Source organism: Erythranthe guttata, chromosome 2 (assembly GCF_056151865.1).
Source record: "Erythranthe guttata isolate IM_541 chromosome 2, IM_541, whole genome shotgun sequence".
NCBI lineage: Eukaryota > Viridiplantae > Streptophyta > Magnoliopsida > Lamiales > Phrymaceae > Erythranthe > Erythranthe guttata.
The window spans coordinates 7,920,105-7,992,193 of record NC_142534.1 but is presented as its reverse complement, the minus strand read 5'-3'; the positions used below and the strand labels follow the sequence as shown (position 1 = coordinate 7,992,193).

The following is a 72,089-nucleotide window of genomic DNA, read 5'->3' as shown; positions in this document are numbered from 1 at the left end:
CCCTTTTGAAATTCTCGATGCAATATCTTGTTATCGTGCCAACGCTTGGTTTTCTCCTTGTATACACGATTGCTATCATACGCATTCAATCTCAATTCATCGAGCTCGTTGAGTTGCAGCATTCGTTTCTCCTTGCACGCTTCAATATCGAAATTCAGCTTTTTAATTGCCCAAAACGCATTATGCTCCAATTCAACCGGTAGATGACACGCCTTGCCATAAATCAAACGAAACGGTGTCATCCCAAGTGGAGTTTTGTAAGCTATACGATATGCCCAAAGTGCATCATCTAATTTTCTCGACCAATCTTTCTGGGTAGGACTCACAACCTTTTCGAGGATGTTTTTGATTTCACGATTCGTGACCTCGGCTTGCCCGTTCGTCTGAGGGTGGTAGGCCAATGCGACCTTGTGCTTTACTCCATACTTGGCCAAGAGTGCTTCGAATTGTTTATTGCAAAAGTGAGTGCCTCCATCACTAATAATTGCTCGTGGCGTTCCAAAACGAGTGAAAATCTGTCTTTTTAAGAAAGCACAAACCACTGCAGAATCATTAGTAGGAAAGGCGGCCGCCTCAACCCATTTTGATACATAATCGACGGCCATTAAGATGTATAGGTTATTGAATGATGGGACAAAAGGCCCCATAAAATCTATCCCCCATACATCAAAGGGCTCTACTTCGATCATTGTATTTAATGGGAGTTCGTGCCTCCTTGAAATATTACCAACTCGCTGGCATCTATCACAACTTGAAACAAAATTATAGCAATCTTTAAACAAAGTTGGCCAAAAGAAACCTGATTGAAGCACCTTTCTCGCTGTGCGCTCACCTCCATAATGTCCCGCATAATCCGAGCCATGGCAGTGAAAAAGTATATCTCCTTGCTCGCTTTCCGGTACACATCTTCGAATGACTAAATTGCTGCATTGTCTAAACAAAAAGAGTTCTTCCCAAAAGTAGAAATTTACATCGTGTAAAAACTTTTTTCGTTGATGAAAAGTGAGCTCGGGTGGAAGTACATGGCTAACTAAATAATTCACAAAATCCGCATACCATGGTACTTCTTGATTATTAATAACAAGCAATTGTTCATCCGTAAAATTTTCATTAATGCAAATTGGATCTTTGAATTCTGTTTCTAGCCTAGATAAATGATCGGCTATTTGGTTCTCGCTACCCTTACGGTCACGAATTTCCAAATCGAACTCTTGCAACAATAACACCCACCTAATAAGTCTAGGTTTTGCCTCTTTCTTTTCTATCAAATATTTTAGAGCCGAGTGATCCGTGAAGACAATGACTTTGGTGCATATAAGATATGATCTAAATTTTTCGAATGCAAAAACAACTGCTGGCAACTCTTTTTCAGTGGTGGCATAATTTAATTGTGCCTCGTTTAGAGTTTTACTAGCATAGTAAATTGAATGAAAAATTTTATTCTTTCTTTGACCCAACACGGCACCTACCGCAAAATCGATGGCATCACACATAAGCTCAAAAGGTTCATTCCAATCGGGCACAACAATAATAGGAGCAGTTACTAACCTTGTTTTCAAGTCGTCGAAGGCTTTGAGGCATTCGTCATTAAAATCGAATTTGACGTCCTTCTCCAACAAATTGCACAATGGTTTGGCTACCTTGGAGAAATCCTTGATGAACCGCCTATAGAATCCCGCATGTCCCAAGAAACTTCGAATCCCCTTTACGGAAATTGGTGGCGGTAATTTCTCGATTGTCTCGATTTTTGCTCGATCGACTTCTAACCCCTTCTTTGACACCTTGTGTCCTAGCACGATCCCGTCTTGCACCATAAAGTGGCATTTTTCCCAGTTGAGCATCAAATTTGTCTCTTCACACCTGCGAAGAACCTTAGCCAGTATTTGGAGACAAGTGTCATACGTATCACCGAAGACAGAAAAATCATCCATAAAAATTTCAAGACCACATTCAACCATGTCCGTAAAAATTGCCATCATACACCGTTGAAAAGTAGCAGGAGCATTGCATAAACCAAAAGGCATACGTCTAAAGGCAAAAGTACAAAAGGACAGGTAAAGGTGGTTTTGTCTTGATCCTCGGGAGCTATGGAGATTTGGTTATAACCGGAATACCCATCTAAAAAGCAATAGAATTCTTGACAAGCTAGCCTATCAAGCATTTGATCAATAAAGGGCAAAGGGAAGTGGTCTTTTCGAGTGGCTTTATTCAATTTTCTATAATCCATGCAAATTCGCCAACCCGTAACTGTCCTAGAAGGGATTAATTCATTTTTTTCGTTTTTTATAACAGTCATACCCCCCTTCTTGGGCACACATTGTACCGGACTAACCCACGCACTATCGGAAATAGGAAATATAATACCTGCGTCTAGCCACTTGATGATTTCTTTCTTCACAACTTCCTTCATGATGGGGTTCAATCGCCTCTGTTGCTCCACTGAAGATTTATGGCTCTCCTCTAATATGATCTTGTGCATGCAAAAAGTTGGACTTATGCCTTTGATGTCGGCAATTGTCCATCCAAGTGCTAACTTGTGCTCTCGCAAGACCTCCAAAAGTTTTTTTTCCTGTAGACCTGTCAAAGATGAAGAAATAATAACAGGTAAGGTCTCATGAGCCCCAAGATACATATATTTTAAATGAGATGGTAAAACTTTAAGCTCAAGTTTTGGAGGTTCGATCACTGAAGGCTTAAAAGTGACAGATAACGGGAGCTCCGTTTCCAAACTTTCAAAGCGTGGTCTTGACAGCGGCTTTGCCGAGTCCAACCAACATAATTGTTCCGTCACTGCTTCTTCCTCAACTAATGTTCCTACACTCAAAGATGCTTCCAACGGATCCGCAATTAAAGGTTCAACAAAATCAAAATTCAATTGATCTAACACATCAAAAGTAAAACATTCATCACCCTCTTGAGGGTGTTTCATTGTACGGAAAACATCAAATTTAATCGTTTCATCCCCCAAAGACATAGATAAAATTCCATTATACACATCAATTATAGTTCTATCCGTTCTCAAAAAAGGTCTTCCCAAAATCAAGGGAATTTCTTTATCTTCTTCCATATCAAGAACTACAAAATCTGCAGGAAAGATGAATTTATCTACTTTAACTAACACATCTTCTACTATTCCTTTTGGGTATATGAGTGATCTATCGGCTAACTGCAAAGTCACAGATACCAATTTTATGTCTCCCAATCCCAAACTTTGAAAAACGGAGAAATGCATGAGATTAATGCTCGCACCTAAATCTATGAGAAATTTTGCAAAGAACTTACCTCCGATAGCGACTGGAATCGTAAACTTACCCGGGTCTCCAAGTTTTGGTGGAATTGGGCGAGTAAGAATGGCACAGCATTGCTCGGTTAAGGCTATCATCTCGTGTTCACGGAATTTCCGTTTCTTTGATACCATGTCTTTCAAAAATTTCACCCAATGAGGCATTAGTTCAAGTGCTCGAGTAAAAGGAATATTGATATGTAATTCATTCAATTGCTCAAGAAAAATTTTGTAATACGACTCATTTTTCGCCTTTATCTGGCGTTGAGGATAAGGTACCTGAGGGGTCGGCTTAGGCGCAACGACCGTTTTCTCACCTAGTGGATCTGTCAGAGTCTCCGCTTCTTTTTCTTGTTGCTCCTCCCCAACCTTGCTTGTTGCCTTCTTCGCCACTTCTTCTAGTTGTCTTCCATTCCTCAAACTGACGGTTTTGCATTGCTCGTTGGTGCCCTTTCGAGGGTCTTCCTTATTTGACGGTAGTGTACCGGCTGGCCTCGCGTTCAATTGGGTCGCAAATTGGCCCATCTGTGTTTCCAAATTTCGAATGGATGCTTGGGTGGTCGTCATAAATTGGGCCAAGATATTTGCGAGGTCTCCACCTTGAGGTGGTTCTTGAGGTGGATTTTGGAATCCGGGCGCTGGTCGTGAATAATTAGGCGGTTGGCCTTGAGGGGGTGCTTGCCTTTGTCCTTGCTGATTTTCTCCCCACCCAAAATTAGGGTGATCCTTCCATCCCGAATTATACGTGTTGGAGGACGGGTTCCTCTGTTGTCGGTTGGCGTCATGCACATAATTCAGCGACTCCGTTTCGTCTACGCCTTGATCGGGAGCTTGGACTGCATGGACTTGCTGAGTCTGCAAAGCCGCTACTTGCTTCGATAGCTTCTCCAATTGGGACGTGATTGTAGTAACCCCGTCTAACTCCAAAATTCCTCCCGTCTTGACTGTTCCGCTATTCGACCGGTCCGATGCCCGCATGTAGTTGTTTCGAGCGATTCGCTCTAAAAGTTCGTATGCTTCGTCGTAGGTCAAACTCATGAACATACCTCCCGCTGCAGAGTCGAGCACGGTTCTCGAGTTGTCTTGCAATCCATCGTAAAATATTTGCAGTTGTCGCCACTCTTGCAGTCCGTGATTCGGGCACCTCCATACTAAATGTTTGAACCACTCCCGCGTCTCGAATAATGCTTCACCGGCTTCTTGTATGAAGTTTTGAATTTCTCTCCGGATTCTCTCAGTTTTTGTTGGGAAGTTGTATGTGTTCATGAAAATTTGTGCTGGATGGGCCCAAGACGAGATGGAGTGCGGTGCGCGAGTTTGTAACCATTCCCGGGCTGCTCCTTGTAAAGAATGCTTGAACAGGCGGAGTTGCAATGCTTCGGGTGATACTCCGTTCATCTTGTGCGAGTCACATGTTTCGAGAAAGTTGACCAAGTGAAGATGTGGATCTTCATGAGCCAATCCGCTGAATAACCCATTGTTTTGGAGCATAGTGAGGAGTCCCGCTCGAATTTCAAAATTGTTGGATTCAATGGGGGGCTGCTGGATGCTTGATTGAAACCCATTAAGTGTTGGAACAATGTACTCATGCAGTGCTCGTTGACGAGGTAGTGGATTAATTAGCTGGCGTTGCTCTTGCTCGATAACGACTTCCCCTGCCACATTCGGTAGGCGCCCTTGGTTATCTCTCCCACGATTAATCTCTTCTTCCATCGCTGCCGGAGCATTTTGGGCTAACCGTTGATTTCTCCTGGCTTGCCTAAACGTTCGCTCAATTTCGGGATCAAGAGGTAACAAGTTCGTGCCGTGTCCTCTTCGCATAAAAAGTACCTAAAACAAAATAAAAAAAATAATTAAGTAAAATAAAATAAAACGGCTGAAGTAAGAAAAATTGCTCAAATTTAATATTACGATAAATAAATAATTTAGCCGTAGTCCCCGGCAACGGCGCCAAAAACTTGTTGGGTGCTAAATACCAACACGCAAGTGCACGTATCGCAAACAAGTAGTAAAGTGGACTCGTGAGAGTCGGATGTCGATCCCACAGGGAATATGCAAATTATTTAATCCTAAGTACCAAATTTTAACAATTACAATTTTTATCCAGCCTACGCAAGTTTGTCAAATTAATCAATCAAACAATTAAACTAATTAAGAAAGCAAATAATCACGAGAAAATATCAATATAAAACGGATCTAGGATTTTATCTTCCCCCTATGCGATAATTCTTCACCTAGTTAATCTTCTATCATGCAAGTTACAATTCCCGATTATTAACCCAAGATACGAAATTACTCATAACCAGCTGTCGCGTGTATTACAAGTCTAATATTCATAAACGATTTACTATATGTCTATGCAAACCTAGTATGAATAAAGCATTAAATAACAATTCTCGCAAACGGCTACCTAAGGTATTATCTATATGTCTACGATAATACATGCAATTAACACACTCATCCGGTGAAAACTACTCGAAGGCTCTTCTATCCCTGTTCTAATTATTAAAACGATCTGTCAATCAATTCTAACAATAACCAATAGCAACATAAATTAGCTACGTTCATGCGCTAAATAAGATCAAAATAGAAGAAATAATCGAAGAATGAAACTTGCATAAAAGTAGAAAACGAGGTTCCAATTAGCACATAGGGTTCCAACAAAATCCTAGAATAAAAACTTAGCTACTCATGTTCTCTACGAAAAGCATAATAATAAAAATACGAAAGTTCATAAAAATCGAGAAATAAAAGTAAAAAGGGAGAACTATGATGAAGATTCGTCAAGTCTTCGTCTTCGTTGCTCCGTTCTCTTGCTCCTAGATTGCGTGTAGAGAATATAAAGATAAAAGATGAAAGATAATTGTGTGCTCCTTGGCCTTTAAATAGGGTGCAAAATATAATAAGGCGGGTTTCCTTGTGTAATTAAACTTCCTTCACTGTGCCACCTCGTAAACCCGGACGGTCGTGCGAGAATAAGCTCTTAAATCCGGACGGCCGTCCGTGTTAGAGTATGTGACCAATAAGCCAACTAAGTGTTGTGTTTTCTCACGCTACTCGTAAATAATCTATTTCAAATTAATGGTAAAATACCTTTTGGCATTCTATATCTCTTATCCCATGCAAGCAGCATAAATATAGTCCTAACGAGTTACTCTATTACTGTGAGTTGATCTAGTAGAATCGTGAGATAACTCAACAATGCAATGTAACTGTTAAACCTTGTTCCTAGTCGATGGGTTACGCCACTAATGAGGATACCGGCCTTTCCCTTTTGAGACTAGCACTTAGTGTATGTGTATTGCATCTCATGAGTCATCGGTGTTGTGACATCGGCATACTTGAGTGGGTGCTCATATTAGATGAGTTCACTGAACTCCCTCGCCTAGAAATCTATAAGTGGTTCCCAATCATCGAGTAATAGGTTTATATGATATAGTTGTGCACCATTAGTCCTTAAGACCCAGACATCACCGTGACTTCACTAGAGGACCGACTGTATCGTGAAAGGATCGTACTGTACGTTAACTATATCACAAGGTTCTTGCAGGCACTTCATTTGTATCTAGGGAATCATGATACGTAGTTGCTAGACGCCAATCTTGATTCGTTGGGCACCGATTTGATCGGCGATTGAGTAAAATGAGTTTTACCCTAATCGGGACTCTTGGGAGGACTTCGTATAAGAATAATGTGTTGTTCGAATCACAAAGAGTTGTGAGCCCACGGCTAGCTTACACCTGAACCATTGAGGGTCACAAGAAGAAGAAGAAGAAGAAGAAGAAGAAGAAGAAGAAGAAGAAGAAGAAGAAGAGAAGAAGAAGAAGAAAGAAGAAGAAGAGAAGAAGAAGAAGAAGAAGAAGAAGAAGAAGAAGAAGAAGAAGAAGAAGAAGAAGAAGAAGAAGAAGAAGAAGAAGAAGAAGAAGAAGAAGAAGAAGAAGAAGAAAGAAGAAGAAGAAGAAGAAGAAGAAGAAGAAGAAGAAGAAGAAGAAGAAGAAGAAGAAGAAGAAGAAGAAGAAGAAGAAGAAGAAGAAGAAGAAGAAGAAGAAGAAGAAGAAGAAGAAGAAGAAGAAGAAGAAGAAGAAGAAGAAGAAGAAGAAGAAGAAGAAGAAGAAGAAGAAGAAGAAGAAGAAGAAGAAGAAGAAGAAGAAGAAGAAGAAGAAGAAGAAGAAGAAAGAAGAAGAAGAAGAAGAAGAGAAGAAGAAAGAAGAAGAAGAAGAAGAAGAAGAAGAAGAAGAAGAAGAAGAAGAAGAAGAAGAAGAAGAAGAAGAAGAAGAAGAAGAAGAAGAAGAAGAAGAAGAAGAAGAAGAAGAAGAAGAAGAAGAAGAAGAAGAAGAAGAAGAAGAAGAAGAAGAAGAAGAAGAAGAAGAAGAAGAAGAAGAAGAAGAAGAAGAAGAAGAAGAAGAAAGAAGAAGAAGAAGAAGAAGAAGAAGAAGAAGAAGAAGAAGAAGAAGAAGAAAGAAGAAGAAGAAGAAGAAGAAGAAGAAGAAGAAGAAGAAGAAGAAGAAGAAGAAGAAGAAGAAGAAGAAGAAGAAGAAGAAGAAGAAGAAGAAGAAGAAGAAGAAGAAGAAGAAGAAGAAGAAGAAGAAGAAGAAGAAGAAGAAGAAGAAGAAGAAGAAGAAGAAGAAGAAGAAGAAGAAGAAGAAAGAAGAAGAAGAAGAAGTAGAAGAAGAAGAAGAAGAAGTAGAAGAAGAAGAAGAAGTAGAAGAAGAAGAAGGGAACACGAGGACATGAGCAAAATAATTCAAAATAAAACTCGAACTATACCTCAAGAGCAAAGGTGGAGACCTTTGAACTCTCGATAATCAAATAGAGTAATAACAAGTCCTTATTGGTGAATAAATTGTTCAAAAAGGCTAATCATCAAATTTTGGCGAAAACACCTCGATTCAAGAAAAAATGTAGAAAAATCTCTTCAGTATAACTCTTTAGTCGAGAATGGATAGATCAAAAGGAGAAGAGTAGCCATCTATACTCTTTAGTCGAGAATGGGTAGATCAAAATAATTCAAAATAAAACTCGAACTATACCTCAAGAGCAAAGGTGGAGACCTTTGAACTCTCGAAAATCAAATAGAGTAACAAGTCCTTAGTGGTGAATAAATTGTTCAAAAAGGTTAATCATCAAATTTTGGCGAAAACACCTCGATTCAAGAAAAAAGGTAGAAAAATCTCTTCAGTATAACTCTTTAGTCGAGAATGGGTAGATCAAAAGGAGAAGAGTAGCCATCTATACTCATATCTCCTACATTGCACCAAAGAGCCCAACAATTGAAAGCCAAAAAGTCTCAACAATTCCAATAGCTCAATAATTCGATCAATGTTAGCAGAGTAGAGGAATTCGGTGGTCCAATATTGGAGTTAAACATTATTATGCAGGTATAAATTATCTCCATTTTTAGATTACAAATATTGAATGCTTGAACCAGTAACATAATTTTTGGTTCTTGGCAATGTAAGCAAATAAATGTCTTTGAGTATGGAGCTTGTAAATTTTCGAGAATGGTTATGACAATATTGCAAGTTCTGAAAACGTAAAAGTGACCATTAATCTATGTGATGAGATGAATTTATTGAATTTATTGCTTTGCAAGTTGTTAAGTTTTGAATTTGTAATTTCTACACTCAACAGCCGACGGCGCAACCGACTACCACCCGCCGCACACCGCCATCGCAGGAATTTATTTTGGGTTTGGATTTGACCGGATCATATCTAGTTTTGTAGTTCCGGAGAGAATCTACGTATATGAGGTGAAATCCGATTTGAGAAGAATCCGGACGCCACCGCCATGGTCGCACGCACGCGTCGTCACCGATGTTTTGACCGAAGGTGTTGATGTTGTCCACACGATGCCCTTAGGTCCGATTCCCTTCGATGATTGTTCGATTTTGGATATAAGTATATAACAAAGAGAAAAGAATAAATGCTAGATAAATGTGCTTATATATCAAGGTGAGTAAATGTAAAGTCGGGCAAAAATAAGGAGCATGTAAGTGTATGGCAAACACAAAAGAAGAAATGCTTGATAAATAAAAAACAAGTAGTCTCAATCAATCTTGGGTTCTTCGGCTCCTATGAGACGAATTGTTTAATAATAAAGTACAAGCTCCCGTTTGGCTCAAATCACATACTAATAACAATACCCCATTTGAGATAGAAAAGCAAGTTACATTACAACAATAATCATCAACTGGAGTTGTAGTTGTGTAATGCATTATAAGGATTAATAGTATACAACTATAACTACGAACTTTCTATTTAATTAATGAATGGGAACTACATAAAAGAATTCAAGGTGAAAGTTCTCCAATAACTCATCCAATCAACACTCATTCATGTATTAGCTAGGATATCACCATTCGGAAACATTGACTCCATTCTCATTTCTCATAGATTGTTGTTTTAACCATGTTTTGGCGTATTCTATTGAGGTGAACAAGATGTCGGCGGAATGGACCATCCCATAAAGAAAAATAAATAAAATATATGATGTGTACTTCTATTAGACCCATTCCAATTCAATTCTTTGGATGGAACTTTTCCAGGAAAAAAAAAAAAAAAAAAAAAAAAAAAAAAAAAAAGGTACAACTCATCCCTTTTCTCTTTCCCCCTACATTTGTTAGGAAATGTTTGTTTGTTGCAATCTATTTTATTGGATGAAATACTAGGCAGTTGATCACATCATATAGTCCAAGTTATACTAATAGGGTACCTGCAATCTATAATAATATTTATTAAAGAAAAAGCAGTGTTGATCAATGGAATAAAGATAGTCATTATCCTTCACAAAGAAAATGGGGTCTTTGTCTTATAAAGGAAAACATCCCCATTTGAGGAGCAGCTTTTTTGTTTAACTAGTCTTTCATTGTTAGATTTATCATGCCCATAATCTTATCTTACACAAGTTCTAGCTAGATCCACTGTACCATTAAAAGGAGGATTTGACATAATATTAATTATTATTATTATTTAGCAAGGTCATTTGTGGTGTGGTACAAGATATATAAATTAATAAAAAGATGGATGGTATCTCTGTAGGGCTTTCTGTGTTTGATTATCAAAATTTGGTCCCATTTTTATATTATATTATCACGATTAAATTTGTTCTTTTTTTCAAGGGGAAATTTGCTTAGACACCCCTCATTTTTGGACTTATATTGATGGAAATCTCAGTTGTTAGATGAATATAGACATATGTCCTTTGACCCTAAAAAATAGTATAAATAAAATAAAATAATTAGTATATAAACATAAACACACTCAATTAATAAGAAAACGAATCTCATATAGTACGCATTCTCTCTCTCTCCAATCTCACGTTTCACTCATCCTATATATAATCTCATACCTATCTCTCTCTCTGTATCTCACGCGTCTCTCTCTCTATCGTTCTTCTATGATTTTTTTCTTCTTCTTTTTCTTTTTTTTTTTATGAAGAAATATTATAGAGAGGAGGGAAAAAAAACTTTTTAGATTATGAGATGATTTCTTGATGAAATAATTAAAGAGGACAACAACCATTCCCTCCCACTTCAAAAAAACAATTCCAGCCAAAATTCGCATTGTGTCTTGCTTATGTAGATACTTCACATTGTTTGTTATCAACAATTTCCGTTTGCAGGTTAGTTTGACTTCGTTTGTTGTTTGAAGAATTGCATTTGGTGTTGAGATTCAATTCCTCTTATTTACACTTTGCAAGGTATGTTTTAAGTTATATTTTACGAACACTTTGTTTAATGTTTTGTTGTTTGCAACGTGTTCCATAAACAATTTTTTTGTTGACTTTTAATTGATGTTGATTGTTTTTTTTTTCAATTTGCTGTTTGAATTTGGTGAAGTCGTTGGTAGTTTATTGTTTGCCATTCAATAATGCAATTTCTAGTGAGTTTTTCTTTTCAATTTGCTGTTTGCATTTGGCGAAGTCATATATAATTTTTTGTTTGCAATTTAATAATGCAAATTATAGAATTTCTTTTTCAGTTTGTTGTTTGAATTTGGCGAAATCATATGTATTTTGTTGTTTACAATTCAATAATACAAATTCTGATTTTCAGTTTGCTATTTGCAGTTCTCGAAGTTATAGGCGCCGCAATTCATGGAGTCATAGGCGTCGGTGGCGTTTGTAGAATATAAGTTTGTAAATTAAATAGTATATTTTTATAAGAATTAATTTAATTTTTTAGTTAATATTTGGAAGATAGGTGTTTGAGAATTTGTTTTTATAGAGATGATTGGGGGTTGATTTGATTTGATTAGGAGTATTTTAGCCACAATAAACATTATTAATTTATTAAAATATGAAGATTATAACTTGGATGTATAGACATAAATTATAATATACAGGGAACTATACCAAGTTGCCCATTTTTTCAAATTTATCGATCCCAATGCATTTATGCTCTTTGTGCCACCCAACAACATCAAAATATAAAGGGTAAATAGCGTAAGACCTCATGTCTTATGCAAATCCTACACTAAATCCTCACGTGTTTGTTTTATTGCATAAAACCCCTATGTATTTTATTTTATTTTGCATGAAATTCCTATTTTTGTTAAAAAAAGTTAACACAGTTAACTATTAAGAGAATTTATGCAAGTATTTTGTAACATAGAGGACTTTGGTGCATGTTTTTTTACAACACAAGGGGGATTTATGCAAAATTATTTTTTTCATTTAAAATTAATTATTTTATTAACATTAAGTTGAATACATGGATTAATTTATAATTTGAAATAAAAATATAATACTAATCGAGATCGGAATTGGAACCCATTTTCAAATTATTTATATTATTAATACGATTAATTATAATTAATCTAGAATAAATTATATAAATATATAATAATTTCAAAGGTACAATACACTATACCCATTGTATTATGCCCTATGTGACACTTACCTATCGTACTATGAAAAATACAATTATCCCCTGAACTTAACGGTTAACCTATTTTATTACTAATGGTGTTGCTAAAATTATTTTTTATAATTTTATCATCAAATGCGATATATCATTTTAATAATTTCAATAAAATGACACCTTATTTTAATATATATATATATATATATATATATATATATATATATATATATATATATATATATATATATATATATATATTAGCGTGTATAATTTTTTTCTAATATTGGATTAAATATTTACTCATTAGATATTTATATTAAAACTTGTAATTATGCATAAATATTTTATATGTTAATGTTCTATTGTATTTATTTGTAACATCAAATTTCATTTAACTTGACATTTTCATTTAGGATTAACCGTATGAAATTTAGCGTTCAAATAAATATTTAAATTTTAATGTATAGGTTTGATGAATTAAATAATTTCATCCGATATATGAAAAATATACTATATAGATATTCTTTTTTCAATTTAAATATTTAACAAGTAAATAATTTTCAATCCAGAATTTGAAAAAAAAAATACTATCTTAAATATTATTTATATTATTTGTTCATAGTACATGTATTATTTTTAAATAAAATTACAGTTTCATTTATTAAATATTAATAAAAATATATTAAATTTTATTTTACTACTAACACCGTTAAGGGTCAAATACGTTGACCATTAAATGGAGGGGGTAAATGTATTTTTATAGTACGAGGGGTAAGTGTTACATATTATATAATACAAACTACAAAAGGATAAAGTGTATTTTACCCTAATTCTATATTACTAGTATTTTGACACGTGCGCTGCACGGGATATTGAAATACAATTATAAATATAACACTCTCCAAAGATCAAAGTACATAAAATCATATTATATCTGAATATTGAAGAGACATATAAATATATTAATGCTAATATCATTGTGCCAAAATCGGTGTTTATCAAGCTGAACTTTAAAAATAAAAGTTCAGATAATTCTGGCCAATAACAATCCAATTGACAAAGTAATAAACACCTTACACATACAGCCAATAAGTAAAACTCAGTATGTGGTGAACGTGAAAATTAAATGTGATCCATGAGAACATCTACAGTAGAAACATGTTATTTTTTAAACGTAAAGAATTTACATATCCACGTGGACAATCTAGAAATTATTCAATAAAATTAAGAAAATGTGTGTCATTTCAAGAAGTAAAGATCTATACAAATGAGATACTACGACCGATGAAATAAAAATTCAAATAAATCTAGAAGATCTCAGAGTTTCATTAGAATTCTTCATAAGTTAATATGGAGATATGTTGAAATAGCTAATGTTTCTATTTTCTTTTGCATGAATTTCATCTTCCAGTTACAAATCTAGCATATTAATCTTGACTCAATTTCTTTCTCTTATAGCTAATTCTTCGCAGAGTTTCCTTTTTTCTCAGTCAAACAGACCATATTTCTCCTAAATATGATCGAATGGAGTTCAATTATCAAGCCATACGATATCGTAGCCGATTACATTCCCATATAAATCGTAAGTTTAAGAAACATAATTTCGATCATCAATCAAACATTCACAAAAATATTATCACACAAAACATTACTTCTTTCATATATAAGATTAACTCGTCATTAAATATTTTTTTTATATCACTGACCAATTATACAAAAGGTGCAAACAAAAATAGAGAAACCCATTAATGAAGCCACTGACCAATAACGCTCCATAAACTTAAACATTAACTCAAATAAAATATGATGAAAATTGAACAAAAAAGTAAACCTTTATTACAAATGGAGCAAATATAAAGAATAACTTAACTTGAAGCAAATACAAATGGAGCCATTAACATTTCTAAAAATGGAGCAAATACAAATGTACCAGCTCATAGTTGTTGTGGTCTGTTGATTTGGATGAAGCAAATGCTAGATGATTATGGTCTATCTGGTAATACCTTGACCATGTCCTGTGATAATTCTAGCGCCATTGACATTTCTAAAAATATTATACAACACTCATGGACGAAGCATATTGATATTAAACATCATTTTATCCATGATTTAGTTGAAAAGAACATTATCTCCTTGAAATATGTCTCCACATAAAATCAATTACCAAATATATTTACTAAAGCTCTTGATTATGAGAGATTTCTAAACTCATAATATCTCTTGGCATGAGCATTATGTAGAGTGTTCAAGTGCATGTTACATCATCTATAAGAACATCTAAAGTTGTAACATGATTGTTTTGGATCAGCATTGGTATTGGCTTCTCTCATGTTTGGATATTGGACTATATTTTTTTGTACATGTGAAGATCCTAGTGCAACAACTTCTTTAAAAGAAAAAATATGAGTAAACTGCAAAAAGTACTCCTGTGTATCTCCAAATAGCAAAAAACCTCTATAATAAATAAACTAGCAAACACCCCCCTGTGACATTTAGTCAAAGGCAAAAAACTCCCTGGTTGACTTAAGTGTGTCTCACTCGCGGGTTGCGCGATTGGTAGTTGGTTTTTGGAGGTGAAATGACAAAATTGACCATAAAATGTATTTATATGTATATATATTATATGTATATATATTTTCTTTTTAATTTGATTGTTTAGAAATTAAAATATTGTTAAAATATAATAGTAAATAAATTAAATTGAAAATTATTAAAAAATTGTTAATCAAATTGAGTATATATATTTTTAAATACATAATAATGGAATTTAAGTTTTCTTTTGATGTAGGGATAATTTAAAATATATACAAAAATTATGTAATAATAAAAATAGAAATAAATTAAAGACCCCATTATACCTTTATAATTAAGATATAACAAAAATAAAATAATTAAAATATTTAAAAAATATAAGAATTTATTAATTGCAAAATCCGGGGGGGGGGGGGGTATTTGTGTCTTTTTATGTGAAGTCAAAACTCAAATGAGTAATGGGCCGAGTGTGTTATTTAAATAATTTCACAGTGGGGTTTTTGCTAGTTTATTTATCATACGGGGGTTCTTGCTATTTAGAGATTACACAGGGATACTTTTTGCAGTTTAATCAAAAAAATATTATCACTATGGCTCATCTGTCTTTTCACAAAATTCCTAAGTATCTAAGGAGTCTTTCGTGCTTCTGTGATCATGCTCCATGTGAAAAATATTGAAAATAGAAAAGCATGAGCCAAAGGCCTCTCTTTTGATAGTTAAAATGAGTAACTAAGGAATTTTTCGAGTTGACCCTATCTGTATCCGTGCTACATAGCTCCAAAGTGAATCTTTCACTTAACTCCTCAAATTAACATTAAATAATTATTTAATTCTAAATTAAATTTTCAAATATGTATTATTTTAAAACTTGGTGAATTATTAATTTACTATGAAGTCCACAAGAAATAATCTTCAAAAAACTTGTATTTAGGGGTTATAAATAATCAGAGTATCTAATGTATTGTGTTAAATGTTCAACTTCTTTGAATTTGTTTATTGTAGCTTATAGGTTATATAAGTTATTTGCAAGGTCAATTTTAATTGATTGTTCTTTTTATAGTGGCTCTCGGAGAAAACCTCCCCATATCTTTTATTGATAAAGAGAGGTCCAACTATATTTCACTATTTGAGATGAATTTATACTCATTTCTTCTTTCTTTTTAATCTCAAAATTGCCATTCCAATATCTTTTTACCACTACTCCCATCCCGACTATTGTTTTTCCTTTTTTTTCAATTAATTTTCGTTTTCTCTTTTTTTCTGTTTTTTCTTTAATTCTTTAAAAATTTATTTTTTTTGAAAACTTTATTTTCTCTGTCAGGCATTAATCGACTAAAGCATAGTCAATTAAGGAACTGACTACTAAAATCGTTGTTGAATAATGAAATTGACTACTAGAAGTAACAAAAACAACCGAAATGCGGTCAGTAAAACCCAACACAATTCAACAAAAAAGAATCCAAAGAATTACAACCAACCGCAAGAAAGTAACAAAAACAACTAAAAAAATAATGGACATCAACTATTTTTTACAACACAACAAATATACAAAAAATATTGATTTATACAAATTGGATGATGGATTCACAATGGCAGAACAAAAACACACAACCGCTATGCCCCCAAGTCTAACTACATATGGCAAAATAAGGAATCAATCAACAAATATCCAAAAATGAATTAAAAAACATAGTTGATTAACCATAATCGACTACTGTAACAAAGTCGATTAACCTTAATCGACTACTAAAATGAAGTTGATTAACCTTAATCGCTACTAAAACGTAGTTGATTGTGGATCCAACCTCCACAAGTTCCTCCGTCCGCACCGTCCCCTATGCAATCTACCCAAAAAAACACATAAATCTGCTATCCATCGTCACCACACTGTCACCACACCACATCATCACCATCACCCATTCACCCGCACCCCAACCAACCACCACCATATTCAAACACACCACTATAAATCTGCCACCACCGCAAGAAGCTTCACGAATACAACCACCATCACCGCCATCTTCTTCGAAAAATAAAACACGCAAGGAAAACTGTCAACTTCTCGCCACCAGTCGTCACCTCCAAATCCGATCACCACTACCGGCTAATCGACTTATTGCATAGTCTAATCCTCGATCTAATATTGCAGAGATGGAGAAAGAAGAGACAATAAGAGAAGAGAGGAGACGAGAGATTTTTCAGATCGAGAAAAAACAAAGATAGAAGAAAAGAAGAGATGATAAAAGAGTTTCTTCGGATCAATAAAAAAGAAAGAAATAAGAAAGAACAACACAAGAGAAGATTAGAATTGATAAATTAGGATTAAGGAAATTTTAAGTCATCAAGGAAACCTCACTTACATGAATTTTTCGAATGAGGGGGTCTTGCTAATTTGCTCTTTTTTTTTTAAATAATTGATAGTTTACTTATATTAATTATCCAAGATAATAAGTAAAGGGGTTTTCTCAAATTAAAAAGGAAAAACCTCTCTCACATGAATTTTTCAAAGGGTAAAATACACTCACCCGTGAAGTATAGGGTGTGTAACACTTACCCCTTCAAGTATCAAAGGTAACACTTACCTCCTTCTAATCATGTAAAATCTTAAAATAATTGAAAAAAAAATTAATAACCGAATAAAAAAGGGATTATATTGAAGACCCCCCCCCCCCCCCCCCCCCCCCCCCTCATTTCGAAATGAAATTATATAGGACTAACCACTAAGCTAATTACATCCTTGTGCAAACCCCCTCCATTTCGATAATGATTTGACATACCTCCCTCGGCCACCCTGAAATACCTATAATGCCCTTTTAAAATCATTTTTAAACCCTAGCCACTCACAGTCGTCTCTCTCTTCCTCTCTCAACTCCCAAATTCAAATCCCGCCTCTATAGATCTCCAACCGGCGAAGTTGCTCCCCGAAGTCATAACTCTCTCTCCGGTGGTCAGAATTCGATGGTTTGACTACTGTTGGATTCCTCTTGTCAAGCTCTTTATTTTAGTGGTGATGTCATTCAGTTTGGAGCACTCGATCTGTTTGTGCAATTGTTTTTCAGTCGACGCATATTTTCGACTACAGTGGGTCTTGCCATAAGTGTATTTTGTGTTCTGGCAGTCGGAATTTTACGGGCTACCCACCATTGGATTCCTCTCGTCGAATCTGTATTTTGATGGTAATTTTGTTCATTTTTATATTGTCGGATATATTTTTATAATTTTCTTTCATTTGTGAGCGCGGAACTTTGGGTGGTTATTAGCGGCGGCTAGGGTTTTGGTAGGAGGCGATTGGGGTGAGGAGTCATTGGCTGTTTGGTTTAAAATTCATAGCATTTCCCAACTACAGCATCTCTCTCTATCTCTCAATCTCGTAGTGTTTGTTGATTTTTTAGTGTTTTGATGTTTCTTTATTTTTTGTTGATTTGCACTAATTTTTTTTTTTTTTTTTTTTTTTTTTTTTGCAATTGTAGCTTAATGAAAGTCATTGATCATCTCCTTGAAGATGTCAAAAATTTGGTTGAAGTTACATCTGCTTCAAATTACAATGTTCAACAGATTGTATACATTATTGTACATTACTATATACAGTAGAGCCTCGATAAACTAATACTCGATAAATTAATAACATGGCTTAAATAATAATTTCTCTCGGTCCCGACTTGTTGGGAACGTGTTAAATTGATAACTCGATAATTTAATAATTCGCTAGATTAATAGAATTTCCCTTGTCCCGACTGTATTCATTTATAGAGGTTTAATTGTATTACTATACATTACTAGTTACATATAGTAACATGTAGTTATATATGCTTACATTAGTGTATTTTCGATTTTTTTTTATTGGTTCTGAGGTGATTTATAATAAAAATATTGAAATTTGTAAATTTTTGTTGTTGGAGTTTATGAATTTCTTTTGTAAATTTTCGTGTGTGTATATAATTGATCGACTACAAATATGGGGTAAAAGAACATAACTACGAATTACTATAGTTTACTAGAGTTACATGTAGTTACATTTAGTTATGTTCAGTACAGTAAACATATTGATTTGAAAAATAATTTTTTTTTTTAAAATTCAAAAAATTAAAAATAATAAAAAAATTAAAAATAAATAAATATATATAAATTTAACAAACATGTTTATTAAAAGAAAAAGAAAATATAGCAAAATAATAATAAATAAATGAGCGAATATGCTAAATACATGACCAGAAATGTTGAACGTAGTTTGGCCGAAAATTGCATATAAGGGTAGTATAGTACTTTCGCCTCTCCATGAGGGTATGTCAAAGGATGGTTTTAGCTTAGGTTTATCCCTACTTTATTTGGTAACTAGGAGTTATGTAAAATAAGCCCAATAAAAAATGGGCAAATGGCAAAAAGGCCCATCACATGGGACTTAAATGCATTTTAGTCCACAAAAAAAACAATCTCTCAATTAAGCCCATCCCCATGTCTTTAGTCTAAAATACCCTCAATAATATAATTCTTAACAATTCCACCCATTATGCTATAACTTCCTTAATATTACACATTGACCCCGGATTTAAACAAATATATCACATTAACCCCCAAAACTTTTTTTTTTCAGAGAATAACTTTTTTTCTGAAATGTTTTTTTCCCGGCCAGATTCCGGCGTTGACCGCCGGAGACCGGCGTTGACTTTTTTTTTTTTTTTTTTTGAAATTTATTTTTTCCTGAATTTTTTTTCCGGCCGGTCAACCACCGTTGACCGCCGGTCTCCGGCGTTGACTTTTTTTTTTTTTTTTTTTGAATTGTTTTTTCTTAGAAAAAAAATGTTTTAATTAATATTACTGTCTTGACTACTAAATTACTGTCTCAAACAGTAATATTACTGTTTGTGACAGTAATATTACTGTTTGGGACAGTAATATTATGAATATTATTTTTCCGAACAGTAATATTATTAAGATTATTGTCTAAGACAGTTAAATTACTGTTCGAGACAGTAATTTAACATCCAAGACAGTAATATTAATTAAAATAAATTTTTTTGTAAGGAAAAAAATAATAAAAAAAAAAAAAGTCAATTAACAGTTAAATTACTGTCTCCGACAGTTAAATAACTGCTGGACACAGTAATTTAGCAACGAATACAGTAATATTAATTAAAAATATTTTTTTTAAGAATAAAAAAGTCAATTAACAGTTAAATTATTGTCTCCGACAGTTAAATAACTGCTGGAGACAGTAATTTAGCAACGAATACAGTAATATTAATTAAAAATATTTTTTTTAAGAATAAAAAAAGTCAATTAACAGTTAAATTACTGTCTCCGACAGTTAAATAACTGCTGGAGACAGTAATTTAGCAACGAATACAGTAATATTAATTAAAATATTTTTGAAAAAAAAAAAACAGTCAATTAACAGTTAAATTACTGTCTCCGACAGTTAAATAGCTGCCGGAGACAGTAATTTAGCAGCCAAGACAGTAAAATTAATTAAAATATTTTTTTTAAGAAAAAACAAAATTATTAAAAAAAAAAAAAAAAGTCAACGCCGGAGACCCGGCGGTCAACAGCCGTTGACCGGCCGGAAAAAAATTTCAGGAAAAAAAAAAAAAAAAAAAAAAAAAGTCAACGCCGGTGACCGGCGGTCTCCGGCAGTCAACGCCGGAATCTGGCCGGAAAAAAAAAATATTTCAGAAAAAAAATTTATTTTCTGAAAAAAAAAAGTTTTGGGGGTTAATGTGATATATTTGTTTAAATCCGGGGTCAATGTGTAATATTTAAGAAGTTAGAGCATAATTGGTGGAATTGATAAGAATTAGGGTTAAAATTGGGGTCAAAAATTGAAATTTGGGTTAAAATTGGTTAATTGATGAAATTGAGCTAAATTGGGGTGTAAATCATGAAATTGGAGTTGAATTGGGTTTCAATGAATTGGGGGTAATTTTGGTATATATAAATGGATTTTCCTTATTTGCAAATAAGTTTGAATGGGGTGGATTTATTTGAAAGACAAAAAAGTTGGATGTTCCTCTTTTAATTAAGTGCCCTTGTCATGGGCCTATTTGCCATTACCCCATAAAAAATATGAAAAAAATACACTACATCGTCTGTATTTTATCTACCTAACAAGAATACATCATAACTAACCTTTTTATATTGGGGCATGCTAAATCTCACACTAAATTTTACTAAATCCCACATTTGAATTAAAAAAAAAATCTCTCTCCACTTATATTTTCTCTAACTTTTTTCTATGATGAATTTTTCCAAATCACTCAAAATTCGTTAATCTTTCACGTGAATAATCATAAAAAGTGAGTTTAGGTTTATTTAATATTTTTCAATTTCATTATGCCTTTTTAGTTATTTAAATTCATATCAATTTGATTTTTTTTTTCTCAAATTCCAACTTTATTTTAGTTTGAACACATGAAGATTTTTCTCAAATTCGAACTTGGAATGATATGGACGTTTTTAGTGTGTGATTTGTGAAAAAAATAGGGAAAAAGAAGGGTGGGGAAGGAGAAGATGAGATTTTAGAGAGAGAATTTTTTTCAATTATGTGTATGATTTGGTAAAATTGGTGTGGGATTTAACATATCGGTTTTATATGTTACTACTAGTTATTTTAATTTATTTTCAACATATACAATTTATATTGTTATATAATAAAAAATTGAAGTATTTTTATTTTTATTTTATTGTGTTGGAATATGATGACAATTTCTTAGTTAAGAAAATTAGAATAATTAATAATTATAAATAAAAGAAAACATATTTATGATTTATTGTACTTATAAATATATAGATATGTTTAAGATGTAATATACTTCATAAATTTGTTTAAAATAACTTATATAATAAATTTAAAAAAATATTGAGGGATAAGATTTACACCCTAAGCCTCGACCTTCTTAATCAATGCTAGGCATTGATTCTCAATGAGTGTTGATATTTTTTAAATAGATCCAATGTTAGAAAGAAAAATAGTCAAACATATTTTTCATTTTTCATTTTTTAATTTAAATAAACTAGAATAACAAATTAAGAAGGAATTTATATAGCTCTAATTAAATATAAAAATATATTAATTGTGCATTGTACAGTATTTAAAAATTTATTTAAGGGTATAAATGTTTTTTGATATTTATTTATAATTGTATTAAGGATTTAAATTAGTATAACGGGACAAGTGTTACATTTGATAGTTGAAGGGGTAAATGTTACCCATGGAACAATTGAAGGGGAATGTGTATTTAACCCTTTTCCAAATAATGGGAATCTTGCTCACTTTCTCTTTTTTAAATATTGATCTCCACGTGTCTTTTCATGTTTTCATAAAAGAAACTAAATTATATGTTATTGGCGGGATTGGGAGTTGGGTTAGTGTCCCGCCGGCTGCCGTCGCAGGGTTGCTGCTGTGGGGTCTCACTTTTGTTTACAAATATATTTCCTTTATTTATTATAAGCGGAAAAATGGAAAGAAAAAGAAGAACTCCGGACCTTTAACTTAAGCTGAGGTTCGTAACCGGACCACAAAGTTTGAAAATCCTGAAATGCTTAAAGTGAAACTAAAAACCAATTATTATATACAATTAATTATATAATTTAAGAAATATAATAATACATGTCTTATAATCAGTCATGCTATTATTAGCGTTAATGATCATATAATTTATTATAGTTAAACATGATTCATACATTGGACAATTTTAGATGTGGCAGATTGTCACATACATGTTATCGACCATTAGTCAAATAGAAACACACGTCTCCTATATGCGTATTTGCATCGCCTGGCTACATCTATTGTCATATTAGGTTTTGTAGATGCTACATCTGATACAGTACATCGGGTTATCATATACCATTAATTTACACATAATAACATAAACGCTCGTGTATATGTATTTAATGATTAGTTATTTACATAGATCAATGGTGTAGAAATACCCGGTGTATTTCACCAGGTGTAACATCTTATAGAAAGTCACATTACTATGTTCCGAGAAATCAGTGAGAATTCCCACACATTTGAATATATTAGCATGAGTCCATTTTTTTGTTGGTACTATTAATGCAAATTCCCTTTCTTATTAATTCAAATCAATGTTTGACAAGGTGCTACACAATACGTCTGATTTACCTTTAGACTATTTTATTTTAGTCCCACCTCAACTTACATCATTTAGAAAGTCCTAATTTATCTTTCTTTCAGATCTTTCTTTTCTAGCCATCACCGCCACTCGACTTCCACCACCACCTCATCCTCGCTGCCCGACTTCCTCATTCGATGGCAGCGGAGGCGGCGGGCGAGGAGAAGATGGTATCGGTGGCCAAGGAGAGGACGATGATGGCGACGACGGTAAAATTGTGAACCATCTCCACATACAAATATAAATTGCAGGCGGAGTGAGATTTGCAGGTGTCATGGTGGAATGCAGCGGGACTGTTTACTCAGGCGGGGCCGGTGGGTAGGAGAAATTTTAAACGACTCTCACTGACCGTTCTTCAAGCCACCATTACGGCCGTCAAACCCTAGCCCAAATTTGAGCATGGTCCGGGAGCGGTTAGGAAAAATTGTGTGGAATTTGACTTAGATTGCGAGGATGAGTTTCTAGATATGAACCAACTACTATATAACAAAATCAAGTACAAGGTTATCAAAATCAACTATGGAAAATGTCGAAACCAACTACAAAATCATTGAAACGAACTATAAATTATAGAAATCAACTACAAAAAGTTGCATAAGACTACTTTTTTTTACCGGAGGTGCAGAGAAACCAAAAATTGCATATAAATTGCAAAAAGAATCTCTACCACAGCTAAGAATGCATTTTGCAATTTCTTACCAAAAAAGAAAGAAAAAGAAAAATAGGGGGAAAAATAAAAACAAAAGGTAAATTACAGAGACTTAAACAACTGGAATTAAACATTCTATAAACTAGGTGGATCCTGACTTATACTTCCATTATTTGTTTATGGAAAATATACTCTGATTCTTCTTCACATAATGACCGCCTTTGAGCTTACCACCTACTCATTTTCCTATCTTGCGAACTGATATGTTGTGAGTTGAAGTGTGCCAATGGTCTTCTAGTTGTGCGAGATCTTTGGCCTTTCTATCTATGTGCTCTCTTTCCGGCAAACATCTTGTATCTCGGCAATCCTTGTTTGTTAGGATTTGGTCCATAAGATATATGTACCACCTCGGTTCTGAGATTAACTTTTATTCTTCGTTGGGCCTTGGTTCATCAGTCTTGAATATGGAGAGCTCGACCAAAAAGTGTCGAATTGATCCCTATGAGTTTTGAAGAAGCCTTTGTGTGAAAGAATTTGTATTCTCATCACCGTCTCGCATCCAATGGGTCTTTGCTCGTATTCTCCACATCATCTCTTCTTTGTCTAGCAAATCATTCATCCAACTCACGAGATATTTTACTGATATTAGATCTAACGTCATCATTTAAAACACAGTTCTTCATCGTTTGAATTTTGAGCCTTTTAATTTGTTCTCGGTACGCAGAAATATCCCCAATTGACAATTTATCAAATTACTCCGTTGGACACTACTATCACTTTGAGCTGAACCGGGAAGCCGGCCAATTTTCCTTAATCGCAATCTTTGGATTTAAGCCGCATCACTTCAAATTTAAATCATGGGTCCCAACTTCCATGCTAGCGACTAATTTACTCTTGTAATTCAATACGAATCGAAAGATGGTCTAAATAAATTGCATCTATTTTTCTTCAATGGGAATATCGATCACACGAACATTGACGAGTCACACACAAAAGCTAGCTGCGCATAAACTAATTTCCAATTTTTTTATGCGTATTTTCGGGATTGTATGTGTGTGAGTTTCTGTTTATATTCGTGTGTGTGTTTCTGGATGTATGTATATGTGTTCGGGTAAGTGCTCAATTATATTGCTCATATATTGTGTGTTTTTCGGTGTGTTCATTGTGATTTTATATTTTTATGGAGTAATATTGAGTTAGCTTTCGAAATGAGAGCTCAGTTATAAAACTAGCTTAATAAGTAAACTCTCGCTGTTTTTTTATCTTGCATTGGAACTTTTTAATAAAAATAAAAATATAGATAAGACCATGATTTCATAGGTGGGTTGATGAGGTTGACTTGCAAATGGTAAGTAAAACCAACAGCAAGCTTTTTGGTCGAAAATGACAACGTTCCTACTTACTGCATTTACATTTTTTTAGTTAAAAATGAATATCTTGTATGATTATCCTTTTGTAATGGAATTAAGAAATGTTTATGCATCAATTTAATTCTGCATCAACAGTTTAGAAGGACTTTTAATAAATTTAAGGCAAATTACGAAAAAAAACCCTCTTATTTATTTGGTAATTACAGCAATTCACCAACTATGTATTGTCTTACACATCCACTTTTACAGTCTCAATTTACATATTGAGTGTGGATTTTTTTTGTACGACAATACATACTTGAGGGGATGGTTATAATTACTCAAACGTGAAATAATTTTTTTCTTAATTTGACCTTACTACTGAGGGTAGCCGTAATTTGCCCATAAATTTATTACGACGAACGGTACATTTTAAAGTGTGCACACAATTTATTTTTAATACTACTATTTTTTCAATAGATTAAATGGTATATACTTGGATAGGTAATAGAAAGATAAATATTGGAGGTAAATTGGTGGCCTTCAATTATTTTTGTTTATATATTATTTAATATTACATTAACGAAATTAACAATTACAGACAAAGCAAAAGTGATGCTTGCCCAGTCGAACAAACTTTTAGGAGCACATACTTTATAAATAGCAATTTAACAAAAACATAGATAAATTATAAAACAAATCTTAATAATATGGGTTTGCAAGAGACTTAATAAATAGTCACCTAATGATGCTTGCACGTTGCCTTTGAATTTAAGTCACTTATTTCACATATATCCATTTTTTATTTGTAATTGTGTGGAGACCGCCCACTCATATGCCCGTTTGTAAATACATAAATATTTCTTTTTAATCATTAACATATCTTATTAGAATTTAGATAGAAAGTTTAATTCTTATTCGAACTTAGATGGAAAACTTGGCAAATTCGAGAGTTTAGATTTAAAAAAATAGGGTAAATTAGAACCACCTCCGAGGTATGAAACAAATTACGAAAAATCCTCTCTTATTTGGATAATTACGTCTACCCATCAATTAAGAATTTTCTTACGCCTCCACTCTTATGGTGTTAAATTCAACCTAATCATCTAGATTCCGTTGAATGTTTTCTAGTTTGTACTCGTTTTGTGCCAAAAATACAGCTTCTGATGTACCACAATTCGATATATACACGCCAAAAAACACACCTTATGATCATCTTACTTCCAATTATGGAGCTCGAATGGGATAAAACGAGTACAAAATTGAGTACATTTCATATAATTTAGAAGATTCCACTAAATTTAAAACCACAAGGATAGACATGTAAAATATATAGTTGAGGAGGATGATCGTAATTATCTAAACAAAAATAGAGGTTTCGTAATTTAACCATACCTCATGGGCGGTTGTAATTTACCCAAAAAATATATAGTATAGTTATAAAGTTCAGCAAAGAAGAGCTAATTTAGAATTTTTAGGAAATAAATATGTATGTAATGTAGTTTTCGAGGAGAACATAAATACATATTTTTAGTTAGAGAGTTTAACAAACTAAAGTTCAGATGTAGAATTTGTGTCATTGTGTGTAGTTCTATATGTGTGTATCCCCGTGTACGTGTATGCATTATTATATGTGTATTTGTGTGTACACGTATGTGTGTCTCCAGGGTTGTTTCCGAGAAATTGGGGGCCCTAGGCGAGTTTTAAAAAAATTGTAAAAATTCGGCTCTAGTTGTACTGTATAATATACACATTAATTCATTCAAACAAGCACAACTGGATAAGAATATTTTGATTAACAATTAAAAATTTTGGAGAAAATAAGACTAAAATTTTGACGAAGTTAAGGTAAATCAAAAGTTTAAGGGATTTGGGGTAGAGCCTACAGCTTTTTTGAAAAATAGTCATAGATATATGGGATTTTTATGCAAAAGTCCCCAACCAAGCATGTTTATTATTCTAGGTATAGGGGACATATCTCTTTCACCAATAAGCCCATCCCTTTAATATTTATTATAACTAAAGGAAACATTCATTGATATCCCAATATTACCCTCAATCATTTATACCCAATTCTTAATTGTAATCCAAATTAATCAATTTTGTCCATAAAAGTTCAATTTTGACCACAAAAATTCAATTTTGACTTTTTTTTGGAGTATAATTCAATATGCTCCAATTTCATCCTTAACTTAATTTAATCTCAATTTGACCCCAAATTTCACAAATTATTAAATTTTGACCCAAAATTTTTTTTTTTTTCAAAAAAATTTTTTTTTTCAAAAACTTTTTTTTGCCGCCGGATTCCGGCGTTGACCGGCGGTCAACGCCGGTCTCCGGCGTTGACTTTTTAAACTTTTTTTTTTTTTTTTTTTTTTTTTTTTTTTTCTTCCGGATTTTTTTTCCGGATTCCGGCGGTCAACGCCGGTCTCCGGCGTTGACTTTTTTTTTTTTTTTTTTTTTCTTTTTTCTTTTTTTTTTTCTTTTCTTTTCTTCCGGATTTTTTCGCCGGTTTCCGGCGGTCTCTTTCTTTAGTGTTTTTTTAAGTTTTTTTTTTTTTGTTTGGTTTGTTTTGTTTTTCCACGCCCGCCGCTACACGTTGACCGTAATTGTGCTGTCACTGACAGTAATTTAGCGTAATTATACTGTCAATGATAGTTAATTAACGTAATTGTACTGCCGTTGACATTACATTTATGTAATTGTGCTGCCGTTGACAGTAAATTAATGCAATATTATATTTTTTTATTTATTATTATTGTTTTTTATTTTTTTTGATTTGTTGACAAGTCAACGTAATTATATTACTGTCGTTGACAGTAAAATAACTGTAAACACAATAATATTACTGTCAACAACATCAATATTATTATTTTTTTGGGGTGTTTGTTTTGTTCGAGTTATTCACGAAGTAACGTAATAATATTACTGTCTACTATTGTAATATTACTGTTGCTATAGTAATATTACTGTCACTCACAGTAATATTAATTCTTTTGGTTTTTTTTATTTTGTTTACATTTGTTGAACGGACAACATAGTAATATTACTTTATTATACAATAATAATGAATTTTGTTGTGTTAATATTAATGTGCTAGAGATTAATATAGCAATATCAATGTGTTAAACTATAGTTTAGTTAATTTTACAGTGTTTAACAGTAATATAGTTAATATTACTGTCATTCACAGCAATATTGCTGTTTAAACGGAAAAAAAAGTTACAGAAAAAAAAAAAAAAAAATTAAAAAGTCAACGCCGGAGACCGGCGTTGACCGCCGGAATCCGGAAAAAAAATCCGGAAGAAAAAAAAAAAAAAAAAAATTAAAAAGTCAACGCCGGAATCCGGAAAAAAAATCCGGAAGGAAAAAAAAAAAAAAAAAAAAATTAAAAAGTCAACGCCGGAGACCGGCGTTGACCGCCGGTCAACGCCGGAATCCGGCGGGAGTAAAAAGTTTTTGAAAAAAAAAAAATTTGTGAAAAAAAAAAAGTTTTGGGTCAAAATTGAATAATTTGTGAAAGTTGGGGTCAAATTGAAGTTAAAGTAAGTTAAGGATGAAATTGGAGCATATTAAAGTAAGAGGGGTTATTTTAGTCCTTTACATAAATCTGGACCATGTGTGGACTTATTGGTAAAGGAGAATATTGTCTGGATCTCTTTATGAATAAGTTCCCACTAATGGGCTTATTTGTAATATGCCCTAGATATATTACTGGAACAAGTAAATATATGTAAAAAAAATATAATAAAATAAAATATAGTATATTTCAACTTGTCAAAACTTTTTGAAGTTAAAAAAATAGACGATGTACACTACTGAAAAATGCAAAGATTGCTAAAAAAAAGTTTAAAATCTTGAAATAGATAAAAAAAAAATTGATAGAAGAACTTAATATCTAAAAATTGATCTAAGCCATTTCATTTACATGAAATGCAATAATAACTATAAAAAATCCAATAAATACTTAAACTGTGTAAAATAATATAATTATGGTTATTGAAATTGTTGAACTATTTATATATTTTAAATAACATTTACTATAACTAGTGTATATAAAATATACAAAACATCATTTCGAGGCCCCTACGTTTTTTCTAAAAATTGGGGGCCCGAGGCGACCATCTCCCTCGCCTATAGCTAGAATCGACCCTGTGTATCTCTCTAAGTTGTGCAAGAGCGCTGAGTTGTTAACTTAGCTTCCGGAACTAAGCTTTGCACGGAGAGAACTTAATTACTAACTAAGTTGTGTGAGAGAGCTTAGTTGTTATTTAGGTTGCGCCAAAAAAGTTGTTCGTATATTTTCTGGACTAAATAAGAAAAATATGTGTTCTTAACTGAGAGGACTTCAATTTTTGATGGCTCATGAGAGGAAAAGAAAAATAAAGAACATCCTTATAAGAGAGGATTTCAATGTTGAGGGACTTATATAAAAATGCCCCTATTTTGTAAGAAAATTGTATGGTATGTTTAAGACATTGTAAATAAACGAAAAGAAGAGTGTCGAATAATTTATTGACTAAACGTTGATTTTTTAATGCTCCTCTAATAATGAATGATGTTACAAAGTGCTTTAAATGTTGCATCTAATCATACCATAAATAATACAGATTTATAACTCAACAATTGTCGTTTCCATAATCTTTTGTTGGACTAATTTATTTCCATAGTTTTAATCTCCTTTACTAAATTTTCTCTTCCTTATTATTAAAAAAAAAAAAAAAAAAAGGTGAATGTTCAAGCCCAATTATTGTTATCTTAAAATCATTGTTTTTAGGATTAAAAATAGTATAACCAAAGATGAAAGATAGATCATGTCGAATTTTGACTAATTTTTTTTTTGTGAAACAGTCAAATTCTATCATCGATTCTTATATTAAAAAACTTGTTCTTCCATTTGTAAAGAGTTGAAAAGAAGTTCAAACGAAAAACCATTGGATTCCTCCTTTGTAGTTAGAGTTCAATCCAATATCATCATCAAAAAGAAGGTAACAAGTTATGAAATGGAAAAATATTTATTATTATATACTCCGATTTCTCTTCCTCTCAAATAATAAATTAATTGTATTTTTTATATGGTGAAAATAAGGACCATCAAAAGACTCCGAGGCTTTCGGCTCGGAAACAGGTTCGTGAAGTTGAAATAGAAAATAATTTACAAAAAAGAAAAAAAAGTATTTATTTATTCGTTTTCCTTTTTCTGGGCGGTTTTTCTTTCTCCTCCCAACCTTATTCCTATAACTTCTCCACCACCCCCCTCCCTCTCTCTCTCTCTTCTCTCTCTGCTTTCTTCTTCTTCCTACGAGAAATTGAATTGTGCCTCACCGTATTTACAACCCCCCCACACACACACACAAAAACACATATATGTGCGCGAAAGTTTATAAATATATATGTGAAGGAAAGCATGCATTTTGATTCCTGAATGGTGGAGAATTTATTTGGGGGATACATTTCGATCAACGATTTCTTGGTTGGGTTAAGCAGTCAGCATTAATGGCGGAGGGTTTGCTGCAATTCGATGTGGCATCGGTGGTGGAGGACGTTCTTCAACAGCATGGCAAGAGGCTCAGCGACATTGATTTGGCCTCCCGTAAAGCAGAGGAAGCTTGTACGATCACTTTTTTTTCCTTTTTTTTTTTTGCAATTCTTCTATTTCAAACATTTTTCATCGAATCTGCATTTTTTCATTTTTGTATTGATGAAATATACATTTCTGAAACTTATTGAATAATTGTTTCATTTGTTGTTGTGGTACTAATGTATTGGAATGTGAAATTGTGATATTGTTTGATTTGAATTTGGGTGAGATTTGGTATTAATGGGGATATATTATGATTATTTTTAATTTGACAGCATTGAGAAGATATGAAGCGGCTGGATGGTTAAGGAAGACGGTAGGAGTTGTTGCAGGAAAAGATTTGCCAGCTCAGCCTTCCGAAGAAGAATTTAGACTTGGTTTGCGAAGTGGTATTATACTCTGCAATGTGCTTAACAAGGTTCAGCCCGGTGCAGTGCCTAAAGTACGATTCGTGTTTTTTTTCGATTTCTTCTTCAATTAGGTTCCTCCACATTGTTTTAATATTAATTGATTTAATTGATGGATTAAATTCCAGGTAATCGAGGCCCCTTCTGATACAGTAAATGTTCCTGATGGTGCTGCTCTCTCTGCGTACCAATACTTTGAAAATGTTAGGAATTTTTTAGATTCTATTGAAGAAATGGGGATTCCAGCTTTTGAAGCTTCTGATTTGGAACAGGTATCGTTTTTTTGCTTTATATACTATTTTGATTTGTTGTAGAAGAGAGAATTGAATACAACTTTGTGTTATATTGGAATATCAGGGAGGAAAGTCTTCGAGAATTGTAAACTGTGTGCTGGCATTGAAATCGTACAGTGATTGGAAACAAGGAGGTGGAAAAGGGGTTTGGAAATTCGGTGGGAATTCGAAGCCACCTTCATCAGGCAAACAACAGTTTGTCAGGAAAAATTCTGATTTGTTTCTGAATTCACTGTCGAGGAACTCGTCTGTTGGTGACAGGTCTCTTGATAGTTTGTCAACTGAGCAGAGTTCATTCGGTGATTTTGGCCAGGATGTTAATGAAATGGTTTGAATAATACCTCCTACTATTATATCTATTTTTCAATAATGGCTGTTCCGTGATATTTGTGCTTCGAATTCCAGGATAACTCGCATTCGTTGCATGTATTTGTTCGTGAACTTCTTTCTGATAAGAAGCAAGAAGATATCCCCGTGGTGAGTCATCTTTTGTTTTGTCGGTTTCAAAATGCTAAGGGTCTTAAATTTCATGAATTATTATAGCAAACAACACAATAAAGCCTTATGACAAGATAGAAGAACTTGTTTCATGTAAGAGCTGAAGAAGAGAATAGGAAAGGAAACTGTTGGTTTGCTTCTATGTATTGTCATTTTGTAGCAAACATAGTCAAGTAATTATGTGATTAACTGAACGGAGTAAAGGACAAGTAGAGATGCAAAAGGTTTGTCTATTTTACAAGAAATCTCACCTATAAGAACTGCTGCTATTTCCTGAATTTCATACGATATGAAACTGAACAAGTTCATTTTGCAGATTGTAGAGAATATGTTGCGTAAAGTTATGGAAGAATTTGAACATAGGATGGAAAGCCACAATGAACCAGTAAGCTCCTCATCGTCTAATTGACTATTCTTTACTTTTATGTAGTCTATTTAGTCAAAATGATTTACGAAAAATGAAGGAAAAAAAGCCTGAGTACTGTGATCCATTATTTGGTACAACAGGCTAGAACAATTTCCAGTAATATGGCCAAGCCAACTTCAAGTGATATGGCTAGAACAACTTCTGGTGATATGGCCGGAACAACTTCACGTAATTTGGACGGAACAACTTCCGGTGATTTGGCCGGAACAACAACTTCTGATGGTGATATGGGAGTTCTGTGTTCTGACAAGAGCGGGGAGATTGAGGTCTGATTAGAATCTGCATTTTGAATGATATTTACAGATGTTAACTATATATGAGGTTTGAATTTTTATATTTTTTTGTTTTTATTGCAGAGCACAAATAGAGAAAAAGATAAGAGTTGGTCCGAGATACAATCTTACAATGAAGAATCCAATGGAGATTCTTTGAAGCACAAAGAGTTGGTCGAATACCAGCACAGAAGCATACAGGTAGGTCATCCACAATCTGAGATTGACTGTACAAAAAAAAAAAAAAAAGAAAATTTCCGTCTCTAATTTGGAATCAATTTGTTGGATTAATTTATGTAGGAACTGAAGAATACACTTCATTCTACTAAAGAAGACATGCAAATGATGCTGATGAAATATGAAGAAGAATTTAGTAAGTTAGGTACACATATGAATGTTTTAGCCCACGCAGCTTCTGGATACCGCAAGGTTCTTGAAGAGAATCGCAAACTATACAATCAAGTGCAAGATCTCAAAGGTAATAATAATATTATAATATTATCTCTTGATGAGATATTGTTGAAATATTGTGAGAATAATAAATAATAAAAAATGTATTGAAATAGGAAATATAAGGGTGTATTGTCGAGTGCGTCCATTTTTGCCTGGGCAGCCATCTGGTTTGAGTGTTGTTGAAGCAACAGATGATCAGACTCTCACAATACCTAATCCTGGAAAATATGGAAAGGGAAAGAAGTCCTTCAATTTTAACAAGGTTTTTGGTCCATCTGCAAGCCAAGGTTATTTATTACCTAATAATAATAATAATAATAATATTTTTTTTTCGTTATTTTTTCCATTGAAATAAATTGCTAACTCTTCATAATATTAATATGTGCAGAACAAGTGTTTTCGGACACCCAGCCGCTAATTCGTTCCGTCCTTGATGGGTATAATGTCTGTATATTTGCTTACGGACAAACCGGGTCAGGAAAGACGTATACAATGGTAACAGATTTATGTATTTTTATTTTACAAACACAATAAGTTTTTTTTGCTAGACGTTTTAAGTACAACCGGTAACTTGAAATGTCTATTATTATTTTCTGTATTTCACAGACAGGACCGAAAGAGCTGACAACTGAAGGCTTAGGAGTAAATTACAGGGCACTGGGTGATTTATTTCAGATATCGGAGCAGAGAAAAGACAGCATTTGCTACGAGATTTATGTTCAGATGATTGAAATCTACAACGAGCAAGTTAGAGATCTCCTAGTCACCGATGGTGTCAACAAAAAATATCCTTTTTCTGCAAAAACTACCTACTCTCTTTTTTTTATTTTTTTTATTTTGTAGTTTTATTATTTCTGTCTGTACTGCTGATGTTTTATGCTCCTTAACTCAGTCAACACATTAGAAATTCGGAACAACTCATCAAACGGTGTGAACGTCCCAAATGCAAACCTGGTACCTGTAACTTCAACAACAGAGGTGATCCATTTGATGACGCTTGGTCACAAAAACCGTACAGTTGGTTCAACGGCAATGAACGATAGAAGTAGTCGTTCTCACAGTTGCCTGACAGTTCATGTACAAGGAAGAGATTTGACTTCTGGGTCAACGCTCCGTGGCTGTATGCATCTTGTTGACCTTGCTGGTAGTGAAAGGGCTGATAAATCTGAAGCCATTGGTGATAGATTGAAGGAGGCTCAACATATTAATCGCTCTCTCTCTGCTTTAGGAGATGTTATTTCCTCTCTTGCACAAAAGCAGTCGCACGTCCCTTACAGAAATAGTAAGCTTACGCAATTGCTTCAAGATTCCCTAGGTAAGGATATTATTTTCCTGTAATTTAATCTATAATAATACATGATCTTTCTTTCCATTACGAACGACACGCTTCGCCTGCATCTCCATTCCTTATTTAATATTGTATGTATAGGAGGGCAAGCAAAGACACTAATGTTTGTACACATCAGCCCTGAGCCTGATGCTCTTGGAGAAACAATTAGTACTCTTAAATTTGCTGAACGTGTTTCCACCATTGAGCTTGGTGCTGCTCGAACAAATAAGGACACTTCTGATGTCAAAGAACTTAAAGAGCAGGTTACTTTTTACTAACTCCAATGATTTTTTTTGTTTTTTTCTTGGTTTGCCGTGTAAAAGATTTGAGTTGAAGAAAAAATGTCGTAAATATTAAATGCAGATAGCTAGTCTTAAAGCAGCGTTGTCGCGAAGAGATTCAGGCAGTCAGCAGTCTAGGTCTATAAGCCCAGACAGAGGAATAGTTAGATCTTTCGGTTCTTCTCCATCAGATTCATCTTTCGGAGATGGCATCAAGGCAGAGGTATGCATCAGTTTCTCTTTTTTAACTTCTGATTTAATTAACTGAAGATAAGATAATTCAATTGATTTGTGCAGGGAAGAAGTAACTCTTCGGCAACATCAAGAATGGCAAGCTTTGATACACAAGACTTGATGGATTCTCCTGCATGGTCGACTGAAGAAGAAAAATCAGTATCAGGTGATTGGGTTGATAAGGTAATGGTGAAGAAGCAGAACGGGGGTGGTTTGAGCAGCGGTGAAGAGAAATGGGATGAACAAGAAGGTGGTGGTAGAAACATGTTCTATAACAAGTATAATCTTGATACTTCCAAAGTATACCCAGAACAACAAAAATCTTTGAAGAAACAAAATTCAGGTCAGAGACGACACAGCCTAGATAATGGTTTGGCTCGGGCTCAACAACAACAAAACTATGACACCACCACCACACCTACTACCGATGATTCAGATGATTTCGAAGCTGAAACTAGTGATTCTTCTGAGCTCGATTACCAGTGGCAACTCAATGTTACTAAATCCAATTCCACGCCTACTACTAATAATGGAGTTGCATCCAAACTTAGGAAACCTAGTCCTAAGCAGACTAAGACCCCCGATATTAGGTAATGTTTACTACTTTATTATCTATCATCTTTAGTCGATGCGCTTTATTTCATGCTTAATTTGATGTAATAATAATAATGAAAAAGTTGTATTTTCAGCAGTAGGAGCCTAATTCCACAACCTCCAAGTAGGAGAATTTCGAATGGGAACACAGCATTGCATAAACAACATGGAAGGCAAGTAGCTTCTGCTGATGGGAAACGAAAACCGGCTGGTGGCAAGTGAGACCATTAATTAGTCTTTGCTTTCATTTATATACACAACCAGAGTGAGTAAATTGGTGCCGTAAGATTTTGCTGTAATTTTGACCTTTTTTTCTTTCTTTTTTTTTCTTTTTTTTTTTTTTTTCTTTTCATGTGAATTATATTTAGTTAGGTGTCCATTGATTGAAATGAAATGGCAATGCCTCTCTCATTGCCATTTCTTATTTCCTTTGGTATTCCATTTTTTTTTTCTCTTCCAGAATTCCAGTGGTGGTCTCAGGTTTTTCGATGTCCCACTGATGAGTTGTTGTTGTTGTTAATATTGGATTTTGAGTTGTCTTGTTTTTTTTCCTTCATCTTATTATATGGACTTTTGTAATTCGTTCACACTATACCAAAGGAGAAAAGAATATGATATAGAGAAAAGGGTTTACTTCTATACACTACTTGTCGTATTATTGCATGTCTTCAATCTAACTGGATCGGGAAAAGCAGTGTCGCCAATGGGATGTGAAACAATTCAAAGTCATCGAATTTGTGTGAATTAATGTAAAAAATACAACATCAGAGGTTTAAACGTATAATATAATATGTAAAGAAATGTTTTGCTAAGGAAATTAAACAACACAAGTTTTAAATTATTATCCCTAAATATATAACTTGTGGATATGTTGTTACAGGTAAAAACTTTATTACAACAGAAGTAAAAGATCTTCATTTTTATGAAAAAATCACAAGTTGATTTCTTCGTACAAGAATCCCTAAAATCAATGACAATCTCTACTTAACAGAACTCTAGAATTACATACTAGTATTCAATGATATTGAATACAAACAGACTCAATTCTGGGGTGAAAAAAAATACACGAAAACATGGTATTGTTGAAGATGTTCCAACACCCAAAGCTCTCTGCTCTCAACGAATGAATTGCGGACCTCTCATGTTTATAGAATTCGAGAGCTCCTTGTCCTGCACGTAATAAGAACTCACTAAAAAAGATAATGAGTTAGTGGATTAGTGTGTTAGGAGATTAATTAAGCATGTGCAAATAAATTAACCACTAAGCTTAAAATAACCGTCCATTAATTAATATTAATAAATTCAATTTAAATAAATAAAATTCGTTTAAAGAAAGTTGAAACAAATTATATTTTGCTTCGACAGTCAAATATCCAACAATCTCCCTATTTATAACTTTCTGATCAAAACCAATTTTAAGCAACTCAAGATCCTCCATTTTGTCCCCTTCGAAGGATTGAGGGATGTTTGCAGCACCCATGGCAGCATCCACCAAGGTCTCAAAGGCATCAGTCGTATCTTCTTCAGATGCTTCAACCTCCTTGAAGTCATGAATGAAGACAATGGGTTCAATACTCTCATTTGGGGTTTGAAAGAAATTAAAGAATTTTCAAATTTAAGGGTTTGCATGTGAAGATCTAGGAGTATAGAGGACTAATCTGTAATTTTTCAAAAGTTTGGCTTGTGTCGTGTTTAAATCCGAAATTTAAGTTTATGTATGTTTGAAATTAAAATACTTAGCTCGTCTTTAGTGGTTAATCAAAAAATTTAAAGGACTGAATTTTTTGAGTCAAAATTGTAATTTTTGAAACTTGTTCATTTCGAATATATATATATATATATATACATATATATATATATATATATATATATATATATATATATATATATATATATATATATATATATATTTTGCGAGAAAGGAATTTATTAGGCTAGATAAGCCAACTGAGGAGGGAGAGAAAGAGCCTCAGTCGTGGCAAAATCCATGGATACAACAAGTCCATGAGCTAGCTTATTACAAGAGCGAGGAACAAAGGAAAAACGACAGGAAAAAAATGATAAATCTAGAGTACTAATGTCATCTAAATAAGCACCATAAGGTTTTAACCAAAAGTCTTCGCCTTGGAGTGCCATAATAATTTGACGACAATCCCCTTTAATAATTACTGACGACCAACCTTTTGCACGGGCATGCTAGATTGCAATAAGAGCAGCGTGAGCTTCTCCTTCGACTGGTTGAACATGGCGTTGCAACGCTCCACCAGAGTGTAGCTCCATCGGAATTTCGAACCACCGCGGCGACCTTGTAATGCGGCTGGGATGATGGGAGTGCAGCGTCGAATTTAACTTTCATTGTTCCTTCCGGCGACGGGGTCCACTGAACTTGTGGAGCGGGGCTCTTGGTGATAGTTGGCTCCAAGCATGCCAACCTGTATATGCTGAGATAATCCTCGCTCCAATTTCGTAGCTCCCATCCTCGAAAATCCATATCTCCATGTGCTTCACTATTACGAGAGTCCCACGCTTTCCAGCAGATTACCATGGTGAGGCAGAACAATTCCTTAGAAAGGTGCTTCCTCATCTTATCGAGCCAGCCACGGAAAGAGACTGGTTCAGTCGTTGTGTCGATATCATATGGTTCGCTTTGCCAAACCTCTGGGAGATCTCTACAACCGATCAAGGTGTTGGTTAAAATACCTACACGCAAGTGCACGTATCGTACAAGTAATATAGTGGACTAAAAGTCCGGATATCGAACCCACAGGGAATATTTAATTATCTAATCCTACACGCTAAATTCTACCAATTATTATCAAGTCCACCCTACACAGTCGAATTTTAGAGAGAATTAACTAAATTAAACTAAATTAAAAGCAAGCAAAAACAACAAAGCAATTTAAAACGAAGATTTAATCAAGATAAGCAAGTCTAGGATTTTATTCTTCCCCATATGTGATTATTACTCACCCAATTCCTTAAATTATGCAAGCAATTAACCCGGATTATTAACCTGAGATGCTAAAATAATCATAACCCGCTTCCGCGTGTATCACGATTCTAATACTCTAGATTCAATTACTGTATTCCTATGCAATTAATTCTAGAACACAACATTAAGCACAAATCTCAATAATGGCTACCTAAGAGACTAACTATATTCCTATGTTAATACCACAAAGGTTCTTCTACCACAGTTGTAATTATTAACCCGATCTTCCGATTCATGCGATTAACAATAACATAAAAGCGCATAAAGTGGCCAGTTTCATGAACTTAATAAAACAAGTAGAAGAAATAATCCGGAATTAAAACTTGCATAAAATCATAGAATTGAGTTCATAAATCCCACATAGGGTTCCAAATAAAATCCCATAAATAAGAAAATTAGCTACTAATGATTAAAGGAAAAACGCAAATAAAATAAGTCATAAACGATAAATCTATTCTTAGAGTCTTCGAATTCTTCGTCTTCGTTGTTGCTTTGTTGCTCTTGAAATTGCGTCCGAGATCGATCCCCAATTGTGTGCTTGTCTTGGTCTTATATAGGGTGGAAAATATGGAGAAGAAGGTAGTTTCCTTGTGCAATTAGGATTCCTTTACTACGTCTTTTCGTCATCTCGGATGGCCGTCCCGAATTTTGTACTAAAACTCGGACGGCCGTCCCAAAACCAGTGGTGCATTCTGCTTCTCAGCCGGCCGTCCCAGTTTTAGCTGTAAATCTGGGACGGCCGTCCCATGCTAATTGCTTCAGATTTTTGATTTTTTCACTTTTGGCCCATATTTTCTCCACAATTTTAGTTTTGACCCCATACTTTTCCAATTCTTCAATTTGTACCTAAAATACAATAAATCAACTTTTTAAGCACCAATTATCGTTAAAACACACCAAAAGCTTAAATAAAAAGGTACGGTAAAGTGTAAAAATATACACTTAACACAAGGCATGCACCATAGCCTCCGTTCGGGTTCCACACAAGTTCCAGAACGGGTCTGAGGTAATATGACGACGAAAAAAGAGCCCCTTTGGTCGGGATAATATCCCATGCAGCCCTCCAAACAAAACTCTTTATTTTTCGCGGTAAAGACAAATGCCAAATATACTTCCAGAGGTCCTTGGTTCCATTGTTCGACGAGGTCCCATTCATGTGTGAATCACTAGATGTAGCCTGATTGTACATAATGTTGTGATAGCATGATTTAAACGTGAATTGGCCGGAGCGCGAGTAGTGCCACACGAGGCGGTCTTGTGCAAAGCAACTACCAATCGGGATTGCAAGGATTATGTTGTGGTCCACCGGCCAAAAGGAGGCATGGATGAGGTCCAAATCTCACACGCGGGAATCCGGCTGAATGAGATCCGAAACCCTATCCGGGAAAGCTGAGAATAGCGAACGACGGGTTAGAATGTGGAAGTTGTCGTTATTTTTCAACCATGGGTCACCCAAATAGCAGTGTCCTTTCCGTTCCCAATGCGAACGCGACATCCAGCCTTGACATGTGGTCGAGCGAGGAGAAGACTTCTCTAGGTTGCCAATGGCCGGAACCCGTCGGGGCCGACCAAAAGTCGTCGGCGGGGAAATACCTCGTGCGAAGGAGCTTGGAGAGTAGGAGGTCCGGGCACGAGACAATTCTCCATGCTTGTTTGACTAGCATGGCGAGATTGAAGGAGCGGAGGTGTCTGAAACCCATGCCTCCTCGTTCTTTTGGTGTGCAAAGCTTAATCCATGAAGTCCAGGGCATCGATTGAGCTTTCCCGTTACCCCACCAAAACTGTTGTATCTATTAGCCGTATATTTATATATATTAACCATATCTTTATGTATCTTTATTATTATAGATAAATATTGTATTATTGGTATGTATATCTCCTAGTTTCCTTGTATAAAGGGTTAGAGTTTTCACACATGTAATATATATATCACAATAAACGTGAGAGATTATTATTCTCTCTTATCTCCAAATATTCTCCTTCTATCATGGTATCAAGCCAAAAACCCTAAGCCGCCGTTTCTCCCCTTCTTCAAATTTTTTTTCTCTTTCTCGTTCTTTCTTCTTCTCGTCATACCATGGCCAACGAAACACCAACACCGACCATGATTTCCAACCCTTTTCATCTTGCTCATGCTATATCTAACATCAAAGCTCTTATTCCTGTAACCCTGGATATTAAAAATCCGAATTATCAAAAGTGGAGCCACTTCTTCACCATCACCGCAGGCCGCTTCTGCCTCACCGATCTGCTTCTCGGAAACGAAAAGCCCGCCAACATCTCTGCCGATGAATGGCAACGCGCGGATTACCTCCTCCAATCTTGGATCTATGGCACCATAACCGAGGACCTCTCAAGCATGGTTCTCTCCAAAACCGCAAATGCTCATGATCTGTGGAAGGCCCTCGCCTCTCTCTTTACAGACAACGAAGACTATCGGGCCATCCAACTCGAAGAACAGTTCAAGTCCCTCAAGAAAGGATCTCTTTCGATCCATGATTATTGTCAACTTCTCAAGACCACTGCCGACAACTTGGCAGACGTCGGCAACCCCGTGTCAGACAAGCAACTCGTCCTCCAAACCCTCCATGGTCTACCAAAACATTACGGGACCATCGTCAACCTAATCTCCTTCCAAACTCCGTTGCTATCTTTTCTCCAAACACGTTCACTACTCCAGATGGAAGAACAGCGCGTTGCTGAACCGGAGCAGACCCCTACTGTTCTCTACGCATCTCGCCCCAACAGTTCCAACACTTGGCCCAACACTCCCAGTAATTATCGAGGTGGTGGTTCTTGGCGCAATCAGCGAGGTGGCGGTCGCACAAACCGTCGTGGTGGTCGTGGTCAGTCACGACATCCGATGCAACACTACGGTTACAATCAATTTCATAACCAGTCGCAACCTTGGCGGGCCCCTAATACGCCTCAGACATCTTCATCGATTCTTGGACCCCCCCCCCCCCCCCCCCCCCCAAGCTCTCCTGGTCCTTATCATGCTCCTACAGCTCATGCTTATTTCGTTGGACAGCAAGATCCGACACCTGGCCCCTCCTCCACTGCCTACAATTATCCTCCCCAACAGCACGTGAACTGTTTCAACAGTTCATCGAACAGTGGTCCCCTACAACCAACAGATCTTGCCACTCATCTCAACACATTGACTCTTCAGTCATCGAGCGAACTCAGTGGTTTATGGACACGGGCGCCTCATCTCACATGGCACCTCACTCAGGTAATTTCCATTTTATTTTTAATCCTAGTAATGATTTCCCTAAGCATGTCATCGTTGGTAATGGCTCCGCCGTTCCTATCCTTAAAATTGGCCACACCATCCTACCATCTACCCCGTTTCGTCTAACCAATGTCTATGTTACTCCCCACATCATTAAGAACCTTGTGTCTGTCCGAAAATTCACTAGAGATAATTCATGTTCAGTTGAATTTCACCCTTATGGCTTTTCTGTGAAGGACCTTCGGACCAGAGCAGTCATCCTTAGGTGTAATAGCTCCAGTGACTTATACCCTATTGGCGCCCCTTCTCCCAGCCCAACCGCAGCCGCCCTCCTTGCTCACACCACACCTGTCTCTTCTACTACATGGCATCGTCGTCCCGGTCACCCGGGAAACCATGTCATGTCTCGTCTTTTTCTTCCAATTTTATTTCTAGTACCAAAGACCCACGGGAGTCTCTTTATAATGCTTGTCAATTAGGCAAACATTCTCGCTTACCTTTCTTTACTAGTCATTCTCTTACTGTTGCACCTTTTGAAATTATTCATGCTGATTTATGGACCTCTCCTATTTCTAGTATTTCTGGTTTCAAATATTACCTCGTGTTAATAGATGATTTCACCCACTATACATGGACTTTCCCAATACACTATAAATCTGATGTTTTTTCACTGTTCCAACAGTTTCACAAACTTATACAAACCCAATTTCAGCACCCCATTAAAGCTCTACAATGCGATAATGGACGTGAATTCAAAAACACCGATTTTCAAACATACTTTGCCAAACACGGTATCTTACACCGTTTCTTATGTCCCCACTCTTCACCTCAAAACGGACATGCCGAACGCATGATCCGCACCATCACAAATATGATCCGCTCACTTCTCTTTCAAGCTTCCCTTCCCCCCACCTATTGGGTTGAAGCCCTTCATATGGCCACACATCTCATCAACATCCTCCCTACCAAATCCAAACAAAATCGCACGCCCCATGAATTCCTATACAAATCAAAACCCACATACTCTCACCTTCGTGTCTTCGGTTGTCTATGTTATCCTAATTTAACCGCCACCACCCCTCACAAACTCGCCCCTCGCTCTACTCCTTGTGTCTACCTTGGTCACCCCTCATCGCACAAAGGCTATCGTTGCCTCGATCGGTCAACCGGTCGAATCATTATCTCCCGTCATGTGATCTTTGATGAAAGTCGTTTTCCATTTGCTGAATCCACCGACTCATCCCACAACTCCCCCACCTCTAATATGACCGAACCCCTGCACCCACTTCTCTTCCTTCCTCAGCCTACACAAGTCCAACCCACTGTCTCACACAACTGTCCCAACAGTTCGTCCAACAACACTACAGAACCACCTACTGTCTCATCCAACTGTCCCAACAGTTCGTCCAACAGTCCTTCTATCAGTATCGCTGATTTAATATCGTGGAGGAGTCCAAGAGGGAGACTAAAACAACTCATGAGGTAAGATGGGATAGCTTGAAGAACAACTTTAATGAGGACTTCTTTGCTGGCTTTCGAAATTTGCTTTTTCCTCCATCCTTAAATCCTGGTCCACACATGGTCCCGTAGAAAGTCCAAGATGGCTCGCCTTGATTTCTCCATAACCAAATGCATTCCAAGGTAGACAAGAATAAGAAACGGAAGATACACATAGCATAATCAGATCGACCAATGAAGAGGGGAAGCCAAAACGATTAAGAATTTTACGTAAGAAAAGCCATTCGATTCGATCGTACGCCTTAATAATGTCCAATTTCGCCACCATAAAATTCATTTTCGTTCTAGAATTAGATTTAATAAAATGATTAACTTGATACGCTACTAAGAAATTCCTTTATTTATATATAAATAATTCCCTTTATTATTCCCCACGTCAAATTTTTCTTATATATTTTTTTATGCTTATTTTTTTCCTCTCTCCTCTTCTCTCTCCTATCTTCATTTTCTCTTGTCTCATCATCACCTTCTCCAAAGTTATCCCATCTCTATCCCTTATCCTTTTACATTTTTTTTCCATCTTCTTTTTCTCCCAGCACAATCCAGCAGACAATTTCAAGTCACTCACAACCAGATTCCTCTAATTCCGGTTACCGACGGTCAGATTTGTTGAATTCCGGCCACCCACAACCTACTTCAACCAGACCCGACCACCCCGACGAATTACGCTCCAGTCCCACCACCAACAGTTGCCGACGAAGTCTTTCAGATGAAAACTCGGGTCATTGACTGGTTTTCGGGTTCACCGGTTTTTGCCGGTCGAACCGGAATTTTGGCATTTGACCCGGGTTCCCGATTTTTTCGGTTTTGGGCATCAAACCGGACCGCTTTTGTGCTGGGTTGCGGTCGGACCGGTCCCGATAACATTGCTTTATAGCCTCACTCCTATAATTAATTATGAGTAGTTGGGAATCAATACACCTTTGGCCACGTGTCATCACATGAGTTGACCATCTGCTCCATAATTTAAATTTAAGTTCATAAGGACTCTTTCTCCTATTCAATTTGATTTTGCCGGATAATGAAGAGCATCATTTCAAAAAACATCGACAACTCATTCTCTGTTAAGATCTATAAGATCCGAACTCTATTGATGAAAATATTGGAACAAAGAGAAAACGGAAACAAAGGGTGAGATGCAACGGTCATATTTTCTTATTAAAAAAATAGTTCTGATATTTACAGATCAAACAACTTTATATATCAACTGGATAATAATAGCGTGTTTATATACAAAATACTAATAGACACGTGTTCACTTAAAACCGTTTTTAACTAAAGACTATTTACAACTTATTTATTCTAATATCCACCATCTGAAGATGGAACATATATATTTTTGAGTTCCATCTTTGCCAAAAGATGACAAAAAGCAGGGAAAGGAAACACTTTTGTGAAAACATTTGCGATTGGATCTCTGCTAGGTACGGGCATTAAACGGATGAGTCATGTGTTAACGAATTGACGAGTGAAATGACAATCAATTTTAATATGCTTTGTGCGTTCATGAAACATTGGATTTGTGGCAGTACGAACAACAACAAGGTTGTCGCAAAAGAGGAGTGAAGTTTGGCGAGGAACACCAAAGTCTGCAAGTAATTGAGCTATCCAAACAAGTTCACTGGAGACCACAATGATCGCTCGATACTCGGCCTCTGCTGAAGACCAGGAGACAGTTGGTTGCTTCTTGGCCTTCCAAAAAATGAGTGAGTTGCCCAAAAAAATGCGAAAACCAGATGTTGTTTTGCGAGTGTTAGTACAAAACCCCCAATGAACATCACTGAAAGCTTTCAATGTAATGGAGCAAATGGTGTGTAGCTTGCAAATGGGGTTGTCGAGGATGAGAGACAAACTGACTTAACTTGTGGACTGCGTAAGTGATGTCTGGTCGGGTGATGGTGAGGTAAAGAAGCCTACTAATCAAGGTTCTATAAACAGTAGGATCAAGAAGTATGTCACCATCTTCTTGATTGAGCTGAAGCTTGGGATCCATGGGAAGCTGAGCTGGTTTGTAATTTGAGAAGCCTGTGTGTTCAAGGAGCTTGAGTACATACTACATTTGAGAGATGACAATACCACTGGGATTTCTGGCAACTCCTATGCCCAAGAAGTACTTCATTTTTCCAAGGTCTTTGATTTTGAAACAAGCCTAAAATTTGGAGTTTGAATTGTGCTATCTCCTCTGGATCAGGCCCTGCAATCACTATATCATCAACATAGACAATGAGAGCCAAGAACGTGGAACCAGTACCTTTAGTAAATAAAGAGTAATCTGATTTAGATTGTGTAAAACCAAGATGAAGAATAGCTTTTGTAAATTTAAGATTCCATTGTCTGGAAGCCAGTCTTAATCCATAGAGGAATTTTACAAGCTTGCAAACTAACTTACTGTCAGATGCATGAGAAAAGGATACAGAAGGAGTATAGCCTTGAGGACTATTCATGTAAACTTCTTCACGTAAATCATCATTGAGGAAAGCATTGTTTACATCTAACTGATACCTTGTTAAGATATATAAGATCAGAACTCCATTGATGAAAATATCAGAATAGAGAGATAAAACGAAAACAAAGAAGGAGATGCAACGGTCATATTTTCTTATTAAAAAAATAGTTATGATATTAATTTACTAATCAAACAGCTTTATATATCAGCTGGATAATAAAGCGTGTTTACATATAAAATACTAATAGACACGTGTTCACATAAAACACGTTTTTTACTAAAGAGTGTTTACAACTTCTATATTCTAATATTCTTCTTCTGCAGAAGATACTTCAGCTGGAAAAAAAAGGCTGCCGAAGAAAATGAGGAAGAAGAAGACGACAACGACACGCTAGAAATCGCCGCCGTCCACCGGCGTTCAGCTCGAAGCTTCAGTTCTGTCACGGTGTTCAGCTCCAAGCTTCGGTTGGCTCTGTCTCTTGTCAAGGGTGCCGCCGTCCACCGCCCCCTTGGCACGAGAGTCATCGGCACACTATTTGGTCAGCGGCACGGCCTCGTGCGCTTCGCGTTTCAGGAAGACTACAAATAAAACCCACTGTTTTTGGTGGAATTAGTGATGTCGACGACCGATCTAGTGAAGGAAATGGAGTCGGGGATGATGAAAAGAGGAGCAACGGGAAAATATTGGAGGAGCCGTTTTGGAGGGCGTACTGCAACGGGAAGAAGGCTGTGCACGCATTGAGGTGGGAATGTAGGCCCGACGATTGGAAGGTTTCGAACACGCTGGGTCCCATTACGACGGGGCTGGGAGTTTTGCCGTCCAGCGGTGCAGTGGAATCTGACGGCGGCGATATGATAAGGGCTAAGTTTGAGAGGGCTACTGATAGCAATGATTCAGAAGCTTTGTACATGATCATGCCAGATGATTCCGGTGGTACTGGTGGTCCTGAAGTCCGCATCTATTTGCTCAGAGTTTACTTCTTTTTTTTCTTTTCGTACGTACTATTTTCTTTTTCTCTTTTAATTTTAATTAAGGTTTAGTGATAATGCTTTAATGTTTGGGATGAAAATTGGACGAAGTTGTCGGAAATCTGTTTCGAAAACTTGCATTTTTTCTATTTGGATTAGGGGTGAGCAAAAAAATCGAAAAATCGAACCAAAAAACCAAAAAACGGAGCCGTTTCAAACCGTACCGAATAGCAAACCGTTTCATGTACGGTTTTTTATTTTTGAAATACCGAATTATTCGGTTCGGTATGGTGGAAAGGTAAATAACCGAACCGAAACTATAAAATGACTTCATTTTATATAATATATGTATTATTTACCCTAATTTTTATTTTCTATCTTTCAATTACTTGTCTCATTTTAAGTATTTGTTCATAAATTGAGACATTGTATTTTATTTATTTAGTCACTAAAAATTTATTTGAGTTCATGGTTTTAATAATGTGGTAGAGTAGGAAAAAAATGAAGCATAATATACATCATCTAAATTACGTTAAGTCCTATGGAATTAAAGATTTTAGATTTTCATTGCATGAGTAAGTTGTGAAAGTAATTGTAATTGTATTCTTTTATTTGTACAACTTGAATCTATAGTTACTCTTGAACCGAAAAATAACCGAAACCGAACCGAAAAAATCGAAACCGAACCGGAACCCAAAGAAACCGAACCGATAAAAAACCGACATACTTGGTTTTTAATATTACAAAAACCGATATATTCGGTTCATGTTCGGTTTTAGCCAAAAACCGAACCGAACCGAGCCGTGCACACCCCTAATTCGGATTTCGGAAGTTAAATTTCTATTATGTTCCCATTTTAGTTCAAAAAAATCGAACTTCAGAAATCCATTCGGATATCAGTTAACTCGACTATACATTTTTATTGGAAATATTGGTATTTCTTATTTTAGGTTGCACATATTTCAGTATTTTTAAATAAGTCTTTGATTAATATTTCAAAACAAGTAAAATTATGCAGATAGAGGAATACATTTGTAGGTAGGAATTTAACTTGTAATTTTTTTGTATCGGAATTGACTCGTAAAATTTTAATACGGATGCCAAAAAAAAAAAAAACAAAAAAAAAAAAAAAAAACCAACAAACAAACAAACAAAAACAACAACTACAAAATTTTATTTACATTTTTTTATCTCCTCGCCCAATTTTTTTAATATTTTAATATGATACAAAATATTATTTAAGTTACACAAAACGATACGAAATAATAAGAAAATATCTGTGACCATTAAAAAGATGAAGAAAAGGGCCATAAAGGACCCATTTATGTAGTTGACGTGCATGAGTAATTTGACGGCTATACTTTGTAAAAAAATTCTACACATTCCAGATATACAGGGATTATGTTATATCATTTTAGTTCACCTTGAACAGATATTGTGAGCAGAGTATGCTGTATCCGCTCGTAATATTGGCCAGAGTTATTTTCATACCGCTTCGTTTATTGGTCAGATATACAGGTATTATGTTATATAGTTGTGTAAAACCTTGAGCAACTGTAAGCAGAGTATTATGTTTCACTTCTTGGTCTTCGACCCCCTCAGTTTGTGTAAAACCTTGAGCAACTGTAAGCAGAGTATGTTATATCTTTCTGTAATATTAATTAGAGATATTTTCTTATTATTTCGTATCTTTTTGTGTAACTTAAATAATATTTTGATCTCTCAGAAAATCCATATTTGAAGTTGCCGTTAATTAATAATTTGAGGAGTATACTTTGTCAAAAAAAATTCTACACACTTCGGATATAATGAAGTATGTTATATATATCAGTCGGTTATACCTTGAGCAGAACGTATAAGAAAGTATGTTATATCTGGGTACAATATTGCCAAAAATCTGAGCAGATTTTTTTATGGGGAAATGTGGGATGCCCCCTAATTTTGAAAATATATATGGATAGGTTTTATGGAATTTTTTCCCTAGTCAAAAATCCAAATTCTAATCTTAATTAGTGAGACCCCCTGAACAACTTGAAGTACCTGTTTTACCTTTTTAATTTCAATTCAAACCCTAGTTTTTTCTCTCCTACTCATTCAGCCGTTCCATCTTTCCAACTACTTTCTCTTTTTCTCTCTCTAACTCTCTCTCTCTCTATCCACGTGACATCTCTCCCCCCACCCTATTTCTCTTCTTCTCTCTCTATCTTCTTCTCTCTCTAACTCTTTCTCTATCCAAAGCCATGTGACCCACCTCTGCTTCTCCACCAACTTGCGCCACCCACCGTTGTTGCTCCCCGTCGCCGCCCGCAGCCGCTGCTCCCGACGAGAACGGAGCCGCTGCTCCCTCTGTCGCCGCCGCCCGCAACCGCTGCTCCCTCCGCCGTTGCAAGGGATCTGTATTATGACGACGATTTGTATTGCCGGAGAATAGGATCCGTATTCTGGCCGCAATCGACGAACGGAATCCGTATTCTGCCGCACCAGTTTTTGGCTTGGTAAGATTGGAACTCGTTCCTTGAAAACTATGAGGTAATTTGTTGTAATTTTTGTTTGTTTCATGAATCGATGTTGGACACTTGTATTAAATTCGAACTATGTGAAAAAATTATAATTGATTATTTAGCCAATTGTTTAGGTATTTTTTTTTTCCTGTAATAAAATGAATTATTGCATGATGAATTGTTTTGCTTGATGAATTTGTGTGATGTGCCGATGATTGGCACTGTGGAATTACATAGAGATGGACACCAAGATAAATAGAGGATGGTTATACTACTGCACATTACTATACATAACTATGGTAATATGTAGTAACATATAGTAATATACAGTAACATATGCAAATGACTGTGTTTTTTCAATTGATATTTGTAATACAAATTGTTATTTATAGTTGTATATAAAATTCTGCTTTGTTTTTTTTTTTTTTTTTTTTTTTTTAATTAAAATTCTACTCTACATATACATACCTACAATTCTAAAATATATGTATGCATATATATACCTCATTGATTCTCACTTTTTATTATCTGATTTTATTTGTCATCTCATTAATTTAGTCTCAAGAACATACAACAAATCAAATAATTTTCATGTGATGCAACGAATAAGATGCAGAGAAGTGTCATGTGAAGTTGCATTCATGCTATAGTACTCCAGACTTATGCCACTTATACAACTATAGATAATTGTATATAACTATAGTCACGTGTAGTAGCATATATGTATGTTATGTGCATGTGATTGTGTTTTATTTTTTTTGGGTTAGTTGATTTATAATATCAAGATTAAATTGTGAATTTTGTTGTTGGTGTAGATTAATTTTGGGGTAAAAAGACAGTACGTGATTACATGTAACTATACATGACTGTGGTATTATACTGTAGTCATGTGTAGTCAATTTCAGTACAGTAAGTTTATCAATAAAAAATAAAAAAAATTAAATGATTATAAAAAAAATTAAAAAAAGAAAAAATTGTACAAAAAAAATAAAAAAAAATACAAAATAGGGTGTATATAAAAATAATAATAAATAAACATTTATATTTTTTATTAAAAAAACTATAATAATGATAAATGCAGGCCCAAAATGCTACATGCAGTTAGGCATTATGCTGAATGCAGGGGCAAAAATACTCAATGCAGTTGGGCGAAAATTGCACTTAATGGCACAATGGTATTTTTGCCTCTCCAGGGGGGTATATCAAAGGAAGAATTTTAGGGGTGGACATATCCCTATATATTTTCTATTCTAGGGGTGTATATCAAATGGACCCTTTTTTTATCAACTCGATTTTACATTTTTTGGAAATATTTGTATTTTTATTTTAGGTTGCACATATTTGTTAGAGTAGGTGAGCAACAAGCCAACTTGTGGTTGTGGTCTTTCGATTTATTCTTGTAATAAATAAACCTTTTTTCGTATTAATGATAAAAACACCTTGGCATTCTATATCTTTGTCCCTTTGTCACAAGCATAGATATAGACCTTACAGTTATTACAAGTACTAGTAACTGATCGTTAGGATTGTGAGATGTTTACTTTAGTATTATAACTGATAAACGTGTTCCTAGTCGAAGGGTTACGCCACCAATGAGGATATCGGCCTTTCCCATTAAGAGACTAGCACTTAGTGTATGTGTACTGCATCTCATCAGTAAACGATATTGTGATATCGGCATGCATAAGTGGGTGCTCGTAAGTTGACGAGTTCACTGAACTCCCTCACCCTAGAAATCTCTAAGTGGTTCTCAATAATCGAGTAGAGATATCTATGGTACTATTGTACACCATTAGTCCTTATGAACTTGACATCACCGTGACTTCACTAGAGGACCAGTTGTATTGTGACATGTCCCTGAGTTCCACCAGTACCATCGCAACAGCCAGTGTTTGTGGAGTCCGAAATCTAGTGAGAGGTCTGTGCATTGTAGTCGGGGATTCGATCGCTAGAATAGTCTTGGATATCCTGTGTGTTCTCATAGTTTGTAATCTCTAAAGTCTCTGGCTAGAGCTAACTAAGTGATGATTAGAGAATTCGATTCTCTAAGTCATACACATACTAATTACAACACTTAGAACGACCGCACAGTCATTGAACTACTAAGGAGGTCTCGATGAACCAATGCCTCTAGTTCAATCGGGACATATGAATCGAAGGGATCGTACTGTACGCTTACTATATCAAAAGGTTCTTGCAGGCACTTCATTTGTATCTAGGGAATCATGATGCGTAGTTGCTAGATGCCAATCTTGATTCGCTGGGTGATTAAGGTGAAACGAGCTTCATCTTAATCGTAACTCCAAGGGACGAGTTTTGACCATTAAGGGTTGTGGGCCCACGGCTAGCTTACACCTGAACTATATAGGGTCACACTGCTCGTGCACATGAGATCTTTGAACGAATGGTCAAAGGTAAAAATGTTTTATCTTTGCATGATTGGAAGTCAATATGATTGGGTCCAACATTCGTAATATGGAATTATGAATGAGAATAAGAAAAGGAAAAGAATAGGCAAACATCTTAGTGGACTTTCTAAATCGGGAAGTTTCCAAATTTAGAAAGCACACTGAATTAAGGTTTCCACTTTTAGAAAGTTGGAAACTGAGAATCGGCACTCGTGATGACGAGGACATTGTAATGATTCCGAAAATGTCATTATTACAATTTTCCGATCATCGAATTGAGAGAGACGAGCGAGTAAATGAACTACCGAACTTAAGCTGTTGGGCCCGGTCCAACTTAAGCCCGTTAGGGCTTTTATGGAAGACACTATAAATACTTGATTTATAGGTGTTGCACACACAACACAACTCAAACAAAACCCTAGCCGCTGATCTCTCTCTCTTTCGGCCGATCTCTCCCACGGGCACCACCGCTGCCGCCGCCGTCAAGTCGCCCGAATCGGCCTCCCCTTGGCAAATTGTCTTGGTAGTTCTTTTCTCTTTTCGTTTCTTCTGTTTATTCTAACTATTGGGTGTCTAGTGCCACATTTTAGTAGATCAAAGTATACGAGGTGAAATCCGAGAGGAAGATCGAAGAATCGAGGAGCAGCCCCCGAGCCAACGACGCACGCACTCCCACACACCGCCCGAAGACAGCGCGTGATCCTCACGCGCCGCCGCTGCTCACGCCGTTGTGACTGCCGCTTTGCCATCGCCGCTCCCGGATTGCACGGATTTGTTTTCGTGGCAATCTTGCTTTGTTTCGTGCGCCTACCTACCGCTTCAAGAGGTAAAGTTTCAAATCCGTATTCGTTCGAAGTTAATTTAATTAAGATTAAATTATGCATGGTCCTTTCCGTAGTATGTTTTATGAATTTGTATGTTTTAAGTGATTACATGAAATTCATGATTTACTGCAGGCACGTTAATTGATTTTACGCGAGCATGCTAATTGATTTACTGTCGATTAAATAATTCGCATGTATGTTGTTTTTAATTTCGCTGGAAGCGCAAAGGTACGCAATTAATTGTTTACAATTATCGGGCATGTGATTATTGTTAGAGTAGGTGACCAACAAGCCAACATGTGGCTGTGGTCTTTCGTATTTATTATTGTAATAAACGAACCTTTATTCGTATTAATGATAAAACAAATTGGAATTCTATATCTTTGTCCCTTTGTCACAAGCATAGATATAGTCCTTACAGTTATTACAAGTACTAGTAATTGATCGTTAGGATCGTGAGATATTTACTTAAGTATTATAACTGTTAAACGTGTTCCTAGTCGAAGGGTTATGCCACCAATGAGGATATCGGCCTTTCCCATTAAGAGACTAGCACTTAATGTATGTGTACTGCATCTCATCAGTAAACGGTATTGTGATATTGGCATGCATAAGTGGGTGCTCGTAAGTTGACGAGTTCACTGAACTCCCTCACCCTAGAAATCTCTAAGTGGTTCCCAATAATCGAGTAGAGATATCTATGGTATAGTTGTACACCATTAGTCCTTATGACCTAGACATCACCGTGACTTCACTAGAGGACCAGCTGTATCGTGACCTGTCCCTGAGTTCCACCGAGGACCATCCCAAGGGCCAGTGTTCGTGCAGTCCGAAATCTAGTGGGAGGTCTGTGCATTGTAGTCGGGGATTCGATCGCTAGAATAGTCTTGGATGTCCTGTGTGTTCTGAAAGTTTGTAATCATTCTAAGTCTCTGGCCAGAGCTGACTAAGTGATGATTAGAGAATTCGATTCTCTAAGTCATGCACATAACGATTACAACACTTAGAACGATCGCACCGTCATTGAACATATAAAGAGGTCTCGACGAACCAATGCCTCTAGTTCAATCGGGACATATGTATCGAGGGGACCGTACTGTACGTTAACTATATCTGAAGGTTCTTGCAGGCACTTCATTTGTATATAGGGAATCATGACGCGTAGTTGCTAGACGCCAATCTTGATTCGTTGGGTGATTAAGGTGAAACGAGCTTCATCTTAATCGTAACTCTAAGGGACGAGTTTTGACCACAAAGAGTTGTGGGCCCACGGCTAGCTTACACCTGAACCATTGAGGGTCACACTGCTCGTGCACATGAGATCTTTGAATAAACGGTCAGAGATAAAATAGTTTATCTTTGCACGATTGGAAATCAATACGATTGGGTCCAACATTCGTAATTTGGAATTACGAATGAGAATAAGAAAAGGAAAAGAATAGGCGAACATTGTAGTGGACTTTCTAAATCGGGAAGTTTCCAAATTTAGAAATTGCACTGAACTAGGGTTTCCACTTTTGGAAAGTTGGAAATTGAGAATTGGCACTCGTAATGACGAGGACTTTATAATGATTCCGAAAATGTAATCGTTGCAATTTTTCGGTCATTGAATTGAGAGAGACGAGCAAGTAAAAGTACTAGCGAACTTAAGTTGTTGGGCCCGGTCCCACTTAAGCCCGCTAGGGTTTTATGCAAGACACTATAAATACAAGATTTATAGGTCTTGCACATAAGAGAACACAACCCTAACCCTAGCCGTCACTCTCTCTCTCTCTCTCTCTCTCTCTCTCTCGGCCACTCTCTCCGCGGCCACCACCGCGCCGCCGTCGCCGGAATCGGCCATCAATTGGCCGATCCCTTTCGGTACTCTTTTCCCTCTTTCTTTTCTTCCGGTATTTCTAACTATTACGTGTCTAGTGCCACGTGTTTAGTAGATCGAAGTATACGAGGTGAAATCCGAGAGGAGAAAGATCGAAGATCGAAGAATCAAGGAGCAGCACACGAACCGAAGCCGCACGCATCCCCACGCGCCACCCGAAGAACGCGCGTGAGTTACACGCGCCGCCGTGGCCGTCTCACCGCTGCTGCCGCTCCACCGCTACTGCCCCGGATTGTACGGATTGGTTTCCGTAGCAATCTCGTCTTGCTTAGTGCGCCTACCTCACGCTTCAGGAGGTAATGTTTCGAATTTATCGTCATTCGATTCGGTTACGTTTAAATTAATATATGCATGTTCGTTCTAATATGAAACTTGTATGATTTTATGTGTTTACATGAAATCGTTTTAATTGTTGCGAGCATGTTATTTGATTTAAACGCGAGCATGATACTTGATTTAAATTCGGTTGAATAATTAAGCATGTATGTTGTTTTTAATTTCGCTGGAAGCGCAAAGGTACGCAATTAATTGGTTTCATTTAATGGGCATGTGTTTATGTGTTTTAAAGTTGTTTAAATCGCATAAAATTTTTGTTTTCCGCTGCGTACACGTGCCCTAAACCCATCAATTATGTGATTTAAATTATTTTAAATTCGCATAAAATTTTTGTTTTCCGCTGCGTACACGTGTCCGATTCCCAATAGTGGTATCAAACCTCTTTGCGCAATTAACTGCGCTTTTAATATGCTATTATTTTCATGCATGTTCGATTTATTAAAGTAACGATTGTTGTATTATATAATTGGGAGTTTTCGAAAGTATAAAATATTTTTGAAATATTGTTTAGAATTTTTCCAGCTTTAAAATTGTTTAAAATTGGAAAATCATATCTGAAACTTAATTTAAAATGTCGGTTTTAATTGATTCGGATCGAATCGGTCGAACCGGCCGGTTCGATGTTATGTTCGATCCAATTGACCGAATTCATGTGGATTCGGATCGGTCAGACCGGTTCTCGGTCCGACTGACCCGGTCCACTGATTTGCGTTAACTGGACCAGTCAGAACCGGACCGTTGAAAAAAAAAAAATTATTTCAGATTTCTAAAATTAAACTTAAAACAAATTGATTTTAATTTTTGGAAAATTATTTTCAATTAATCCCAATTAGATAATTGAATCAACAATCATCTATTTTAGTAAATAGGTGTTAGATTAATTAATTAATTTAAATTGTTAAATTGATCTTAATTAATAGAACACACATATAATATTGATTATACTTCAACTTAATTAATAGTACCTCAAAATTATTTGATTGATTTATGCTAGTTGAGGTCCTATAATTATTTTGAAAACCCGATAATTAATTAATGTAATTAATTATATAGTTAGGTCGTATGTTCCTCTTAGGACAATATGCGCTTCCATATACCTTTAAAGAACATAGATGTAGGAATCACATAGACCAATCCAAACCTTCTGGTGAGATAAAACCTTTTTTAAAAAATCTTCTTAATCTAATTAAGAATTATTTCAAGCTATAAAACCTTCTGGTGAGATAAAACCTTCTTAATCTAATTAAGAATTATTTCAAGCTATAAAGCAAAACCAATTTGTTGAATTTGTCTTTCCTTCTGCCAACGGTTGAATTATGTGTACCCCTTTACTGTAGTGCAGTAAGCCGTGTTAGCGTGGAGCGCTATCGTAAGGTAAGCTGTAATTCAATTGACATAACGATGAAGGTAGCCATATAAAAGGGTTATGCTCGCTTAACGTGGTCGGCTAGATTAACTAGGGACTGCATTAGTTTGGCATAATTAAGCTCTATGAGCATCTTTGATGGTAGGTTAGACTTGACACACGGCGATTTTGAATTCGCGAGATTAACTTTGGTCATTATCAAGTGTGAGGAAAATTAATTTAGGGTCATATAATGGATATGATTGATTGTGATCTACCTTTGGGCAAATATAATCGGGCTAGATTAACTACGGGTTATATTTGTCTATTGGATCTAAAGCCCATTAAAGAAAAATCGGTTTTCTCGTTTGTCTACTAGAGGGAAGTGAAACTCGATAAAATTAGTGGGAGAACAATTAAATAACATAAGTCCAAACATTTAATTTTAAAATTCATTTAATACGAATCTCTAATAATCCTCTTCTCTAAACCTCTCAGATAATCATGTCTAAGAATCCCATAATGGCAATCCTCGACAATAAACTCAATGGCCCTAATTACCTAGATTGGTTGCGTAGTCTTAAACTTGTGCTAACCATTGAGGGGCGTCTCTATATTCTTAATGAGAGACTTCCTGCCACAGCGGCCGATGCTGAAAAGGAAATTTATGAAGCATGGAATAAAGATGACACTCATGCTAGGTGTTATACGATAGCCGCCATGGAGCCCGTGCTTGCGAGGAAATATGAGTCTCACTTACATGCTTTCGATATCAAGGCTCATCTCGATAGCATGTATAGTGAGAATATTAGGGCATCGAGGTACGTTGCTACAAAGGAGCTGAACACTGCGAGATTGCGCGAAAGGACTTCGGTCCACGAGCACTGTCTTAAAATGATCACTCTCATTGAAAAGCTAGTGAATCTCGATGTCACCCTCCCAGCTGAGCTCTCGTTGGATTTTCCTATTGTCTCTTCCTAGTTCTTATGAATCGTTGATAGTGAACTTCAACATGAACAAACTAGATCCTCCCTTGGATGAGTTAATGAACATGTTGGTAAGTTTTGAGTCCACCATTAAGAAAGAGAAGTCTGTTCTCGTTGCTGCTACTTCTGGAAAGAAGAGTTCTTCCCAAAAGAAGAGAAAGGAAAGAGTTCCCTTCCCAAACAGCAAGTTCGAAGTGGGTGATGGTAGTGGGGGCCCCAAGGCAAAGGTCAGCAAACAAGTTGATGATGCTTGCCATCATTGTGGAAAGAAAGGACATTGGCGCCGCCACTGCAAGGCTTACCTAAAACAGAAACGTTCTGAAAATGGTACGTATTTCATTGACGTAAGCAAACCAAAGAGAGTGCTCTATGTCCTTCCTTCGGTACGATACAGATTCTAAATAAGACATGTTTGAATTTGTATCACCAAAAATATAATAATAAAGAAAAATAAGTATCGATTTATATTTGAATTTGTATCGCTAACAATGCAAAAATCAAGAAAAATAACTACTGATCATATTTTTTTGTAAAAGTTTCTTCATGGAGTTCGTTACAGCTTCTTAACCGCCATCCCACGAAACAACCAATAATGATACCAATAGTAAAATACAAGAAATCTTGATCCATTTGTAATGACCTGTAATATAAAATTAACTATTATCGATTCATCATGCTTCTTGCCAACAGTGGTGAATCCAGGTTTTCTGCTACGAGTGTTCGAGATTGGACTAAAAGTTTACAGGAGTTCAGGGGCAGCGAGTGTTCCTTTTATAAATAGTATACACATCATTTACAAATTTTGGGATAATTTTGAAAATATTTAGACATAAACTTGGTGAAAATTTTCAAAAAACCGTAAATTAATTATGGTTTTTAGCAGGAAAATGTGTAGCAAATCTTATAAACTATCGAATCAAATTTTATGTAATATATATATATATATATATATATATATATATATATATATATATATATATATATATATATATATATATATAAGAATTTAAATTTGTATTTAAATAGTAGTACCATAAATATTTAAAAAAGTCATTAATATTACAAAATGAAAAAAATAAGTACCGAACATATTTTTTTGTAAAAGTGTCTTCATGGAGTTCGTTACAACTTCTTATCCGCCATCCAACGAAACAACCAATAATGATACAGATAGTAAAATACAAAAACTCTTAATCAATTTGTAATGATCAGTAATATAAAATTAACTATTATAGATCCATCCTGCTCATTGCCAATAGTGGCGAATCCATGTTTTTTACTGAGAGTGTTCGATATTGGACTAAAAGTTTACGGGGGTTCGGGGACAGCGCCCCTGATTATTAGTAAACACATCATTTACAAATTTTTGGATAATTTTGGAAATATTTAGACATAAACTTGGTGAAAATATTCAAAAAACTGTAAATTAATTATAGTTTATAGTAGCAAAATGTGTAGCCAATCTTATAAACTATCGCATCAAATTTTATGTAATATATATATATATATATATATATATATATATATATATATATATATATATATATATATATATATATATATATATATATATATATATTTATGTATATTTGTAATGACCTGTAATATAAAATTAACTATTATAGATCCATCCTGCTCCTTGCCAACAGTGACGAATCCAGGTTTTTTGCTACGAGTGTTAGAGATTGGACTAAAAGTTTACAGGGGTTCGGGGGCAGCGTCCCTGATTTCTTTTTATAAATAGTATACACATCATTTACAAAATTTGAGATAATTTTGGAAATATTTAGACATAAACTTGGTGAAAATGTTCAAAAAAATGTAAATTAATGATCATTTTTAGCAGCACAATGTGTAGCCAATCTTATAAACTACCGCATCAAATTTTATGTAATATATATATATATATATAAGAATTTGAATGTGCATTTAAATAGTAGTACCATAAATATTTAAAAAAGTTATTAATATTACAATAAGAAAAAAATAATTATCGAACATATTTTTTTGTAAAAGTGTTTTCATGGAGTTCGTTACAGTTTCATAATCGTCATCCAACGAAACAACCAATAATGATACCAATAGTAAAATACAAATACTCTTGATCCGTTTGTAGTGACCTGTAATATAAAATTAAGTATTATAGATCCATCCTGCTCCTTGCCAACAGTGCAAATCTAGGTTTTTTGGTCAGAGTGTTCGAGATTGGACCGAAAGTTTACTGGGGTTCGGGGGCAGCGCTCCTGATTTTCTTTTTGTAATAGTACACATCATTTACAAATTTTGGGATAATTTTGAAAATATTTAGACATAAACTTGGTAAAAATGTTCAAAAAACTGTAAATTAGTTATAGTATTAAGTAGTAAAATGTGTAGCCAATCTTATAAACTACCGCATCAAATTTTATGTAATATATATATATATATATATATATATATATATATATATATATATATATATATATATATATATATATATATATATATATATATATATATATATATATATATATATATATATAAAAGAATTTAAATGTGTATTTAAATAGTAGTAACATAAGTATATAAATAAAAATTAAGAATTAAAGGTATATTTAAAATATAGTGCCATAAATATTTAAAAAAGTCATTAATATTACAAAAAGAAAAAAATAATTACCAAACTTATTTTTTTGTAAAAGTGTCTTCATGGAGTTCATTACAGCTTCTTAACCGCCATCAAACGGAACAACCAATAATGATGCTAATAGTAAAATACAAAAACTCTTGATCCATTTGTAATGACCTGTAATATAAAAACAAGTATTATAAATCCATTCACCTCCTTGCTAGCAGTGGCGAATCCAGATTTTTTGCTAAGAGTGTTCAAGATTGGACTAAAAATTTACGGGTGTTCGGGGGCTGCGCCTCTGGTTTCTTTTTATAACACATCATTTACAAATTTTGAGATAATTTATGAAACATTTAGATATAAACTTGGTGAAAATGTTCAAAAAACTGTAATCTATTTATAGTTCGCATCAAATTTTCTGCAATATAAATATATATATATATATATATATATATATAAATTTTTATGTGTGTTTAAATAGTAGTACCATAAACATATATATATAAAAACTAAGAATTAAAGGTATATTTAAAATATAGTGGCATAAATATTTAAAAAAATCATTAATATTACAAAAATGAAAAAATAATTACCGAACATATTTTTTTGTAAAAGTGTCTTCATGGAGTTCGTTACAACTTCTTAACCGCCATTCAACGAAACAACCAATAATGATACCAATAGAGAAATACAAAAACTCTTGATCCATTTGTAATGACCTGTAATATAAAGTTAACTATTATAGATTCATTCTGCCCCTTGCCAACAGTGCCGAATCCAGGTTTTTTGCTACAAGTGTTCGAGATTAGACTAAAAGTTTACAGGGGTTCGGGGGCAACGCCCCTGATTTCTTTTTATAAGGAGTATACACATCATTTACAAATTTTGAGATGATTTTGGAAATATTTAGACATAAACTTGTTGAATATGTTCAAAAAACAGTAAATTAATAATAGTTTTTAGTAGCAAAATGTGTAGCCAATCTTATAAACTATCTCATCAAATTATATATATATATATATTTATATATATAAGAATTTAAATGTTTATTTAAATAGTAGTAACATAAGTATAAGAATAAACATTAAGAATTAAAGGTATACTTAAAATATAGTGCCATAAATATTTAAAAAAGTCATTAATATTACAAAAAGAAAAAAATAATTACCGAATTACTTTTTGTAAAAGTGTCTTCATGGAGTTCGTTACAACTTCTTAACTGCCATCTAACGAAACAACCAATAATGATACTAATAGTAAAATGCAAAAACTCTTGATCCATTTGTAATGACCTGTAATATAAAAATAACTATTATAAATTCATCCAGCTCCTTGCCAGCAGTGGCGAATCCAGATTTTTTGCTAAGAGTGTTCAAGATTGGACTAAAAGTTTATGGGTGTTCAGGGGCTGCGTCCCCGATTTCTTTTTATAACACATCATTTACAAATTTTGAGATAATTTTTGAAACATTTAGACATAAACTTGGTGAAAATTTTCAAAATACTGTAAACTTTTTATAGTTTTCAGTAGCAAAATGTGTAGCCAATATTATAAACTATCGCATCAAATTTTCTGTAATTCATATATATATATATATATATATATATATATATATATATATATATATATATATATATATATATATATATATATATATATATATATATATATATATATATATATATATATATATATGAATTTTTATGTGTGTTTAAATAGTAGTACCATAAATATATATATAAAAACTAAGAATTAAAGGTATATTTAAAATATAGTGCCATAAATATTTAAAAAAATCATTAATATTACCAAAAGGAAAATATAATTACCGAACATATTTTTTTGTAAAAGTGTCTTCATGGAGTTCGTTACAACTTCTTAACCGCCATTCAACGAAACAACCAATAATAATACCAATAGTGAAATACAAAAACTCTTGATCAATTTGTAATGACCTGTAATATAAAGTTAACTATTATAGATTCATTCTGCCCCTTGCTAACAGTGGCGAATCCAGGTTTTTTGCTACGAGTGTTCGAGATTGGACTAAAAGTTTACGGGGGTTCGGGGCAATGCCCCTGATTTCTTTTTATAAGTAGTATTCACATCATTTACAAATTTTGAGATGATTTTGGAAATATTTAGACATAAACTTGGTGAAAATGTTCAAAAAACTGTAAATTAATAATAGTTTTTAGTAGCAAAATGTGTAGCCAATCTTATAAACTATCTCATCAAATTATATATATATATATATATATATATATATATATATATATATATATATATATATATATATATATATATATATATATATATATATATATATATATATATTTATATATATATATAAGAATTTAAATGTGTATTTAAATAGTAGTAACATAAGTATATGAATACAAATTAAGAATTAAAGGTATATTTAAAATATAGTGCCATAAATATTTAAAAAAGTCATTAATATTACAAAAAGAAAAAAATAATTACTGAACTTATTTTTTTGTAAAAGTGTCTTCATGGAGTTCGTTACAGCTTCTTAACCGCCATCTAACGAAACAACCAATAATGATACTAATAGTAAAATACAAAAATTCTTGTTCCATTTGTAATGACCTGTAATATAAAATTAGCTATTATAAATCCATCCAGCTGCTTGCCAACAGTGGCGAATCCAGGTTTTTTGCTAAGAGTGTTCAAGATTGGACTAAAAGTTTACGGGTGGTCGGGGGCTGTGCCCCCGATTTCTTTTTATAACACATCATTTACAAATTTTGAGATAATTTTTGAAACATTTAGACACAAACTTGATGAAAATGTTCAAAAAACTGTAAACTATTTATAGTTTTCAAGAGCAAAATGTGTAACCAATATTATAAACTATCGCATTAAATTTTATGTAATATATATATATATATATATATATATATATATATATATATATATATATATATATATATATATATATATATATATATATATATGAATTTTAATGTGTGTTTAAATAGTAGTACCATAAATATATATATATATAAACTAAGAATTAAAGGTATATTTAAAATATAGTGCCGTAAATATTTAAAAGAATCATTAATATTACAAAAAAGAAAAAATAATTACCGAATTACCGAACATATTTTTTTGTAAAAGTGTCTTCATGGAGTTCGTTACAACTTCTTAACCGTCATTCAACGAAAGAACCAATAATGATACCAATAGTGTAATACAAAAACTCTTGATCCATTTGTAATGACCTGTAATATAAAGTTAACTATTATAGATTCATTATGCCCCTTGCCAACAGTGGCGAATCCAGGTTTTTTGCTACGTGTGTTCGACATTGGACTAAAAGTTTACAGAGGTTGCGGGCAACGCCCCTGATTTATTTTTATAGATAGTATACACATCATTTACAAATTTTGAGATGATTTTGGAAATATTTAGACATAAACTTGGTGAAAATGTTCAAAAAATTGTAAGTTAATTATTGTATTTAATAGCAAAATGTGTAGCCAATCTTATAAACTATCTCATCAAATTATATATATATATATATATATATATATATATATATATATATATATATATATATATATATATATATATATATATATAATTTAAATGTGTATTTAAATAGTAGTACTATAAATGTATATATAAAAATTAAGAATTAAAGGTATATTTAAAATATAGTGACATAAATATTTAAAAAGGTCATTAATATTACAAAAAGAATAAAATAAACTTGCAATGTACTAGCTGGGGTGGTTCGAACTTCGTTCCTTCCAAAGAGTTAACTGCATACTTTAACATTCAAGCTAGAACAACATTTCATCCAATACACACGTCGAAGCATATGTAACGCTTTAATATATAGGGAATAACTTTTCTTTTTTTAAATCAAGGGTGTGTAGTTGCACACCCTAACCACAATGGATCCGTCATTGCTTGCCAACTCAGTGAATAAGAAAAACAAATGAAATAGTTAGATAGCATAATTTTTATTATTCATTAATGCAAGGTTGACGTATTTTCTGGAAACAATCTCAAGCATGCTAATAGTGATATTGGGCCACATATAGATGTGATATTAGAAGATGGGCAAATTTTGTACAAGTGCAGCACCTCCAAATTTTTTCTAGGGGTACTTGAAAAAAATAGCACCATAATACACATTTTCTAGTGGTACTTCAAAAAATAAAACTATAATACATAATTTTTTAGGGGTACTTGAGAAAATAGTTGTACAATACACAATTATTAGTTATAAATATATACAATATTTATAATTTTTTATTTGATTAACGTAAAATATAATATAGTAAAAAATATAATAATTGAAACTCTATAATTTTACAAGACTATTCCAATAGATGATAATATTTGCTTCTTGGCTAATTGCAATCTTAAATTGTTGAAGTAAAGCAAATATGAGTTACTAATTGTAAGAAATAGAAAACTAATTTTATTCATTTTTCAAATGGATATATCTCTTTGTCAAAATTAAATTTGTTGGGCTTTTCTAATGGGTGTACATTATTTTTTTAATTTAATTAACTAGGGCAAAATAAAATTATATATATATATATATATATATATATATATATATATATATATATATATATATATATATATATATATATATATATATATATATATATATATATATATATATATATATATATATATATATATATATATATATACTAATTCTTATTTTAAATTTGAGGGGGCAGGGGCTCACCCTTGCCCAAGGATGGCTTACGGTTAGAAGAAAAATTAGGTTTAGTGAAGAGACATGGAGAGAGAACTTTTTGCCAAAACGAAAGAGGTTTTGTGAAGAGAGCGAGGCGCGAGAGAGAAGCTGTTTTCAGAAGGAAAAAAACGGGGGAAAAAAAAAAAAAAGGTTTTGGTGCCTGAGGAAGAAGAAAATTCTTTTCTCTTTTTCTGAAGAAACAGTTTGAAGAGTTAAGAGACTGTTTTCAGACAGTATGAATATGGGCAAGAAGAAACTTCCTTTTTTCTTCCTATGAAGAGACGCTCTTTGTGTGGAGAGACTGCTCTGTCGCTTCCACAACCTGCAGAAAGAAGAAACTTTCTTTTTTTCTTTCTGTGAAGAGACGCTCTTTATGTGAAGAGACTGCTCTGTCGCTTCCATAGCCTGCAGAAAGAAGAAAGAAAGTAGCTCTGATCATGTATTTAACAACGGTTAGAGAATAATACCATCTTGATTGCTTAATTAACATCAAATTACTCAATTTTTTGAAATATATACATATATATATATATACTGAATTTCATACCATTTGGAGATGATTGAAGGGCACGGTGAATTGCTACTTCCCATCTCTTAACATATAATATTCCAGAGTCACTCTGTGTGTTGTGTGTGCTCTTTGGTTATGATTTTGAACATGAAATTGGTGTGAAAAATGAGGGGTTTTACATTTAAGTACCCAAAGTCTTGTTTCAGATGCATTTCAGTCGCCATACTAATACGACGAGCATTGCACTTTTCCTTTTTAAGTTTCACTTACAATTTACTCTACATCCACTTGAATTTACTAGTTTACCTTTACGTAATTCATTTTTTTTTCTTTTTTTTTTTTTTCGTATAACAAATATCATAAACAAACACTTCTTATTCCAACTTTCAATTAATTATTGTCTTATCCAAACACCTTCAATCCTTGCTTTTTTTCCAAATTTCTTCAACCTGTTTCTTCTTCTTCTTCTTCTCTCGTCTTTGCTACGATTTTACTTCCAATTTTGTCAAAATCTAGATGGATTAAAAGAATCGCGGGGTTTCCAAAAACTTCACTTCAATGCGCCGGATAAGGGCCCATATTATCCGAAGGGATACAAAAAGAACCTGACTTCACTTCGAATATTTGCGCTACTCGAGGATAGTGAGGCAAGGAACTAGAAGCTCAGCACACCTAGCTCTCGGAGCTTTGTTTATAAAACCGTAAAGCCAACAAATGCAGACCACTCAAAAAGACAAAGTAATTAGGTTAAAAATCCTAAAGATATTTGTCGCTCGATAAGGAGGACATCTATAAATAGGGGTACACTCAAATTCTCACTCGATTTATAACTTTTACATTTCAACACACAATGTATACACATTATTAGTCCACTTTTGAAGTCGGAGTATTTATGCCCAGGAAAATCCTCACATTGCTGCATGATTGACAACTGATCGTGATTCCGATCAGATCTAAGGAGCAATAAAACGTACGACCACGAGCTGAAAGTGACGTAAGGCTGATGGTAGCACATTCGACTAACCCATTCCGATCATAGTGTATAGCATATTTATTCACAAATTTTAGTGCTACATCGTTTCAATCAAATATTTTTTCATGAAAGTAGTATATTGGCAAATTAGAATTTTAAAAAAGTTCATAATATAATTCCAATTTCAATTAAACAAATAAAATTCAGAAATCGGAAATTTGTAAACTGAAAAAAGATAGCGAAAATTTTGTTCTAATTTTCTAACCAACCCACACCCATCATTTAATTTCCTTCTCTCAATCCCCGATTTCGATTTTGAATTCCTAACAAGCATTAAATTAAATTAAATTAATTGAAACGTGTGAATTAAAGGAAATGGACATTTGCTTGAAAAATCTTGCACCCCAAAACTCTCTCTTATTCAAAATCAATTTTGTTTTTCCCCACCCGCTGCAGATTTGATCGAGTGCGATTGTTTTCTGTTCTTAAATTCGCATTTTGCTATCTAAAATATTATCTTTTTTATTTTGCAAATGCGAAGAAATTGTTAAGAATCAAGATGCAAGCTAGAATCATAAGTTTCTTAATCTGTTGCAGATGAGGGTTTGTAGAGAAAATGGGTGGGGGTAAAACACTAAATACACAAAAGTCAACATTTTTCCATTTGTCCTAGTATTTATTTGTTGAAAGTATGTGTTCTTGATCTATTAACTAATTTTCTTAGAGTTGTTTGCAGTGTGGATTTTCTCATTCGTTTACTAGTGTACACAATTTTCGTTTTTATCTGTTGAGAAGTATGTGATGAATTTAACAAACGAAGTGGAGGTCGTTTGCGGTCGTCCCCCACTTACTTTGTTAAGTTCGTTACGAAGTATTTCCAATTAAGCCGATAGATATATTAATTTTTGTTTTACTGATGAAGTAGTTAATACGGTTGATTTTCGTGTGATTGATATATTATTGGATATGATTCCGAAAGTTACGTTTGGAATTTGGAATTTATAATATGTTTTCGATCAATATATACTTATTGTCTTTGGTATATTGTGTATTTCAATATTTTGGAGTATTGAATTTAATGATTTCCAAATGCGAAGAAAGTTGCTTGTGGCTGTGATGATTTTGGTTAACTATTTCGTTAGATATCGATAATGCTGTGTAGATTATAGATTTTGGGATTTCAGAAGCTTGTCAAAAATTATGTTGACCATAATGGTCTCGTATAAATCATAGTTAAGCATTGAAATCGAGTACATAAACATTTTGTTGGATCGACAAAAGTTCGGTTTATGTAATAATTATTTGGCTTCAAATGAAAAAGGAAGTCTAGATAAGCTTATCACTTGCACTAGAACTCCAGTTCATACACGTGGAGAATAGAGATAGGTCCTATGAATTTTTCTTCCCTAGTTTCTAATCTTAATTTGATAGACCCCCCTAGACAAATTGAAATACCCATTTTGCCCTTTTAGTTACAATTTAAAACCCTAGCCCTCTCTCAGCTCTCTCTTTTCTCTCTCCCTCCTCCGAGCCGTTTTCTCTTCTCTCTCCCTCCTCCCACCGTCGTTTTCTCTTCTATCTCTCTCAAACTCTCGTTCTCTTCTCTCTCTCTCACCTCCCACCGCTGCTGCTCCGCCACCGCATTGCGCCCCCTTGCGTCGCTGCTCCATTGCTCTGCCACCGCCTTGCGCCGCTACTCCGCCACCCCCTTGCACCACTGCTCCGCCGTCGTTGCTCCTCCCACCCCCTTGAACTTTGTATTAAACCACACTTCACCTTTTTAATTTATTGTTTTTTATTTATGAATGTCCGTCCATTTTTAATTAATTTTTGTAAGCTCTGAATCCTTATCACTATTTCACCTTTCTTTATTCTAGAACCGGTGGTGTTTGATTTGTATATATTTACTGCATTTGAGAAAAACCTTAGATTTACTATGTTTTTTAAGATCTATGAACAATTAATATTAAAATCTTTTTCTTTGGATTAATTTGATTTTTTTTATTATAAATCATATGTAATTTATTTTTTGTATTTATTTGAATATGATTCGAAATGCTTCAACTGTGAGAGCTTTGTTTGTCTGTAGTAGAAATTTAATTAGTAGTGGTTACTTAGATGGGTGATTTGCAGTTATATTTGTCATATACAGTCATGTATAGCCGTGGCTACATATAAGTTATAACTATACATGACTATGGGACTTGTAGTATACTATAGTCATTTGTAGTCGATTTCAGTTCAGTAAATTTATCAACAAAAAAAAATGTTTTAACAGTATTTTTCATGTAATCTAACTCACATGTTCCATTTTGCTCTTTAACTCGTATTTTTTTTGTCGTAGGTTTTGCTTTTATTATAATTTTATGACATGCATAGAATAAGATGCGATGAAGTGTCTTGTGAAGTTGGATTCATGCTATAGTAGTCTAGACTTTATGTCACTATATATAACCATAGATAATTGTAGATAACTATAGTCACCTGTAGTAACATACAGTTATATGTATGCATAGGGATGGCAGCGGAGCGGGTACCCTCGAAAAAGTGCAATACCAGAACCATTACCATTTAATATAGCTCAAACCATGACCATACCAAACCCTTTTAAAAAGTTAATGGAAATACCATAACCATTACCGCGAATATCCGGGTATCTGCGGATACCCATTTACCATTTAAATTATGTTAATAAAAAATAACTTTGAGTTCGATAACGTTTAAGTAACTCTCAAAAAAGAGGAAGAACAAAAAAATTATACAAATATATCCTCTCTCAATTTTTTAATATTTTATTTAAAATTTTGCCAAATTATTTATTTTATTCATATTGTCGAATTAATATATATACATATATATATATATATATATATATATATATATATATATATATATATATATATATATATATATATATATATATATATATATATTAAATGGTCGAGTACACATGACCGTAAAGGTAAAACCAGAACCATACCAAAATCATGACGGTTTTCTTTTCTTGTACCAAAACCATTACCGAACACTAATGGTTTCGGTAACGGGTTTTAAACGGCGGGATAGCTAGCGGTTCGAGTTTTTTTGCCATCCCTATGTACGCATATAGGTTTTTTAATGTACAGTAATACTTGTTCATGTTTGAAAAATATATGCATGTGATTGTATTTTTTCATTTTTTGTTTCTTAGTTGATCTATAATATCAAGATCTAAATTGTGAATTTTATTTGTTAGTGTAGATGAATTTTGGGGTAAAAAGACAGTACATAACTACATATAACTATATATGTCCATTGAACTCGTAGTACACTATAGTCATGTGTAGTACAATTTCAATTCAGTAATTTTACCAAAATTTGAATTAATAAAAAAAATTAAAAAAATCTAAAAATTAAAAAAATTAAAAAATCAAAAAATTAAAAAAAAAAAGTACTTTATAAAAAGAATACAATAATAATAAAAAAGGTACTATATAGTATATATATATACAAGAATAAAAAAATTATTAAATTAAAAATTATGATATATGCAGTACAAAAATACTATATGCAGGTCCAAAATGATAAATGTAGTTAGTGAAAATGCTGAATGCAGTTGGGCGAAAATTGCAAATAAGGGCACAGTAGTTCCTTTGGCTTTCCAGAGGTATCTTAAAGGAAGATTTTTAAGGGTAGACCTAGCCCTATTTATTTTCCATATGAGTGGTGTATATCAAATGAACCCTAATAGCAATTAACGTATTAGTTATGTAAAGAAATGAATTAATCAACATTGATAAAAAAAACTGAAGTAAAAAAGAAGCATATCTATATTATCAAAATTAATGTTTTTATTAATAATAAAAAATGTGTTCAAATTTTTGAAACTAATTTAGTAATTAACACTAATGTATTTACAATAAATATGCTAATAACTCAGTAATAGTTAAAATCATTATTTATATGCTAATTAATAAAATGATGTTAATTATACTAATTCCTATTTTCACCTCTATATTTGGTAGGAAAAACATGATTTGGTGGAAAAAAAATAGAAAAATGGTGGTCGGGTGGAAGATGAAAATTGGTGGATAAATAGGGTTTGAGTATATGGTGATAAACAGGTTACCAGGGTGGAAGGCTAAAACTAAAGGACACTTTACAAATAAGCCCATCAATGTGTACTTATTCATAAAAAGATCCAACCAATAAAATATTTTACAAAAAAGTCCACACATGGTCTAAATGTTTGTAAAAGATTAAAATAGCCCATCATACTTTAATATGATCCACTTTCATCCTTTAATTTAATCTAACCTCAATTTGACCTCAAAATTCACACATTTTTCGCCCGTCACCGCCGTTTACCGCTGGTCTCCGGCGATGACTCTTTTTTTTTTTTTTCTTCTTCTTCCTGATTATTCTGCCGGTTTCCGGCGTTGACTTTTTTTTTTCCTTTTTTTTTCTTTCTGTAACATCTTTTTTTTTTTTTTTTTTTTTTTTTTTTTTTTTTTTTTCCGTTTAAACAACAATATTGATGTGAGTGTCTGGAGATTGAAACTAAAATATCATTGAATTAGGCATATTTTTATGGGGTATTTGTACATAAGTCCCCAACCAAACATCTTTTTTATTCTAGGTTTAGGGGCTATATCTCTTTCACCAATAAGCCCATCCATTTAATATTTATTATAAATAAATGAAACATTCATGTATATCACAATATTACCCCCAACCCTTTATACCCAATTCTTAATTGTAACCCCGATTTAATCAATTGTCCACAAAAATTCATTTTTAACCACAAAAATTCAATTTTGACTTTTTTTTTTCAAAAACATTTTTTTTTCAAAAAAACATTTTTTGCCGCGGATTCTAGCGTTGAGCGGTGGTCAACGCCAGTCTCCGGGGTTTACTTTTTGATTTTTTTTCGGGTCTGTTTTTTTCCGTCGTCGGATTCCGACATTTGACTTTGTTCACGGTTTTTTTATTTTTTTTATTTTTTTATTTTTTTTTACGTCCGTCGTTAAACGTTGATCGTGATTGTGCTGTCACTAACAGTAAATTAACGTAATTATACTGTCAATGACAGTTAATTAACGTAATTGTACTGCCGTTGACAATAAATTAACGTAATATTATTATTTTTTATTTTTTGTTATTTATTTTTATTTTGTTTGATTTGTTGACAAGTCAACGTAATTAACATTCCTTGACAGTAAAATAACTGTAAACACAATAATATTACTATCAACAACATCAATATTATTATTTTTTTTGGGTTTTTTGTTTTTTTTTGATTTATTCACGAAGTAACGTAATAATATTACTGTCTATTATTGTAATATTACTGTAAACACAATAATATTACTGTGGTTAACGGTAATATTACTGTTGTTATAATAATATTGTTGTCAACCTTATCAATATTATTATTTTGTTTGGATTTTTTTGTTTGTTTGAGTTATTCACGGAGTAACGTAATAATATTACTGTGGTTGACGGTAATATTACTGTCACTCACAGTAATATTAATTATTTTGACTTTTTATTATGTTTACATTTGTTCAACGGTCAACATAGTAATATTACTCTATATCACAATAACAATGAGTTTTGTTCTGTTAATATTACTGTGCTAGAGATTAATATAGCAATATTACTGTGTTAAACTGTAGTATAGTTAATTTTACCGTGTTTAACAATAATATAGTTAATATTACTGTCAATCGCAGCAATATTGTTGTTTAAACGAAAATGAAATTGTTACAGAAAAACGAAAAAAAGAAGAAAAAAAAAGTCAACGCCGGAAGCCGGCGAAAAAATCCTGAGAAGAAAAAAGAAATAAATAAATAAATAAATCGAAAAGTGAACGCCGGAGACCGGCGTTGATCGCCGGAGACCGGCGTTGATCGCCGGTGGCAAAAATCCAAATTTGAAAAAAAAAATTTGGGTCAAAATTGAATAATTTGTAAAATTTCGGGTCTAATTGAGGTTAAATTAAATTAAGGATGAAATTTGAGCATATTAAAGTATGAGGGGCTATTTTAGTCTTTTACAAAAATTTGGACCATGTGTGGACTTATTTGTAAAGGAGTTTTTTGTCTGGATCTTTTTATTAATAAGTACCCATTGATGCGCTTATTTGTAAAGACCCCTATTTTTATTTGAACTCGGGTCGAAAAATCTTATCAGTTACTTTGGGTATATTAATAGACGGACGGCTTCACCGCTATGGAATTCGATTTATAAGCATGTTGGGAGCATGGAGGAATGCACCCAATGGATTATAGGTTGTGGAGAAATTAAGTTTTGGACGGATAATTGGATAGGAGAGCAATTGATAGGCCCGTTGCCGTACGATAATAATCTCACTGTGGCAGCTGCTTTTCATAATATTTCGGAGTTTATGCAGTTTATCTCTGTCTGATTACTTGATAAAATTAGCCGTGTCATGCTAGATACAAATATCCCTCATAGGCTAATTTTTACCCTTTCTCAAAATGGTGAATTCTCGAGCAAGGCTTATTATAATCATCTTCGGATTCGGGGGCACCGGGAAAGTTGGACGGATCGGATTTGGTTTAAATATTTACTCCCTAAGACAAGCGGGTTTATGTGGAAGTTAATTCACCATGCGCTT

The 72,089-nt window shown here is 34.0% G+C and overlaps 1 protein-coding gene and 1 pseudogene across 2 annotated transcripts; both read left to right on the top strand.

Moving 5' to 3' along the window:
• The first annotated feature begins 29,708 nt into the window (after positions 1-29,708).
• LOC105958244 (kinesin-like protein KIN-14G) lies at positions 29,709-35,818 on the top strand. 2 transcript variants are annotated; one of them, XM_088826788.1, is made up of 17 exons: positions 29,709-30,420; positions 30,666-30,832; positions 30,926-31,069; positions 31,155-31,418; positions 31,496-31,567; positions 31,905-31,973; positions 32,096-32,281; positions 32,372-32,488; positions 32,588-32,765; positions 32,854-33,027; positions 33,129-33,235; positions 33,347-33,525; positions 33,640-34,055; positions 34,170-34,333; positions 34,434-34,574; positions 34,649-35,175; positions 35,278-35,818. In XM_088826788.1, exons 1-17 carry the CDS (start codon positions 30,306-30,308, stop codon positions 35,399-35,401), a joined length of 3,144 nt encoding a protein of 1,047 aa, XP_088682914.1. In that variant the 5' UTR covers positions 29,709-30,305; the 3' UTR covers positions 35,402-35,818. The 2 variants fall into 2 exon arrangements, with proteins under 2 accessions (XP_088682914.1, XP_012837703.2); XM_012982249.2 differs by having other exon boundaries at positions 29,969-30,420; positions 35,275-35,818.
• Positions 35,819-43,945: 8,127 nt separating this feature from the next.
• On the top strand, positions 43,946-71,876 carry LOC148772248 (uncharacterized; annotated as a pseudogene).
• The last annotated feature ends 213 nt before the right edge of the window (positions 71,877-72,089 follow it).

Excerpts from the sequence above, each read along its gene's own strand:
- LOC105958244 (XM_012982249.2), top strand. The coding sequence starts at position 30,306 with ATGGCGGAGGGTTTGCTGCAATTCGATGTGGCATCGGTGGTGGAGGAC. Across the intron at positions 31,568-31,904 it reads AGCAAGAAGATATCCCCGTG|ATTGTAGAGAATATGTTGCG; the intron begins GTGAGTCATCTT and ends TTCATTTTGCAG. Across the intron at positions 33,236-33,346 it reads CAGGAAAGACGTATACAATG|ACAGGACCGAAAGAGCTGAC; the intron begins GTAACAGATTTA and ends TGTATTTCACAG.